The following is a 72,089-nucleotide window of genomic DNA, read 5'->3' as shown; positions in this document are numbered from 1 at the left end:
GGGTCACAGAAAGCAGGGTCGCTACTTCAGGAGGCTAGTGGTGGCAGGAGTGGGGCGATGCTGCGGGCCCTGGGCTCTCATAAGATGTCGGCACCAGTGAGAAGAGTCCCCTTTCACAATGATTTCCCTGTGGTGGCCTTCTGGAAAATGTTGACGGAGGAGATGCATGCGCAGGTTGAGATCTCGGGAGACGAGATCTCGGGAGACAAAATCTCGTCTTCCGAGATCTCAATCTGAGCATTCCATTCTCCCGTAGCCCACCGCAGTGAAATTATTGGGAAAGTAGACTCTGCTCACCAGTGCCAACATCTTATGAGAGCATAGGGCCAGCAGCATCGCACCACTCCAGCCGTTGCCAGCCTCCTTAAGCAGCAACCTTGCCGCCTGTGAACCTGCTCCACCGCAGCTGCCCCCGGTAAGCTACTGTTAAAACGGACTATAAGGCGCACCACCATTTTAGTTTTCCAATTTTTTTTTGCTATTTTCCACTCCAAAATTTCGGGTGCATCTTAAGGTCCGGGACCTCTTATAGTCTGCAAAATACAGGTAAGTCATGAATTTCCGCAAAATATCTTATAATTGGTGCCTCACATAATTCCCACCCTTCGTTTTTTTTTATTTTTTTCATGTTGTAGTACAAAAGGTCTGAAGTTAAACCGATAACACCACGTATCTGTAAGTTTCATATGGGAACTGGACGTTTCTCTGAAACAACACTGAAAAATGCCGCAATGTTTGTTTTCCGACTTTGGTCACTGGACAAAGTGCACATCTTTACTCATCTATTTGCATCCTGCTCTGTCATAAAACAAGTGACCAGACACAACTGATATGTATGAACACAGACTTCCTGCATAGTGATTCTCTTGCTGTAGGGTTAGGTTCACATGACCAATTTCTCCACATCCGAGAAAAACAATCCAGTTATTCAGATCAGACTTTGATTAGAGTGGCATCAGTTTTTCTTCGACATGGAGAGGAAAAAAAAAAATTCTCCATCTTCTCCATTCTATCAATGCGTGAAAATGTTTTCCACTGATTCTTAGACATGAATAGCCATTTTCGATCAGACAGATCAGAATCGGACTAGTCTCCGATTTTTTTCCGAGCGCCACTCGGTCTGAGGAAAAAAATTGACATGTGAAAACCATGTACGAGAAAATCGATTTTGTTCACGAGCCCTAATACACAGATACACACAACTTTTCCAGGCTTTGTGCTACACCTTTTATGTGAGGAGAGCAGTATTGTTACACGCACACCGCTAGGTTCAGATAGGGTGAGACAGGTTTCATGAATTCTTTGGAATCCTGGGGGAACCGTTATTCCGGGCGACCATAGGCTGCAGCTTCTCTCAGGCACACGATAGATTCAATTGCTGACCAGACACATCTGACAAGAGTCTTTTTCAACAGTTTAACAGTGGAATTTAATCTGAAGCACGGCCAGTGCAATTCAGGGATATTACAGCAACAATCTTCATTACAGTACAGTCTGAGTTTCTTGAGCAACCGGCTCCAGTAACAATACAGTAGTTTCTACACAAGGCACAGTATTACAGTCTCTTCAGTAGCATAATTCAGCATAGATTAGATCTCTTAGCAGCACACTTCTATGCATACACAACCACAGACTTTTCCTTCACAAGGACACAATAGTACACAGCATTCTTTATCTTGCATGGAGATGGAGGTGGGGAGGGTTTGATGAGGGATGTGATCCCTGTGACACAACTCCTTCCAGTCTTTATCTTCCTGTCCGATAATAATCTGCACTGTTAGTTCAGGGAGTTTAATAGACCTGTGTTTAGTTTCTCTCCTGATCTGAATCCTGTTCAGTTACGTTCTGTCAGATCCAGATAACACACCACCTTTCTCTTTGGCTTCAGCCAGACTACAATAACAAGCTCCCCACAATACCCCTGGGGCTCTGCTAAAACACTCCCTGTCTCCTGTGACTGTATTAACCCCTCTAGTTTCTGGATGCTTCTGAAGCACAACACTTCCTATCTCCTGTGCTTGTGTTATTTGTAACAGTTGCTGGATGCTTTTGAAGCAACAGCACTACTTCTACATGTCACAGTATTCTTACCATAAATGTGCTACATATACCAACTTACACAATGTTTACAGCTCTTACCTTAGTTGACCTTGACACTGCAAATTTGTAGTTGGTGGAATCAAGTCCTTACTACTATTATTCATTAATGGCTCCTGATGAAAAAGAAAGAACATAACTTTGCACTCCAAATATTTTATGCAGACTTTTAAAGCCATTATGGCATAGGTCATGGAATAGGTCAGACATAGCGAACTACATTCGTATTTTGCTACAGATTTGAGTGTGAAAATCGATGTGAAAATAAGCGAAATTTCTGCAATGAGCATGTTGCACATTTAATAATAAACACAGTGTGCCCTGCGTTCTGAGAAGGTTTTCTGCTTTGTGTGGATGGGTTTTGCATAAATTTATCCAAATGTATAATACTGTAAACTGTCAATGATATTCAGAGCGGAATAAATATCTGGACAATTCTGACATGTCAAAACTCATATGATATGGACACAATAGCAAATAAACAATTTTTAAATATGTTACCTTTAATTAGTAAAATTGCATTCAATTTCAGTCTGTAAATTGTATTCCTTCATTCATTTTTAGACCTCCTGATGTGAAACTTGTGGAAGTGTCCCCCCTCAGTAATATAGGCTGTGTATGAGGTCTATGTGTATCCAAAGTCCTGCTGTCTTCATGAGCTCATATCAGCACAGCTTCTATCCTGCATTTATTTCTTCTTTGTTTTCTTTCCTTCTATTCTATAGCCTGTTTTCTCTTCCCATCCTGAGACTGTAGATACTTTCCCCTCTCTTCATTCTTAAAATCTGTACAACCCCTTGCACCTCCTTGATATTATCTCTAAGACTATAAGGGCAATAAAATTTCTATGGAAAGATGCACATAGCTTTTAAATGTTGTTGGTAAGCTTTGTGTATATTAGATAGCATACATGAACTTGCTTAAGGTAGGCTGACATGCTGCCTTGAAGGAATCAGGAATTTGGTTTCCTCATGGCATTTGTGCTCGATGATTGCATTATTCCCAGAAGCAGAGAGATTCCTACACTGGAACGGTACTAAGATATTTTTGCATAACCGATTTTCTAAGATACAAACATAGGTTCCCCTTTGTCTTATATCGCCACCATTGTTATTTAAATAAAATGTTATATGGACTGCACAATAAAGAGAAGGTCAACTCCTCTATATTAGCCAGAGCAGAGAGCCACTTTAAAGAGTGATGGACACATTCAACAGCCAGACTTCCTTATAGAACAATGGGAAAACAGTGCCATAGTTTGGCCACACAAAAAAAATAGATTTTTGTCTTGTAAAAACAATAAGAAGATGACCTCAATGTCCATTTCCACACTCGGCTCTTGGTTTGAAACAATGCTGTTGCTATTTTGGGGATCACCAACATGTCCTCCTTTGTCTGTTCCTGCATGAAAAGATTGCAATAGTCAAAAAATAATAATTAGCAGAACATATGTGCAGCATGTACATTACAGTAATACCACCTATAAAATGTTCAGTAAAAATATAAGATGTAAGAAGAAAGTGAACAATACCTGTCTCACTGAAGTACACAGATAATTTAGTCTCTCTAAGGGGTCGCATTAACTTTTGTGGCAAGCCTGGGAGATGTAACAAGTGTGATTTCTTTTCTTTTAATTGGATTAGTCTTGCTTCTTCTTTATCGACATCACTATTTTAAGAAATAAGATTTTTTTTTCAGGAACAAATAATAAATGGTTATTCCTGAAATTGAAAGTTATCACCTCGTTCTATGGCTCTGTGAGGCTCCCAGAGTTCAGACCCCTATAAATCAGGAGAACTAATCACAGATCTTCTGGAGATGTAGGCTTGCTCAAAAACAGGCAGATACTTATCCATCATGTAATAACTATTAGGGAGGCATCTTATTGGCTCCAATTTATTCTTCAGCAGGAGAACGACCCCAAACATCCAGTCAATGTAATTAACTCCTTTACGACCTATGATGTATAGGTACATCATATTTCGCCTCCCCCTCTTTGATGTGTGCTCCAGGGCTGAGCACGCATCGTTTCAGGAACATGACAGCTGATCTGATCAGCTGTCATGTGCCCCTAACAGCCGCGGGTGGAATCGCAATCCACCCGCGGCTGTTAACATGTTAAATTCTGCTGTCACTCTCCGACAGCGGCATTTAACATGGCTGCACCGGAAGCGCGTCATCAGAGCAGCCCATCGGCGTGTCCGTCACATGATCTCATTGCGCCGATGTGTTGACATGGCAACCCGGGGTCTGCAGGAGACCCCTGTGGTTGTCATAGCCAATCTGCTAGGTGCGCCACCCAGTGGGCTCACAGTGGTGTCACAGCTCACCTCCTCCTCCTCCTGTACAATGACCAATAACACCTCTATATACAGTAGTTAACACAGGATCCACCATTCACAATAGGTGATGTCACAGCTCACCTCCTCCTTCTGTACAATGACTGATAAGACCTCTATATACAGTAGATAACACAAGATCCACCATTCAAAATATGTCACAGCTCACCTCCTGCCTCTTCCTTCACAAGGATCTTTGTACACACTCATTGCTTCAATAGAAAAGAAAGGCTCACAGTCAGTCTATTGCTAATGTAGTCTAACAATGCATAGAGTGTATAACAAGTTTTCCACTTTAAAAACTAAGCGAACTCAAGGTGGAAAAAGCAAAAAAAAAAAGCAATGAATGCGCAACTACGTAAGACACACAACCAACTGGATTATAGATGCATAGAAAGGCTGTAGCAATACAGCGAGATGTTAACTGTTCCATCTATCACAAATGACAACCAGTATCTAAAAGATACACGATGTTCTACTTTTCTGCTACACCTGACCTTTTCACGTTGGATGTGCAGGCACAGAACATTCTGCCCGGTATAATGTGGGGTTTCAGTTCTTAATATAAAGTGAATTTATACATTGCTTGGACAAGATGAACTTGTAGGAATTCTTTCTAGTACAAAATATCTGAAGTCATATCCCTAAGTATTCTCCAGATATAGAAAGCACAAAAAAGCACTCAACAGGATCTAATAAGGCTAGGACTGCTGAAGTGATCTAATACAAAGCAAACCATTATTTTCTTGTGTGTCAGATGAATGACATTTCGGCAATCCACCCTCCTGCATACTGCAGTGTGATTAACTAGAAGTTAGTGGTATGCGGAGAGCAAAGTCAATTTATACCATATTTATTATTAGGAAATTAGAACTTTGGAGCAAAATCACATTAACACTTTTAGATTTTTGCGCTGTACTTTATTTTGTATATTTTTTTCAGCTTTTTACATGCCGGCCATTATATATATTCAGTGTGCACCGTTTGTAGTTGTGTCTGTCAATGCAACATTGATTTTCCTAGATATGTATTCATGTGCATATGTTTTCTGGTTTATCAAGATCCTTGAGCGTTATTTTTAAATGGGTTTAGACCATTACAGATGTTTATGCCGTATTCATTGGATTTCTTTATTGATCAGGAGAATGTTTCCATGGTCCCTTTTTTTGGTGGAGAGGAAAATAGGTGACACCTTATGTGTGGCCATTCCCCATTTATAATGAATGGGACACATGGAAATGACTGAGTCAAGGCTTTGGGGAAGGTCCATTCATTGCAATAAGGAGTGACCAGGAACGCTCACCCATGTCTGTGCCATGAAAAATGGACTCACCGTCATATCTCCAATAGAGGCAGATCATGTAGCTGCACTGGGGACTGTGAGTTTGGGGGAGGGACTCAACCCCTGCTTGGCGTCCACTCACTTCTATATGTCTGGTCCCAGTTCCCGGGGACTCGGCATACCTTGTGGACAGACTCGTCAGCAGATTCCGCAGAGAGAAGCTTTGTTTCTTGGCAGCCAAGTCTTCTGACATTTCTGGCCAAGCTTCTTTGACTGTGCCCATATGCCATAATCAGTGGCGGACACAGAGAGAAGGGGGTCCCTTGGCAAGAACAGTATATGGGCCCCTCAATGTGTCTGTGACAAAAGATGCTTACTGCTTTGAAGGTGGTAGTGGCCCCTTTACCTCTTGGGCCCCTGGGATGCACAGGTTGTACCAATAGATTTTTTGCCCCTGGCCATCACCCTGCTATAACTCCTCCAATGGTCTCGCTGTTTGTACTTTGAGGTGCTCAATTTGGACTTTTGCTATGGGGACCCATGATCTCCATATACACCTTTGAGAGAACTTAGCAGAAAGGATGATGAGCAAATCCCCCGCCTATCAAACATTTAGGATATGCCATACCAGATCCAATTTTAGTTGTTTTCTTTAAAAAAAGGTTTTACATCCCTAGCTACCTTCAATTGATCGAGATTAAAGGGGTTGTCCACCTTTGGGACAATTTTCTTCTTATGTAAATGGATGGATTTTTTGCCTAAAAACATTTTTGTAACTGGGCCTCATTTAAAATTTTGCATCGTTTTTGCCATCTGTGGCCTCTGTGTTTCCCTGTGTATTGGTGGCTGCAGAATGAGTTAATTGAGAACCATCAGTGAGCATCTGCTGATGGTCCAATGGGAAAGTTTATAACTCTTGTATCTGTTTGGGTCTTTTTTTTTAGCTCCTGTCAGCTGATTTATGACCACAGATCACATCCAAGTTGAATGTGCAGGCAAAAAAGAGACTGAAAAAAGCCACATTTTTAATGGAACCAAATTGCAAAAATTATTTTTAGCCACAAATACATGCATTTAAATAGAAAAAAAACATTGTCCGCAGAGGTGGAAAACTTCTTCAAGAGATGATAACTTATTTATTTGTTTCACTGTTTCTTCCTCGAATGCAGCAAAAATAGATGGTGGAAACACAACCACCAAAATGCTATAAAACTTTAGAAATAATCTACAAATTCATATTATTAGTTAATTGAAAACCTCACACTTCAGTCGTGTTATTTTTGTTACTTTCTTTTCTTCTAGTTTCATTTTCCTTGTCAGATATATCTTTGGTATGCTGGAGAAAGAAAAAAAAGTTTAACTTTAATATGATTTTGATACCAACTAAATCGTGTACACCTGCTTTCTACAGGACTTAAGGTTCCCATACACATTAGACAAATGTTGGCTGAACCTGTCGATATCACCAGTTTTGACAGGCAGTCTAATGTGTATGGGCGCACCGGCCAACTGACCGTTGAGGAAGATGTTGATCAGTCATGTACGAGTCTGAACTGCCGATCACATTGATCTCCCTCAGTTAGCCACCGATCACATTGTTCTCCCGGAGTTAGCCGCCGGCCGACATCAGTTGGCGGCCAAATGAGCGCTCCTGTGTATGGGAGAGTTGGCTGAGATGGCTGTAAGCTGAATGATTGGCCAAAGCATTATTTGGCTGACAGCCATCAAATGTGTATGGCCAGCTGAAGGAACTATGTGGCTCAAATCCACTATCTTATAAGTTCCCTTCATTGGACAGAGTGACACAGCACAAAGTTTCAAGTAAAATATGTATTTTTCTTTTTTTATTTAAATTTACCTCATTAATATATTTTATCTTCTGTTCAAGTTGATCGATTTCCTGCATCATTTCGGATGTTGTATGTGAAGTTTGGGAAATACGATGGATGGTTTCATTGGTGTTTTTTCTTAGGGTTGCACTTACAAGGTAAGTAAAGGTATAACTCGCATTTTGTCATTACATAAATCAAACTGTGATGATTTCTACGAAACTAAATTTTCTCATTTCCTTCTATGCAAAACCAAACACAGTCAAAAAAACACTGATTTTATGAACTTAACCCATTAATGACCTATGACGTACATCTTTGTCACTGGTCGATAAGGAATATAAGAAGCTCATGATCTCAGTCTGCTTTATACACGGCAGATGCTGACTGTGTTACACAGCCGGCATCTGCCTGTAACTTCTGCGACCAAAGCTAGCTCCAATTGCCGCAGTTTAATCAATAAAATATTGCTGTCAATCTCTGACAGCAACATCTAAATAACGTCACCGGCTCCCATAGCAGGGAACTACTGGGTTAACATGGCATCTGGGAACCTTCTGAAGGCCTCTATAACTGCCATCTTGGCCCTACTGTGAAGCCCAGCCACAGGCTGAGCTCCATGGAAGAATGACAATTGTTCTATATACTGCAATACCTTTCTATTGCAGTATATAGTGTAAATGATTACAGGTTGAAAAGGACTAAAAAAAAAAGTTAGATCATGTGCAGTGCGTGATCTAGCTAACTTGTGCCAGCGCAGAGCTGACAGCCCGCATAGCACAGAGATGCTGCTGCATCCCTATGCTATGCAAGTGATCAGCCTGCAAAAAAATGAAAGTCCCAAGTGTAAAAGTGTCAGAAAGTGAAATAAGTGAGAAAAAAATTGCAAAACTACTTAAAGAAAAAATAATCCAAAAAAAATAAAAATATACTGTACTCATAAATAAATATTAATATGAAAAAAAAAACAATAAAATAACACATATTTTGTATCACCACGTTTGTAACAACTTGACCTATAAAACTGTCCAACTAGTTAACCCCTTTAGTGAACATGGTAAAAAAAAAAATGAAGCAAAAAACGGTACTTTATCATCATACCGCCAAACAAAAAATGTAATAAAACGCGATCAAAATGACTAATGTAAATAAAAATGGTACTGCTGAAAACGTCATCTTGTCCCGCAAAAAAGAAGCTGCCATACAGCTCCAGCTCCATCAGCCTAAAAATAAGAAAGCTATAGCTCTCAGAATAAAGCAATGCAAAAAATAATATTTTTTCTAGAAAATAGTTTTTACTGTGTAAAAGCATCAAAAAATATATAAATGTAGTATTGCTGTAAACAGAGGAGGAGGGAGGGAGCAGCTGGGTCAGGAGTTGGAGAGGAATGATTTCTGTGAGACAAGACACTTCCTGTTTCTACATAGAACAGAGAAAAGAGAAGAATTAGCTGGGTAGAAAGGCAAAATGAGCAATTTTAAGCACACAGTGCTCTATAATTTGATGATTGCAATATATTAAGAAGATACAAACTTTGATGGGAGTGCATCTTTAACCTCATTCTGACGTATAGCGTAATAATACGTACCTGCGCCATGGGCCTTAATGACCAGGTATGTATTATTGCGCTTCATCAATCGCTGATTCTAACAGCTGACATCCGGTACTATATGCCAGGAGGGGTCCCACATCGCTCCCGGAATATTAGCCCCCGAAATGCTGCGATCAAAGTCGATCACAGCATTGCGGGAGCAGCTAGAGGTAAGAGAGCCCCTCTTACCTTGGATCAGAGAAGTTAGATCGTGTGCTGTGCATGATCTAACTTGTGCCAATGCAAAGCTAACAGCCTGCATAGCATAGAGATGCTGCCGCATCCCTATGCTATACAAGCGATCAGCCTGCAAGAAATGAAAGTCCCATAGTGGGGAAAAGTATAAAAGTGTCAGAAAGTGAAAAAAAATGTTTAACATTATTTAAAAAAAAGGAAAAAATAATCCAAAAAATATATATATATATATACTGTACCAATAAATAAATATTATGAAAAAAAAACACAAAAAAATAAATAAAAGTATGCATATTTGGTATCCCTGCATCCGAAACAAACTGACTTATCAAACTGTCCAACTAGTTAACCCCTTTAGTGAACACGGTAAAAAAAAAAAAAATAACGAAGCAAAAAACGATGCTTTATCATCATACCGCCAAACAAAAAATGGAATAAAATGTGATCAAAAATATGAATGTAAATAAGAATGGTACTGCTGAAAACATCATCTTGTCCCGCAAAAAACAAGCCGCCATACAGCTCCATCAGCCTATAAATAAAAAAGTTATAGCTCTCAGAATGAAGTGATGCAAAAAAAAATATTTTATCAATAAGAGGCAAAGCATAAAAAACAATATAAATGTGGTATCGCTGTAAACATACTGACCCGAAAAATAAAGCTGCCTTATCAATTTTACCACATGCAGAACAGCATAATAAAAAGCAAAAAAGCAATTCCTGAATTGTTGGTTTTTGTTTATTCTGCCTCCCAAAAATCAGAATAGAATGCGATCAAAAATGTAATTTGCCAGAAAATGGTACCAATAAAAACATCAAATTGTCCCGCAAAAAACAAGCCCTTACATCACTCTGTTAGGTGAAATATGGAAAAAGTATTGCAAAAACTAGTCTTTGCAAAAAAAAGCGTCTTTTAGTGTGTGACAGCTGCCAAACATAAAAACCCAATATGAATCTGGTATCGCTGTAATTGCACTGACCCAAAGAATAAAGTCGTCTAATCACTTATACTGCACGAGGAACGGCGTAAAAAATTTAATCTAGGGTTAGGGTTGCGCTAGGGTTAGGGTTGTGCTAGGTTAGGGTTGTGTTAGGGTTGTGCTAGGGTTAGGGTTGTATTAGGGTTGGGGTTGGGGTTTGGGTTGAGTTGGGGGTGGGATTTGTTCAAAAGTAAAGAAAAAAAAATGATGATGATATGGCGACTAGCGTTGAGTGCAAATGCTCGCTACTTGAGTTTGCATCGGGTGCTCGGGTATGCACCGAGTATCGCAAGTGCTCGAGTGACATGCTTGAGTCTTCGCCCCATATGTTTCCCGGCTGTTATACAGCACGAGCGATCCCTGCATGTTTTTTTTTGGGTGTCTAACAACCGTGAAACATGCAGGGTGGGGACTCGAGCATGTCACTCGAGCACTTGCGACACATGGTGCATACCCAAGTACCCGATGCAAACTCAAGTAGCGAGCACTTGCGCTCAAGACTAATGACAACTTATTCAATTTGATGACCTAATGTTATCAAATTCTGTGTCGTACCTCAGGGTTCAAAATGTTCACTATAACCCTTAATAAAATGCTTGAGGGCTCTAGTTTCCAAAATGGTGTCACTTGTGGGGGATTTCCACTGTTTAGGTGCATCAGCGGCTCTCCAAACGCAACATTGCGTCCACTTTCTATTCCAGGCAATTTTGCGTTCAAAAAGTCACACAGTGCTACTTCCCTTCCGAACTCTGCCGTGCGCCCAAACAGTGTTTTTTCCTCACATATGGGGTATTGGCGTACTCAGGAGAAATTGCACAACCATTTTTGGGGTCCATTTTCTCCTATTACCCTTGTGAAAATAAAAAATTTGGGGCTAAAAGATCATTTGTGTAGAAAAAGTTAGATTTTTTATTTTCATGGCTCTACGTTATAAACTTCTGTGAAGCACCTGGGGGTTCAAGGTGCTCACCACACATCTAGATAAGTTCCTTGAGGGGTCTAGTTTCCAAAATGAGGTCCCTTGTGGGCGGTTTCCACTGATTAGGCCCATCAGGGGTGCCCAAATGCGACATGGCGTCTGCTAAATATTCAAGCAAATTTTACATTCAAAAGGTCAAATCGCGCTCCTTCCCTTCCGAGCCCTGCCATGTGCGCAAACAGTGTTTTTTCTCCACATATGGAGTATTGGTGTGCTCAGGAGAAATTGCAAAACAAATTTTGGGGTCCATTTTTTCCTCTTACCCTTGCAAAAATAAAAAAATTTGGGTCTAAAGTAAAATTTTTGTGAAAAAATGTTAAATGTTCATTGTTTTCTTCCACATTCCAAAAATTCCTGTGAAGCACCTGAAGGGTTAATAAACTTCTTGAATGTGGTTTTGAGCACCTTGTGGGGTGCAGTTTTTACAATTGTGTCACTTTTGGGTATTTTCTATCATAAAAGCCCCTCAAAGTCACTTCAAATGTGATGTGGTCCCTAAAAAAATGGTTTTGTAAATTTTGTTGGTAAAAAAAAAAATTGGGGTTCCAAAATTGTGCTGATGTAAAGTAAACATGTGGGAAATGTTATTTATTAATTATTTTGTGTGACATATATCTCTTATTTAAGGGTATAAAAATTCAAAGTTTGAAATTTGCTACATTTTCGCCAAATTTTCTATTTCTTCACAAAGTAACGCAAGTCATATTGTAGAAATTTTATCACTATCATAAAGTACAATATGTCACAAAAAAACAATCTCAGAATCAGTGGGATCCGTTGAAGAGTTCCATAGCTATTATTTCATAAAGTGACAGTGGTCAGAATTGTAAAAATTGGCCTGGTCATTAAAGTGCAAACCACCTTCAGGGGTAAAGGGGTTAAATAAGATCTGATCTGTAGTTCTCAACAGAGGACGCTATACATTGAGCAGAGCTGTAGTCTTCAATGTTTCAGCTAAAAATAACAACTCATTAGTGTGGGTGCCATTTGTCGAGCCCCCCACAGATCTGATATTGGTGACCTATCCAAATTATAGGCCATCAATATAATATGCCCGGACAATCCATTTAAACTTCTTTCCCTCTGTCAGTTCAGTCGCTAAGTATTTGAAGCAGCAAAATGGATACAGCCTCAAACTCCAGTCAATATAGGATCCGAATGAAGCAGGCTCTAACAAAAGAAAAAATATGAAATCTCATTAGAATTCATAACAATCAAAAATATTATTTTGTAAAATACCATATTTTTCGGACTATAAGGCGCAACTTTTTTCCTCCAAAATTTTGGAAGAAAGTGGGGGGTGCATATTATAGTCCGGATGTACCTTATAGTTTAGCTGTGGCTGTAGGGCAAAGGGGGGCGGCAGCGTTGGAGGATCAGGTCACAGTAGGCAGGAGCCGGCTGCTGCAGCTAACACATGTGCCTGCTGTTAAAGAAAATGAGAATATTCACTGCACTCCACGTCTATAGTCCCGTAAACCTCTATGCACTGAAGCCGGTGCTCAGAGGTGGGCGGGACTATGGGAGGGTGGAGCAGTGAACATTCATTCTCTTTAACAGCGGGCACACGTGATCGCCCAGCAGCTGCGGGAGCCGGCAGCTGTGGCTAACAGTGTGCCCGATAATAAAGGAAATTAATATTCACTGCTCCACACTTCCATAGTCCCGGGCAAGGGGAGCAGTGACTATTCCGACAGCTGACCTCGGCGTGTGGGGGCACATGGCAGTGACATCACGTGCTGCTTACATGCTGAAATCGGCTACTGGCATCAGAACAGGACGCAGAGCTGCGAGGGAGAAGAGGAAAGGTGAGTATTATTTTTTATTTTTTTATGTGTGTGGCGTGATAGGGGCCATCTATACCAGGATGGGGGGCCATCTATACCAGGATGGGGATGGGATGGAGGTTATGTATACCAGGATGGGGATGGGATGGAAGCCATGTATACCAGGATGGGGTGCAATATATACCAGGATGGGGTGCCATATATACCTGGATAGGGGGTGGGGGGCCATGTATACACTGACGAGCAAAAGAGTATCAATGTTCTGAACTTTTTACTTTCAGGCTCCATATCTCATCATCCACTAATGCTTTGAACGTGAGACTACCATCATTTTATAGACACTCATCTTGGCTATCTCATACATAAATTTGACTTTCAACTATGTAGCATATGATTAGTTATGCTGATTCTTTTCATGTCACTGCAGTGTTACGGTTTTGCTCCTGGTGGTGGAAAAAGAAGATTTCCCAAGAAAAGACAAACAGCATCATCCAGCTCATCGATAGCGATCTCTCGTCCAAGAAAATTGCCAAACTGCATCATGTGAGTGCTATAATAGTTGGAAGAATACGAAATGAAGTCCGTCCATTCATTCAAAAGCCAAGAGGTGGACGTCCAGGCAAAATATCGGAGTAAACAAGTTGGCTCATCACAAGGTCTATCAGTTCTGACATAACAAACACGGCAGTAGAGGTGGCTCATATGTTTCGGAAGAGATCACAGATGTCCATGCAAGCACAATGCAACGGAAGTTACACAAGTCTGAAATAGTGGCCTGAAAAAAATGTGAAGAAGCCTCAACTTCAATATCTTCATAAGAAGCGTCGGCTCGAGTTTGCAAAAAAGTACAAAAAGTGGACAGTAGAATATTGGAAACGGGTGATTTGGAGCGATGAGACGAAAGTCAATAGACTAGGCTCTGATGGGTGCAAATTGGTCTGGAAGAAACAATGGAGAAAAGAGGATAATGGATCGAGAAATTTAAATTCGGTGGAGGAAGCCTGATGATATGAGGTTGTTTGACAGCCAAAGTTGTTGGATACTTGACTAAGATTGATGGTGGTCTCAATGCTGATCTATGTGTGAGTATTCTACAAGACGAGTTATTTTGTATACTCGAGTATTTTGGGTATGAAAATGAGGACATAGTGTTCCAGCAGAACAACAACCCGAAGCAAACTGTTGAGATTGGTGAAGAAATGGTTCAATGAAAATGAACTAGAGGTGCTGGATTGACCCCCACAGTCTCCAGACCTCAATCCAATCAAACACTTGTGGGTAGAGTTGATTAAAAAGCTGTATACATACCGAAGTGAGTCGATCAGTATGCACCAATTTTGGAAATGTGTGGAAGAGATCTGGGATCAGATTGATCAAGAAATGCTTGAATCTGATCGAGAGCATGCCCAGAAGGATTCAGTCAGTGTTGAAAGCCAAAGGTGGGTTTGCAAAATACTAACAAAATAATACAAATTAAAATTTAGATTTTTAGGAGTAACAAGTCGCCAGTATGCACCAACTTTGGGAACACATAGAAGAGACCTGGAATCGGATTTTGGTCTACACATGCATGAATCTAATTGAGATTCAGGCAGTGCTGGAAGTTAAAGATGGATTTACAAAATAATAAAAATTAAAATTTAGATTTTTAGGAGCAAAGCAGTAACAATGTAGCAGCATAAGAATCTGCATAAGTAATCATATGCTAAATAGTTGCGAGTCTAATTTATGTATAAGGTAGCCAAGATGATTGTCTATAAAATGACGGTAGTCTCACGTTTGGAGCAGTAGTGGATGATGAGATATGGAGCCTGGAAGTCAAAAGTTCAAAAAATTATTACCTTTTTGCTCGTCAGTGTACCTGGTTGGGGGGCCATGTATACCTGTGTAACACCTGCACAGGGAATTGTCAGGGCGGCTATTGGTATACTGGAACTTACAGACACTAAGAAGAGCTTTGCAGCTGCTGTTAAACAGGGACCTACAGACATTAACCATTTTTCCCCTGAGCTGCAGTGGATTACAATTCCCAGGGACCCTTGTTTCAGTCAGATGACACAGCCTGGAAGGATAGAAGGAGAGAGAGTGGATTGGATGAGGAGGGACTTGGGGGAGGGAGCTGGGCAGGAGGTGAAAGTGAAAGTTCAGAGAAAAAAAGAGCGTGGCAGCTTGCTGTGAGGGACGGAGCAGTGTGGATCTGCATTCCTCTACGCTGCTGAGTGTGGCGGCCCCCTCTGAGATACCCGCGCTGCTGGAGAGAGCGCGGTCTTGTCACCCTCTGAAGCAAGTTACATCAAGGACTCGGAGAGTTCTACCGGCACTCCCACCGTATAAAGGCCTGAATCCTGCCGCCCCAGCTGGTGTCCAGAGAACCATCCGACCGTTTGAGACACACAGTGAGTGCCCTTCTGAGACTTGTGGTTCTACCAGCGCTATTTACAGTGAGTACACTACAACCCAGACTATTGACATTAATATTCATCTAAATGCACCAACGGTTCTCATTTGCGTGCCAACATCCGCGGCAACTGGGCCCCAACGTTTGGACTGAGTTAATACAAAAAGGGAAAACCTGCAACGTTATATTTGCAGGGTCGGAGTAAAGTGGATTGTGATGTGTATATGACTTTTATTGAGCACTGTTACTTGTATTGTATGTTATTCCTTTAAACCCACCTCAATTCTGCTGCATAGCATTAAACCTGTTAAATGGTTTTACTCCTGTTCCCTGTGAGTGTGTACTGAGCTATGGCAGGGGCTTCCCGAAGCAGTCCCTTGCAGAAGATAACAGTCCTTCTGCAATCCCAGAGAGAAAGCTCCAATCAAGATTCAGGTGGAGGCACTGCGCCCTAGAGAGGTGAGATCCTCCATAACACCCAGCGTACCGTGGTAGCCCTAAAGGGGTGTTACACCTGGATTGGTGGCCATATATACCAGGAAGGGGACATATATACCAGGATGGGGACATATATATACCAGGATGGTAAATATTATTACAGAATTGGGGGATATTACCCCCCTATAACAGTGTCATCAGCCAAAACACCCTCGCCCCCATAACAGTGCGTCATGTCCACATTTTTTGCTTCAATTTTTTTTCTATTTTCCTGCTCTAAAACCTAGGTGCGTCTTATGGTCCAGTGCATCTTATAGTCCGAAAAATACTTTATATAAGGTAAAAAAAAAAAAAATTAAATCATGTACCCAAAATATCTTGAAGGATCCTGGCCTTCTTCTCTCGCTGCTCATCGTATTTTTCGATGACGTTCAGTACATTGTCAAGCTCTTCTTTCATTGCATGGTATTCCTTTGCACATGTGAATTCCTTATATTTATCTTCATGTTGCTTTAATATCACTTTACATTTGTTCACGGATTCTTGGTAGTTTTTACTTGAACAAAAAAACAATGGTGAAATTTTATCACACATGGATTTTTATTCCAATACATTGTCTAGTAAAATTCAACTCATCTCACAAAAATACAAGCCCATATACAGCTATGTCAGAGAAAAAAAAGTTAGGGCTCTTGGAAGAAGGGGAGGGTGAAGAAAAAACAAGTGTAAATTAAACCGGCTGCGCAGAATTTTTTACCTAAAAATAAAATGCCGGTAGAAATGCCGACAAAATATAACCTTGGGATATGTGCACGTGATGTTGTTTTTAGGTAGATTCTGCCCAGAATGCACCTGAAAAAGTGGAGAAAAAACGCCAGAAAAAATTGACGTAACACACAGTAAAGTCATTTATTTTAACCACTCTGTACCAGTATCACTGGCCGTTCTATCTGCTATCCAGAGCTGCACAGTCTGTACCAGTACCAGTGGCTGTCCTGTCTGCTGTTCAGAGCCGCACAGTCTGTACAAGTAGCAGTTGCCGTCCTGTCGGCTACCAAGAGCCGCACAGTCTGAACCTGCACCAATGGCCGTCCTGTCTGCTATCCAGAGCCGCACAGTCTGTACCAGTACCAGTGGCCATCCTGTCTGCTATCCAGAGCCGCACAGTCTTTACCAGTACGAGTGGTCATCCTGTCTGCTATCCAGAGCCGCACAGTATTTACCAGTACTAGTGGTCATCCTGTCTGCTATCCAGAGCAGCACAGTCTGTACCAGTAACAGTTACCTTCCTGTCTGCTATTCAGAGCCGCACAGTCTGCACCAGTAACATTGGCCGTCCTGTTCTATCCAGAGCCACACAGTCTGTACCAGTACCAGTGGCCATCCTGTCTGCTACCCAGAGCGGCACAGTCTGAACCCACACCAGTGGCCGTCCTGTCTGCTATCCAGAGCTGCACAGTCTGTCCAGTACAAGTGGCCGTCCTGTCTGCTATCCAGAGCCGCAAGTCGGTACCAGTACTAGTGACCGTCTTGTCTGGCACCCAAAGCAGCACAGTCTGTACCAGTACCAATTGGCCATCCTGTCTGCTACCCAGAGCTGCACAGTCTGAACCCACACCAGTGGCTGTCCTGTCTGTTGTCCAGAGCCTCACAGTCTGTATGTGACATGCAGAAGTAGTGCTGTTGCTTCAAAAGCATCCAGCAACTGTTACAAATAACACAAGCACAGGAGACAGGAAGTGTTGTGCTTCAGAAGCATCCAGCAACTAGAGGAGTGTCACAGGAGACAGGGAGTGTTTTAGCAGAGCCCCAGGGGGATTGTGGGGAACTTGTTATTGTAGTCTGGCTGAAGCCGAAGAGAAAGTTGGTGTGTTATCTGGATCTGACAGAAGGCAACTGAACAGAATTCAGATCAGGAGAGAAACTAAACACAGGTCAGATAAACTTCCTGAACTAACAGTGCAGAGTATTATCAGGCAGGAAGATAAGAACTGGAAGGAATTGTGTCACGGAGATCATCTCTCTCATCAAACCCTCCCCCCTCCATCTCCATGCTGGATAAAGAATGCTGTGTACTATTGAAGGATAAGCCTATGGTTGTGTATGCATAGAAGTGTGCTGCTAAGAGATCTAATCTATGCTGAATTATGCTACTGAAGAGACTGTAATACTGTGCCTTGCGAAGAAACTACTATATTGTTACTGGAGCCAGTTGCTCAAGAAACTCAGACTGTACTGTAATGAAGATTGTTGTTGTAATATCCTTGAATTGCATTGGCCGTGCTTCAGACTAAATTCCACTGCTAAACTGTTAAAAAGTCTCTTGTCAGATGTGTCTAGTCAGCAATTGAATCTATCGTGTGCCTGAGAGAAGCTGCAGCCTATGGTCGCCCTGAGTAACGCAGGCAACTGTTAGCTGCCATTAATGCAAAAATGGATGAGCTGGGGGAGAAAGAAGCTGAAGACGTCATGGGAACGTTCCTCCAAGAGCTAACACAGTCTCTAACCAGGTTGAAGTTGTAGTATGGAGGGGCGGCACCAATTACCAAAACTGAGAGTCTCCATCCGCAGACTTAACTACCGCAATTGAAAGAACAATTCAAAGCCCTAACAACAACCCTGCAGGAATCGACCAAAACCTCTGAATGGGTGACAGACTCAGACAGAACCTTTAACTTGCTCGGATTAGATAAATTAGGAAGACAGTCCTCTCTAACACCACAAATCATCATAAGGGAAGAATTCAAGATCCTGGGACAGATTGGAGAGTGTGAACAGAAAGAGAAACTGTCTTACATGAACTTGTTGCACCAGATCGATGCAGGCTTACAGAAAGGCTACCAGCCAGATGAGATCGTTGAGGGGGTGGTGAAAGCGATCAGCCCAGGACTGAACCTCTGTAGTATGCTAGAAATGAAGAGTCAATTGACCTTGCAACAGATGAAAATGATTTTAAAAGGGCACTATAAAGAAGAGAGTACTTCAGAATTGTTCCACCGACTCATTAACCTTTCACAGAAAAATAATGAATTACTCCAAAGTTTCTTATTCAGAGCAATTGAACTGAAGGATAGACTGTTGTTTGCATCCAGAGATGTAGAAGCGGAGGAGAAGTATGATGCTGGACTAGTGCAGAAGACGTTCTTGAGATCATTGGGAATGAAGTTAATCATCAAAGACATCAAGTTGCAGCTGAAACAGTACCTAGAAGATCTTGGCATTCTGGACGAAGTCCTAATTGAAAAAATTAATGAGGCAGCTAGTTTGGAGTCAGAGAGTGAACAAAAGTTAAAGAAAGGCTCTGCTCCTAAAATCACCAAAATGAGTCAGCTGAAGTTGGAAACCCCCAGTGGCCAGTCCGAAGATCATCATGGAGATCCTCCAGTGCCACCTCCGAGAGGGAACCTTAAAGCACCAGCAAAAGAGAGGACCGCCAGCGCTGACTGGGAGGAAGTAATAGGAGAACTGCGAGCCAAGTTGATTGAGGTGGAAAAAGTTGATTCGTTCCAGGCTAGAACCTGTATCCCTTAGACCCAGGAGTGGGTTTCAAATCAGAAGATACTCGGCATGTGAAGCTTGCCGTTCATCAAATCAGAGTACGGTGTGTGTCCACTGTCTAAGATGTGGTGAGGAAGGACACTATGCCAAGGAATGCCAATGGTCACGGTCGTTTGGGTTAAAAGACAGGAGGTTGCCAGTGCGGGGCGACTGGTAACCCGACACAGAGGAGGCCCCAGAAGCAAATCCAAATCTCACCAAACCTCAGAACAGCGCATGAGGTAAAATGGCTGCATCAGTACTATCCCCAAGTGTGTTCCTGTCTACAAAAGCTGCAAGAGAGACAGGGGCATCAGTTACTTAATGCCCAGTGCGGAGGTCAAATGATGTACTCCTGGGAGGAGGATTCCTCGGTCAGTAAAGATAGCCTCATCAGGTGAAAAGTGCTTTATACAGTGCCAGCTAGATGGACTCCTGGTAAATGCACCGTGGGACACAGGAGCCCAAGCGAGCCTTTTAAATGAAGACTGGAGAAGGCACTACCTGCCACATACCTGCCTTCGGTCGCTAAAAGAACTCTTAGGACCAGTGGAATTCCACGGCAAAGCTGTCAACCAAACCGAAATTCCTTTCATAGGCTGGGTTGAAGTGGCTTTCCAACTGAGGGCCACAAAGAGCAGCAACGCCATTGAGCTTTTGGTACCTTTTCTCGTGACCAGTGATCAGAATGTGACAGAGGATCCTATCCTGGGTTATAATGTAATCAGTGAGGGGTTCACGAAACACAAGTCAGGGATGCAGGTAGTGGATGCAATTGCCACATCGCTTGACTTACCCAACGCTGTGGCGGAAAATGTGATTCATAGAGTAAAGAAAGCCCAGAATACAATGGACCTAAAAGAAGTCAAGGTAGGCTGGCGCCCAACCATCATCCCTGCACACCAAATAGTGGGGGTGAGGTGTGGAGTCCAGGTAGAACCGGGAAGAAAAGTCCAGTAAAGACTGTTTGTGCCAAAAGACTCCTCAGAACTTCTGGAAGGTCTAGTTCAAGGTGAGACTGCTTACGATTCCTACTGGTGGGTTTGGTCGAGTGACAGTACCGGTGATGAATACTACGAAACACGAAATTAGACTGGATCCAGAGAATGTGTTAGGTCACATTGAAGCCGTTAAACAGTATATCCAGCCAGTGTGAGACCAGCCCAGGGGTCTACTGTGAATTCCGTCTCCCCACCAAGCAACAGGAGTTGCCCAGGGGAGGAAATTGCATGACCCACCTCAGGGTCCTGGGATCCCCCAGTACCCCTGGAACACTTGTGTGCTGAAGATCTAGCAGTAGCAAAACAGATGCTGAGAGAAGAGTGTCATGCATTTGTAGCGCCCCGAGGGTTCGGTTGCTACAGGGGTATTGCACCTCAACCAGAGGTGTGATATTCCACTCCCAGGTAAGGATGGAGTGTGGACCAGGGCTCAGTTAGCTGCACACACACATACACACTCCCCATTTCCGGGGGACAGCTCGACGGTGCTCCCATATAATTGCAGGCACAACTGACCATGTCCCTGACTGGAGTGGGGAGGGGGGAGAGAACCCAGTGATGTAGGAGCAGTAGGGGACGGTTTCTGGAGCATAGGAAGGAGCTCATTGGGTGCAGGTCACCTGAGCTCAGCACAGAGAAGCAGATAAAAGGTGGGAGCCATCTTTAGTCAGGGTTCAGAGTGAGAGAGAGAAGTAGTTCAGCCAGAGAGAGCTGGCAGGGAGCTGTGGCTCAGCTTGAGCTCAGCTCCACGAGGCAGGCCTAGAGAGAAGGCCGGGGCGAGAGAGAAGAAGGGAGAAGGAGAAAGAAGGAAGGAGAAGAGACTGAGGAGTAGAAAGGCTCCAGAAACAAGAAGGCAGGAGGGACCCTAAGAGAGCAGAACGGACAGCAACCGTTGCAAACCCGCGTTATATCGTGTGAAGGGTCAGGCCGTGGAAGGGTACCGGATTCCCAAGTTGGTGGAGGTAAATCATCCTTCAGCCAAGAACCGGAGGTCGTGATCATTTATTGGTGCGACCCCTTGCTACACCCGCTAGGAAGGCACCACATAGGGTCAGGGAAACTGGCGCCAAGTTTTACCAGAGAAGGCCCGAGGTAGCCGGACAGAAGCATGGTCACTGGTGGGGCACGAGAAGCCAGAGAAAGGATAGAAGGGGGTCCTGTGCCATACTCCTGAACTGCCTGGGGGTTGACTGAGCCCCTCACCTGGTGAACGCAGCACGGCTTGGGCAGTCATTGCTGACAGAGGTGACTTGGATATCAACTGAGTAAAAGGCCTGAATTGCACCATTGGACTCTGTGTGATTTATGCTGCGCCTGCACCATCACCCCCAGCATCCACCTACATTGCCCTGAGGCTACACTCTTCCCGTGGGGAGTTATCCTATCCCTGTGCTGCACACCAACACCAGCCTCAGCGGTCTGCCTTGCAGCGGCGGTCATCCCTGACCGCAATCCACGGGTGGCGTAGTCGGACATTCACTAATCTATAAATAGACTGCACAGCATTTGGTCTGACCACTCTGAGCCACGGGATCGGGTTGCCACTACTACCCCCAGCATCACACAGAAGCCCGGTTCCGGGTGCCCCACGGCCCAGGGGGCGAGTCAGCATTGGCGTAGTTGGCAGGATGGTGACCAACCCGCCACAAACGGGTATTGCGTGCCTGAAAAAGACTTTATACATACCTGAGTGAAGTTTCCCGCCATTCGGGGCCATTTCTCCCCAATCGGAGCTGTTTCCCGCCATCGTGCGCCATCTTCGGGACGCCGCGCGGGAAGAAGAGGGGCGTGGACACCAAAAAACACGCGAGACCTGAAGCCCCGCCCTACGTACAGACGCTGCGCAAGGTCCTGGAAGGAGATCCAGCGGACGCCGACGTCATCACCCCGCGACGCAAGGTCCTCACCCAGAGCATCGCGAGCGGAGCCGTGGCCTACAGAAGAGGATCGCCGGAACGTAGGCCACGGTTAACCGGGGGGGAGGAAGACATCAGGAATGGAGAGCAAGATGGCGGACCGGCAGCAGACTAAGCTGCCCAGCATCGGCAGTGCCCCAGCCGTCGCAGGTCCCGACCAGCGCCAGGAGAAGACGCGTGACGCAGGAGCGGTCGCGGGAGCAGGTAAGAGGAGTCTCCCTGTCCCGGACGCTGCCAGCGTCAGCCTGCTCCTGGGCCCCCTGGTGGAGCCGCCGATCCCGGGCGTCATCAACAGCGGCCCTCTCCAGGCCCCGCCGCAAGGCCTACTGCAACGTAGCACAAGGGGCGGGTATGCCCTCAACATCCACCGGGTGGGCGCAGAGAGTCACACTGCTGAGGACCCGGACGGGTCTGAAGATGATTACCAGCAGGAACCACCAGGAGGACACCGCTACTGATGAGCGGCAGCGTACAAATGTATATAGTTACCCGTCAGGGTAAAGAGACTGTTACATAGAGTTACCCAGTAACGGGTCAGTTAAAACTGGCTGAGGACTGGGAGCAGCCAAAGTAATTAACTATCCGGCCGAGGACTGGGAGCGGTCAATTTTGTACATAATTGCACTTCTTAAAGTGCCCCCTACTGGTTTTATAAGAGACCACAACAACAACTGACCTCAGAACAAAAACCCGTTAGAGGTGGCAGAAGACGAGGTCCAGCAGCTGGATCGGCTGCGCCCTGCAGCCACCGCAGGGCCTACGTTGGGGGTTTACAAACGGGTCCCTCATGTTTGTGTTTATAAGTTTGCATTTTGTAGAAAGATGGACACCTGGTCGCAAGGTGCACTGTGACCAGTTAACAAGAGTTTTACATGAAGGGTGTTTACAAGAAAAATGTTTTATATGTGATAGATGTGATTGTAAAAGTGAAAAGAGTTTTATAATGTTTTATACATGTGAAGAAAGTCTTAAAATAACTGCTGAAAGAGAAAATGTGCCAGTAACGTTAAAAGAGAAGAATTGCCTCCCATAAAGGGATGAGTTATAATGGTTTATAATCTTATTTGTGAATGCATTCTAAAAACTTGCATGTTTTTGAATTGCCCGAGGACGTGCTGTGGTTTACCAGGGGGGAATGTAGCGCCCCGAGGGTTCGGTTGCTACAGGGGTATTGCACCTCAACCAGAGGTGTGATATTCCACTCCCAGGTAAGGATGGAGTGTGGACCAGGGCTCAGTTAGCTGCACACACACATACACACTCCCCATTTCCGGGGGACAGCTCGACGGTGCTCCCATATAATTGCAGGCACAACTGACCATGTCCCTGGCTGGAGTGGGGAGGGGGAAGAGAACCCAGTGATGTAGGAGCAGTAGGGGATGGTTTCTGGAGCATAGGAAGGAGCTCATTGGGTGCAGGTCACCTGAGCTCAGCACAGAGAAGCAGATAAAAGGTGGGAGCCATCTTTAGTCAGGGTTCAGAGTGAGAGAGAGAAGTAGTTCGGCCAGAGAGAGCTGGCAGGGAGCTGTGGCTCAGCTTGAGCTCAGCTCCACGAGGCAGGCCTAGAGAGAAGGCCGGGGCCAGAGAGAAGAAGGGAGAGGGAGAAAGAAGGAAGGAGAAGAGACTGAGGAGTAGAAAGGCTCCAGAAACAAGAAGGCAGGAGGGACCTTACGAGAGCAGAACGGACAGCTACCGTTGCAAATCCGCGTTACATCGGGTGAAGGGTCAGGCCGTGGAAGGGTACCGGATTCCCAAGTTGGTGGAGGTAAATCATCCCTCAGCCAAGAACCGGAGGTCGTGATCATTTATTGGTGCGACCCCTTGCTACACCCGCTAGGAAGGCACCACATAGGGTCAGGGAAACTGGCGCCAAGTTTGACCAGAGAAGGCCCAAGGCAGCCGGACAGAAGCGTGGTCACTGGTGGGGCACGAGAGGCCAGAGAAAGGATAAAAGGGGGTCCTGTGCCATACTCCTTAACTGCCTGGGGGTTGACTGAGCCCCTCACCTGGTGGATGCAGCACAGCTTGGGCAGTCATTGCTGACAGAGGTGACTTGGATATCAATTGTGAGTAAAAGGCCTGAACTGCACCATTGGACTCTGTGTGATTTATGCTGCGCCTGCACCATCACCCCCAGCATCCACCTACATTGCCCTGAGGCTACACTCTTCCCGTGGGGAGTTATCCTATCCCTGTGCTGCACACCAACACCAGCCTCAGCGGTCTGCCTTGCAGCGGCGGTCATCCCTGACCGCAATCCACGGGTGGCGTAGTCGGACATTCACTAATCTATAAATAGACTGCACAGCATTTGGTCTGACCACCCTGAGCCACGGGATCGGGTTGCCACTACTACCCCCAGCATCGCACAGAAGCCCGGTTCCGGGTGCCCCACGGCCCAAGGGGCGAGTCACATTCTCCAAAGATGACTCTGATATGGGCTGTATCCCATCGTTGCAGTTGAAAATCAATTTGAAATACACGACCCCAGTAACCAGAAGTTACATGTCTGTGCCGAAACCATTACACCATGTAGTGAAAGAGTATTTACAAGATCTAATCAACAGAGGTTGGGTCCAAAAGTCAAAGTTGTCTTATTCCTCTCCTATTGTTTGTGTTAGGAAGAAGGACAGTACTTTTACCGTGAACTAAACCGAAAGTCAGTAACCGATCGGCACCCGATACCAAAGATTCAAGATATGCTGGATAGCCTATCAGGAAGTACCTGGTTCTCTGTCCTCGATCAGGATAAAGCATACCATCAAGGGCTTGTTGAAGAGTCCAGTAGACCTTTGACAGCATTCATCACACCGTGGGGGTTATATGAGTGGATCCGCATACCGTTTGGGCTCAGTTTAGCTCCAGCAGAATTCCAGAGGAGCATGGAAACATGTTTAGGCAATGTGCCCACAATGCAGAAATGCTCTGGATTTTTTCCTGAGCATTTATGCATCTCCCTGGCAGAAAAAACGCATGCGGATTGTACATGCGTTTTTCCTGCCAGGGACAAGCGGATGTGAAGCGTTCTTCACATGCATTTCCGCATGCGGGTTGTCAAGCGCTTTCCAAGCGATTTTAGCATCACTTGGAAAGTGCTTTTTGTGACCTTAAAGAATGGTAAAAAATAATAAAAAAAGTCTATACTTACCTTCTGATGGCCCCCGCAGTCTTTATTCGCTCCGTCCTGGCTTGCCAGCAGCTCGCGGTACACTGAAGGACTTGCCGTCACATGACTAAATGACGTCAGCGCAGATCCTTCAGTCCACCGCGATCTGCCGGCAAGCGAAGACAAGCGCACCGCGGGCCATCAGAAGGCAAATATAATATTTATTTTTTATTTTATTCTTTTTTTTCCAGGTTCTATGGTACCCGGGTCCAGAGGAGAGTCTCCTTTCCTCCAGACCCGGGTACCATCCGCACATTGAAACGCTTGGATTCCACATGTACAGACCCAGTGATGCGAAATCCAAGCGTTCCAATGCAAGTCAATGGCGGCGAAAACGCAGCGCTTCCGCAAAATAATTGGTAGTGCTGCGTTTTTTTCCGCAATGATAACCCGCAGCGGAAATTTCCGCAGCATGTGCACGGCACATGCAGATTATCATTGGGGAACATGGCAAGCCTTTTACCATGCATTTTTAAGCGTTTCTGCAGCGATTTTGCCGCTGCAGAAACGCTTAAAAAACTCATCGTGGGCACACAGCCTTAGAAGGATTGAGGGACGATATCTGCCAGTCGTACTTGGATGACAATGTGGTACACTGCAAAACCTTCCAGGAGCATGTTGAACATGTGAGGACCGTATTACAACGGTATCAACATAAGAATTGTGAACTGTTCAAAAGGCAAGTCTGATTTCTAGGGAAAATTGTGTCCGGAGAAGGATATACCATGGACCCAGCAGAAATCGCTCTGGTACTGGCCTTAAATGACAAGAGACCCTCTACTGTCGGGGAGTTGAGGCAGATATTATAATTCCTCTCCTACTATCGTACTTATGTTCGGAATTTCTCCAGGATTGCCGCCCCACTATACCTCCTCTTGAGGGTGACGACAGAGACAACAACACCCACGGAGAAAAAGAAGAACGCGGGTAGGACCAGGCTTAAAAGAAACAACGCCATTTTGTCCCAACAGCCCATTCTCTGGACAGCAGACCACCAGGAGGTATTGGAAGAACTTGTAAGACTACCTGGTAAAACCATATATCTTGGAATATCCTGATTTCAATTTACCATTTGTTCTTCACTGTGACGCTTCTCAAGTTGGACCGGGAGCTGCCTTGTATCAGCATCAATATGGAGAATTGAGAGTAGTGTTGAGCCACCCCCGTAGTGTTCGAGTTCGGTTCGGTTCGTCGAACACCCGTGTGTTCGCTGAACTGTTCGTCGAACTGTTCGTCGAACACCTTCGAACACCGTTAAAACCAATGGCAGGCAAACAAAAACACATAGAAACACATAGAAAACACCTTCAAAGGTGTCCAAAAGCTGACAAACTGCTCAGAAGACACAACTAACACATGGAAAAGTGACAAGTACATATAGTCATGCGAAAAGAAAAGAGGTGGAGGAGTAAAAGGAGGGGGAGACACAAATATAGGCTAGTCATGCCCTTCTAAAATCCAAAAAGTGAGAAGCCGACACGTTCAGTCCGCTCCTGCCCGTGCCACCTCCGTGTCGCCGGGTTTGTGCCAGAGCCGCGGTGAACCCTGACGGCCAGCCCCCCTCTCCCAATACTGGTGCCTGTCCGCTGGTGGGTCGAGCGAGCCCCCCTGTGGTGGAGGCAGCTCTAAGCTTTTTAATTTAAATTGTCTCTCTAATTTGAATGAATACACTTTAAATCCATTTACAAGGATCTATTGGAGGGCAAGTCTCATGCCAGCAGCCGCGTAATTCCAGCTCCAGTAGCGTCCACTAAAGCTGCTGCAGTTAAAAAGCTTTTATAAGGATCGAGCTCGGCTGTCCACCGCAAGGCATCCTACTGCCAGTCCCAGCCCCTATGCCTTGGGGTGCCTACTGATGCTCTTCACTGAGTATCCCGTGGTCCCGAAGCATTTCCTTTGAAAAAATTAAGTGTCCAAACTACAGGTGGTGTAGCTTGCTTAACAGCCGTGATAATCCGCTGACTAGCAGACACTGCTTTTAGGCAGAAAGTATTTCCTGGGCTAGATGCAGTTAAAAATTTGTAATTAGATACTCTCGTTGGATGCTGAGAAAGCATTCCATAGAGTCTCCTGGCACGCCATATATGATTCTCTTAAAAAGCTTGGGGTAGGGGTCTAGGGGACCCTTTTATAGCCAAAATCACGGCCCTGTATCACAATACGTCACCTAGGCTGAAGATAAATGGAACTGTAGCACCCTGAGGGCTCGGTTGCTACAGAGGTATTGCACCTCACTCAGAGGTGTGATATCTCACTCTCAGGTAAGGATGGAGTGTGGATCAGGACCCGACACCTGCATGCATTACACCACATTGCCGTGGGGCAGGGCGACCAATATGCCTCTGAGATGGGCACGACAGTCCCTGTCCCTGGCTGGAGTGGGGGGAGGGAACACTGAGGAAGGGGAACCCTGTAGTGCAGGAGCAGGGAGGAAGCAGTTCCTGGGTGCATTGAGAAGGGAGTATAAAAGGTGGGCACCATCTTAGTTCAGTGCAGAGAAGTCTGAGCAGAAGTGGCAGGGAGCAGGGGCTCTGCATGAGCTCTGCTCCGGAGGTGGGCCTAGTAACAGAGGCCCAGGCCTGGAAGAGGGAGAAGGAAGGAAGAGGAGCGGAGAAGGCTCCAGGAACGAGGAATGAAGGGATCCCAGGGGTGCGGACGGGCGAGTCGCCACCGCACGCCCGAATCCACCTGCGTGGAGGGGTCAGGCCAAAGGGGGAGACCGGTCCCCGAAACTAGTGGAGGCAGGAAACGACCCTCAGCTAGAAACCGGAGGCTCTGACATTTTATGTGGCGCAGCCCCTCGCTACACCCGCTAGGAAGGCACCACATAGGGTCAGGGAAACTGGCGCCAAGTTTACCAAGAGGAGGCCCGAGGCAGCCGGACAGAAGGGTTGGTAAGAAAGGCCAGACAAAGGACACACAAAGGGGGTCCTGTGAAGCGCTCCAAAGTTATCTGGGAGTTGTCTGAGCCCCTCACCTGGTGAGCACAGTACGACGTGGGCAGCCGTTACCTGCAGACGTGGTCTGGATAATAAGAACTGTGAGTAAAGGCCCTGGACTGCATCACTGACTCCGTGTCGTTACTGCTGCTGCCCTGCACCATCACCCCCATCCTCCGCATACACTGCCCTGAGGCTATACTCCTCCCGTGGGGAGTTATGCTACGCTCTGCTGCACCCACAACACCAGCCTCAGCGGTCTGCCCTGCAGCGGCGGTTCACTCTGACCGCAATCCACGGGTGGCGTAGTCGGACATTTAAACATCAAAACCACATAAATAGTTCCGCCACTGGTTTGACCACCCTGAGCCACGGAACCGGGTCGCCGCCACGAAGACTACAACCACCAGCATCCACCAAAAAGGGTCCGGCTCCGGGTGTCCCAAGGCCCAGGGGGTGCATCAGAACATTTTCATCAGCTTTCACAATCACCAATGGGACAAGGCAGGGATGTCCTCTGTCCCCTCTCTTATACATCCTAGTGACGGAGCACCTGCTCTCATCAATTCGCCATAACCCCAATATTAGGTGGATTGAGGTGGGAGGCACCGAGTACAAGTGCTCTCTATTTGCAGATGATGTCCTAGTATATATCACTCAATCACATATATCCATCCATGCTGTTATGGCTGAAATAGATCACTTTGTTACATGGTCAAATTTTAAAATCAATGCAGCGAAGTCTGAGGCCCTCGATGTCTCCCTCCCCAAATCCATATAGGATTCCATCCAGTCCAACTTTCCCTTTGCCTGGCCCTCACAGGGTATCAAATACTTAGGAATTCCTATTCATAGAGACCTCTCCCATCTATGTTATCTTAATTTTGGGCCCTTTATTGAACAACTCCATACAGACCACGGTTGGCAAGTTAGAACTGTAAGATTCACTACGTGAACCACTGGTGTTTTGTGGAAAAGCACATGTACACTGTGTTCCAAATTATTATGCAAAAAGTGTTTAGGAGTGATAAGGGAAGAATTTGTTTGTTTGTCAGTTAAACTCATTGTTGGTGATGTGTGTCAGGGCTCTTTATATCACTGTAAGCAATTGCAGACACCTGTGCTAATTAGTTTGGCAGGTGTGTCCAATGAAAGGCAAGACTACTTAAGAAGGCTGTCTCACATTATTAAGCAGCCTACATTTTCTGCCAAAATGGGAAAGAAAAAGGATGTGTCGGCTGCTGAGAAGCAACAAATTGTGGAGTGTTTAGGTCAAGGCATGACTACAATCAACATTGTGCAATGATCAGGATGAAGTGTCTTGGCAATCAAGAAGTATGTAGCTGATTCACAGTACACACGTGTGCGTGCTGATAAGGGCAAATTGAGGACTCTTTCCTACAGGCAATTACGTCAGGTTAAAAGAGCAGCGGCAAAAAAGCCTTGTCATAGCAGCAGACAAGTTTTTGAAGCTGCTGGTGCCTCCAACGTCCCCCGAACAACAAGATGCAGGGTCCTTCAGAGGTTTGCAGCTGTGCATACGCCATCCTGTCGACCTCCTCTATCCACTTCACACAAGCAGAAACGGCTCCAGTGGGCTAAACATTACATGAAGACTGATTTCAAAACTGTTTTTTTCACGGATGAGTGCCGTGCAGCGCTCGATGGTCCAGATGGATGGAGTGGAGGATGGCTGGTTGATGGACACCCCATGCAAACACGGCTACAGCGCCAACAAGGAGGAGGTGGAGTAATGTTTTGGGTTGGAATCATGGGGAGAGAGATTGTCGGCCCCTTTAGGATCCCTGAAGGCGCTAAAGATGAACTCCATAATGTATGTGGATTTTCTCAAACAGCACTTCCTGCCATGGTTCAAGAAGAACCGTGTATTTCACAGCAAGATCATTTTTTTGCATGATAATGCACCATCTCATGCTGCACATAAAACATCTGCATCTCTGGCTGATATGGGCATAAAAGGGGACAAACTTATGGTGTGACCCCCATGCTCCCCTGACCTCTACCCCATTCAGAACCTCTGGAGCATCATCAAAAGGAGTGTCTATGATGGCGGGAGGCAGTTCACATCTAAGCAACACCTCTGGGAGGGTATTCTGTCCTCATGCAAAACAATTGAAGCAGAAACCATCCAAAACCTGACAAATTCAATGGACGAGAGAGTTCAGAAGCTCCTTTCGAACAAGGGGTCCTATGTGAAAATGTAACATCACCTAGAATAAAGTTTTGAGTTGAAAACTGTTTGATTTCAGTTTCTAATAACCTGCTAATGCTTATAATTTCAAAAATGACCATTTTTTTGGTCTTTATTAAAATGAAAAGGTTGATCGAAAAGTTTGGGGGATCTAAGAGTGTTGCAACCCAGTAGTCATGATTACTTCGAATTCTGACAATATGAGAGTCATGTTGCAGGTAGTGCAGCAAGAAGGCACTTATGTGTCTTGCGCATCTCGGAGCCCCAAAATTATTTTCCGGGCTAGATGCAGCTAAAAATTATTATTAATTTTAAATCTGGTGGAGCTTAGTATAGATGGCCTAATAGGATCAGTGCTGCACACTGCTACAAAGCCCAAATTATTTTCCAGCCAAGATACAGATAAACATGATTAGTAATTTTAAATCTGGTGGAGCTTATTATAGATGGCCTAATAGAATCAGTGCTGCACACTGCTACAAAGCCCAAATTATTTTCCAGCCAAGATACAGATAAACATGATTAGTAATTTGAAAGCTTAAAACGGTTGGTAGGGTGATTTTAACCAATCATCAAGCTTTTACTCTCCCCAGGATGACACAGGGGTAGAAAAGTCGTTTCGGATCCATGATTTGTTCATCTTTATGAACGTGAGTCTGTCTACATTATCAGTGGAGAGCCGCGTGCGCTTATCTGTCAGCACACCACCAGCAGCGCTGAACACACGTTCAGACAGAACGCTGGCTGCGGGGCATGACAAGATCTCCAAGGCGTAAGTGGCTAGCTCCGGCCATTTATCCAGATTGGAAGCCCAAAAAGAGCAAGGGTCCAGTGACACAGTCATGGCTTCAATGTTTACTTGGAGATACTCCTGTACCATCGTCTCTAGGCGTTGACTATGTGTCAGACTTCTTGTCTCCTGTGGCCTTGCAAAGGATGGGCTAAAAAAGTGGTGAAATGATTCCGCAAAATTGATGTTACCAGCAGATACTGTGGTTCTGTTACGGTTTGAGTGCTGAACACTTGACGGTCCCACGGTTGGCAAGTTGGAACTGTGAGATTCACTACGTGCACCACTGGTGTTTTGTGGAAAAGCACATGTAAGATTCTGCAACAGTCTCTGCTGATACTCCTGCATGCGTGCATCCCTTTCTATGGCAGGAATAATTTCGGCAAATTTACTTTTGTACCGGGGATCTAAGAGTGTGGCAACCCAGTAGTCAGGATTATTTCTAATTCTCACAATTCGAGGGTCATGTTGCAGGTAGTGCAGCAAGAAGGCACTCATGTGTGTTGCGCATCCAGGAGCACCAAGTCCCTGTTGTGTTGGTGGCGAGGTAACAATCATGCTTCCTTCCTCTGTCCTCTCCCCCCAACCTCGCACAACAGAAATGTGATCAAGGTCTCCCTCATCTGATGAGTCTTCCATCTGTTCGTCCTCCACTTCTTCCTGGGCTCCTGCACCTTCCTCACTAGTTTGGCTGCTACCATGCGCCCTGGTAAAACCATCTCCCCCACCCTCACATGCCTGCCGCCTTGGTGCTGCCGACCGTCTGGACCTTGCAGATGTTAGCCCTTCCGCATACAACTCTTCCTCCTCTACTTCCTCCACCACCTCTTGTGCCACCACCTGACTCCGAATTCTGTTTAACATGTGCTCCAGCATGTAAATCACCGGAATAGTCATGCTGATAATGGCATCGTCAGCACTAAACATCTTCGTCGCCATTTCAAAACTGTGCAGAAGGGTGCATAGGTCCCTGATCTGAGACCACTCCTCCAGGGTGATTTGCCCCACCTCTGGATCTCGTTGGCCCAGGCTATACGTCAGAACGTATTGCACCAGGGCTTGTCGGTGCTGCCACAGTCGCTGCAACATGTGCAGAGTTGAATTCCACCGGGTAGGCACATCGCATTTTAGCCGGTGAAGTGGCAGGCCCAACGACTTCTGTAGAGATGTAAGTCGCTGAGCTGCGGGATGCGAACGGCGGAAGTGAGCACACAGCGACCGTGCCCTCTGCAGAAGGCCATCTAGTCTGGGATAGTGGGCTAAAAATTGCTGGACAACCAGGTTCAACACGTGAGCCATACAAGGCACGTGTGTGACATTGCCCCGGCGAAGGGCCGCACCCAGGTTTGCAGCATTGTCGCACACGGCCTTCCCTGGTTTCAGGTCCAGTGGAGACAACCATTCATGAAATTGGTTCTCCAGAGCTGACCACAACTCCTCAGCTGTGTGACTCACATTTCCCAGACATTTCAAAGTAAAAACCGCCTGATGACGTTGAGCCCTACTGCCAGCATAGTAAGGAGGTGTGCAGGATCCCTTCTGCGCAGTTAGAAAGCTTGTGGCATGACCAGACAGGCTTTGGGTGCAGGTGGAAGACCGAGAGGAGGTTGAGGAGGCAGAAGCAGTGGAGGAACTTTGACATAAAGAGGATTGACGCACAACTCGTGGGGACAGCAAGACTTGGACAGCAGCCCCTTGTCCTGCTGTCACCATAGTTACCCAGTGCCCAGTCAGCGACATGTAACGCCCCTGTCCATGCCTACTCGTCCAAGTGTCTGTGGTGAAATGCACCCTGTCACACACAGAGTTTCTCAAAGAAGCGGTGATGTTGTGTGCGACATGCTGGTGGAGCGCAGGCACACCTTTCTTTGAGAAGTAGTGCCGACTGGGCATCTGGTACTGGGGCACTGCGACGGACATAAGGTCTCGAAAATCCTCTGTGTCCACCAGGCGGAAAGGCAGCATTTCTGTAGCCAAGAGCTTGCAGATGGTGAAATTCAACCTCTTAGCTTTCTCATGGCTAGGAGGAAATGGTCTTTTACTTGTCCACATCTGAGGGACCGAGGGCTGGCTATTGTGCTTAGACGGGGTTGATAAGGGTGTCCCCGGCAAACTGCCGGTCTGTGAGGAAGATGCAGGCGGACATGTTAGGTTGCCTTGATCCAAAGGTGGTGCTATCGATGTCGGACAGCGCTCAACACCAGCTGGTGTTACCACCTCCAAAGAAAATGATGACCTGCCAATCACGCTGGCTGTTGCGGGTAAAGAGGTGGCAGGTCTGCGCCCCAAAACAGGTGTGACTGCTGTCCCCCCAGTCACAGAGGATGAAGAGGCCGCGGATGCACAAGATATGGCAGACAGTGGTTGGCCCGGCCGGCTAGGCCGCATTGTAGCACACTGAGCTTCCCACTGCAACTTATGCTTCATGTCCATGTGCCGGTTCATGCATGAAGTACTCAAACTATGTATTTTTTGGCCTCTACTTAGCTTTTGCTGACAAATGTTACAGATAACACGAGTTGGGTCATCTTTATCGATCTGAAAAAATGCCCAGGCTATGCAAGGCTTAGCACCCATGCGACCTGAAGAGCCACCACGACTTGTGGTGAGAGGCAGAGTTGTGTTTGAGGTTGCAGTTGTTGACGTGCTTCCAGTACTACGTCTCTGTCCAGGAAGGCGCAACCTGACCTCGTCGTCACTAGCATCTTCCTCCACCTCCTCTGCTGACCTCATCTCTTGGCTGACTGTGGGTTGACAGTAAGTGGGATCTCCAACCTCATCATCATCACCCTGTGCGTTATCACACCCGTCGTCCTCAGAGCCAACCTGTTCCTGCCCTGACAAAAAACTAAAGTTGTCGCTCCAATCAGGTATTTGAGTCTCATCATCGTCTTCCTCATTGTCTCCACCAACAGGAGTTACAGTTTGGGAATGAGGGTCTACATTATGGTCAGAACCTTCTGCGTCTGGTCCTGGATCCGACTCATAAAGATTCTGGGCATCAGTGCAGATCATTTCCTCGTCTGGATTAACAGAAGCGCTGGAGTCGACCTCTGATTCCCAGGCTATAGTATGAGTAAACAGCTCTGCAGACTCAACCATCTGTTCTACCTCATACTCAGACAGGCAGCTGGAGATTTGGGAGCTGTGAGGAAGCAAGTGCGATTGGGGTGACACCTTTGAGGACTGGAGTATTTGTGATGTTGAAGTTGATGTGGAGGAGAGCCCACTTAAAGGAGCACTTGATATCCGTTGAAGCACCTGCTGTTTTTGTGCCTCATCTGGAATTTGTAGCGATTGGCGTGGCCGTAAGAAAGGGATCTTATCACATTGTCCGCTAAAAGAAGTAGACATTTTAGTTTGGCTGGAAGATGGTCTTTCTTCTGCAGATGTTACTGTTGCTTTAACACCTACCCCACGGACACAACCTTTTTTCCCCTTCCCAACACGCCTATTCCCCTTTCCACCAGCAGCAGGCCTTTTTCCACTCATTTTGGTGGTTAACTAATTCACAACTCTGGAGTTGTTTGCACAAAAAAACAATGGATGGGAACCGAGCAGAGCTGAGTGGCCAAACTGTGGTATTAGGCCAAAACTATTGGCTGGGTTAGATGGAGAAAAAAATTATATTCGATTTGCAACCTGATGGAGGTCAGTATAGATGGACTAATAGAACAAGTCCCACACACAGCTAGAAGCCCAAATATTTTTTCAGAGGTAGATGCAGAAAAAAATTATATTCAGTTTGCAACCTGATGGAGGTCAGTATAGATGGACTAATAGAGAAAGTCCCACACACTGCTAGAAGGCCAAATATTTTTTCAGAGCTAGATGCAGAAAAAAATTATATTCAGTTTGCAACCTGATGGAGGTCAGTATAGATGGACTAATAGAACAAGTCCCACACACAGTTAGAAGCCCAAATATTTTTTCAGAGGTAGATGCAGATAAAAGTTATTTTTAATTTGCAACCTGATGGAGGTCAGTATAGATGGACTAATAGAGAAAGTCCCACACACTGCTAGAAGGCCAAATATTTTTTCAGAGCTAGATGCAGATAAAAATTATTTTTAATTTGCAACCTGATGGAGGTCAGTATAGATGGACTAATAGAGAAAGTCCCACACACTGCTAGAAGGCCAAATATTTTTTCAGAGCTAGATGCAGAAAAAAATTATATTCAGTTTGCAACCTGATGGAGGTCAGTATAGATGGACTAATAGAACAAGTCCCACACACAGCTAGAAGCCCAAATATTTTTTCAGAGGTAGATGCAGATAAAAATTATTTTTAATTTGCAACCTGATGGAGGTCAGTATAGATGGACTAATAGAGAAAGTCCCACACACTGCTAGAAGGCCAAATATTTTTTCAGAGCTAGATGCAGATAAAAAATATTTTTAATTTGCAACCTGATGGAGGTCAGTATAGATGGACTAATAGAGAAAGTCCCACACACTGCTAGAAGGCCAAATATTTTTTCAGAGCTAGATGCAGAAAAAAATTATATTCAGTTTGCAACCTGATGGAGGTCAGTATAGATGGACTAATAGAACAAGTCCCACACACAGCTAGAAGCCCAAATATTTTTTCAGAGGTAGATGCAGATAAAAATTATTTTTAATTTGCAACCTGATGGAGGTCAGTATAGATGGACTAATAGAGAAAGTCCCACACACTGCTAGAAGGCCAAATATTTTTTCAGAGCTAGGTGCAGATAAAAATTATTTTTAATTTGCAACCTGATGGAGGTCAGTATAGATGGAATAATAGAGAAAGTCCCACACACTGCTAGAAGGCCAACTATTTTTTCAGAGCTAGATGCAGAAAAAAATTATATTCAGTTTGCAACCTGATGGAGGTCTGTATAGATGGATTAATAGAACAAGTCCCACACACAGCTAGAAGCCCAATATTTTTTCAGAGGTAGATGCAGAAAAAAAATATATTCAGTTTGCAACCTGATGGAGGTCTGTATAGATGGATTAATAGAACAAGTCCCACACACAGCTAGAAGCCCAATATTTTTTCAGAGGTAGACGCAGAAAAAAAATATATTCAGTTTGCAACCTGATGGAGGTCAGTATAGATGGACTAATAGAGAAAGTCCCACACACTGCTAGAAGGCCAAATATTTTTTCAGAGCTAGATGCAGAAAAAAATTATATTCAGTTTGCAACCTGATGGAGGTCAGTATAGATGGACTAATAGAACAAGTCCCACACACAGCTAGAAGCCCAAATATTTTTTCAGAGGTAGATGCAGATAAAAATTATTTTTAATTTGCAACCTGATGGAGGTCAGTATAGATGGACTAATAGAGAAAGTCCCACACACTGCTAGAAGGCCAAATATTTTTTCAGATCTAGATGCAGATAAAAATTATTTTTAATTTGCAACCTGATGGAGGTCAGTATAGATGGACTAATAGAGAAAGTCCCACACACTGCTAGAAGGCCAAATATTTTTTCAGAGCTAGATGCAGAAAAAAATTATATTCAGTTTGCAACCTGATGGAGGTCAGTATAGATGGACTAATAGAACAAGTCCCACACACTGCTAGAAGCCCAAATATTTTTTCAGAGCTAGATGCAGAAAAAAATTATATTCAATTTGCAACCTGATGGAGGTCAGTATAGATGGACTAATAGAATGATGCTATGCCCAAAAGATTTTACTTCACTAGGTGCAGTAAAAAAATTGGTATTCTATACACAGGTGGTATATCTTGCAACACAGATAGGCTACTCCACTGACTAACGCACTCTGCAATAGGCCAAAAAGGATTAGCTTTGCTAGATTCAGCCAAATGCTGTGAAAAAAACTTGCACATCACTGGCACAGACCTGCCTGGCAAAAATTGAAAGGAACTGATGTAACCTAGTCCTGAAAAGGACTGCAATTACAATTAGTCTTTACTCCCACAATCTATCTATTTAAGAGCACAGACCTGCCTGATAAAAGTCGTAGGAAATGCTGTAACCTAGTCCTTAAAAGGACTGCAATCACAACTATTCCCTACTCCCAAGCTATCTGTAGATTTGTGCGAAAATTGGCTTGAAATTAACAAGGTATAGCGCACACAGCAACAGCGGTGCCGTCTAACACGCAGCTGCAGCAGTGAGAAAATGGTGGCGACGGGGAAAATGGCTTGGTCTTATAGGGCAAGGACATGTGACATACACTGCCAATGACACATGCCCTTGCTTGTGTGAAAAACAGCAGTTCGCTCCGTGTGTGCGCTGCTGATAGGCTGACAGACTGCACCTCCCCACTGCAAATGCGGGAAAGAGAAAAAAAAATGGAGATCTTCATTATTCCTGCAGAGATCCATCCCCTGCCCCTCCCCCCACCCCGCTGTACACTCAAACTGCGTATTAACATTAATTTTCATCATTACTGAGAAAAAATCCAGTTATGATTTTGGTGCACGAACAGTTATCGAACATAACCTCGAACAGCCGAATTTTTCTCAAATCGTTTGTGTTCGCCGAACGGCTCGAACACCGCCCAAAACAGCTCGAATTTGAGATTGGCGAACAGTTCGAGTAGAACAACGCTCATCTCTAATTGAGAGTCATCAGTTATGGTTCTAGAACATTGACAGACGCCAAGAAGAATTTCCATCTACATTCCGGAAAATTGGAGTTCCTGGCATTGAAATGGGCTATCTGTGAACGATTTAGAGATTATCTCTACTATAGCAAAGAGTTTGAGGTATACACTGACAACAACCCTTTGACATATGTCCTCACCACAGCCAAACTGAATGCAACAGATGGGTCGCTGAACTAGCTGACTTCAATTTCAGCATCAAGTACAGGCCAGAAAAATGCTATGCGGATGCTGACGGATTGTCAAGAATGCCTCTAGAGCCTGAGGAGTTCATGCAAGAATGCTCGGAGGAAGTCAGTCTGGAAGCAATTGAGAGCACTTCCCAAGCAGTACAAGCTTATCAAGAGGAAGACACACCATTGTGGTGTCCGTTGACAGTGGAAACCACCATAAAAGCAAGAGAAGATCACCCCCGGTCTATTCAACAATTACCAAAAGGGAAAATCCGTAGAGCACAACGGGAAGATCAGATAATTGGTAGAATACTACTTTATGTGGACCAAAATCAGTTTCCAAGTAAACGGGAGAGAGATGAGTCACTAGCAGTATCTGTTTTAGTTAAAGAATGGACAAAGCTCTATCTCAGTGAAGACGGTATCCTGTATCCTAAAGGAGGACAAAACTGGCAGTTGGTACTACCCAGAGTATTCCGTAGGTTGGTCTTCAAAGAACTCCATGAAAACATGGAACACCTGGGAGTGGAAAGGACAACAAACTTGATCCATGAACTTTTCTTTTGGCCGTACATGCAGAGAGATATTGAGAGGTACGTGACCAGGGAGTGTGGGTATCTGAAAGATAAACGTCCCAACACATCAACCTGGGCACCCATGGGCAACATCCAAACTACGTATCCATTTGAGATGGTCTCAATAGACTTTTTACATCTCGAGACGTGCAATGGTGGTTACGAATACATCTTCGTGGTGATGGACCATTTTACTCGATTTGCTCAAGCATATGCCACCACCAATAAAGCGGGTCGAACAGCGGCAGAGAAGATCTTCAATGATTTTGCTTTGAGGTTTGGGTTCCCTACGAGGTTACACCACGACCAAAGAAGAGAATTTGAGAACCAGCTCTTTGCCAAGCTAGGAAAGTACTGTAGAATTCAGAGATCCCACACAACACCCAGAGGGTAATGGACAAGTGGAACGTTTTAACCGGACATTATTTTCGATGTTGCGCACTTTAACAGCTGACGAGAAGAAAGACTGGAAGAGTTCTCTGCCAAAAGTGGTACATGCCTATAACTGTACAAAGAGTGATTCAACGGGTTTACTCACCCTTCTTCCTATTGTATGAATGATCACCAAGACTGTGAATCGACATCATGTTTGATACTCCTGTGTCAGAGACTTACAGAACGTATCCAGAGTACATTCGGAAATGGAAGGAATGGATGGCAGAGACATACAACATAGCGTCCAAAGTGGTTATGCAAGGACAGAGCAAGAGTAAGGAGTACTATGATTGAAAATGTTTTGGAGCAGAATTGGCACCGGGAAGCCGGGTGCTAGTCAAGAACGTACATGAGAAAGGTGGTCCAGGAAAACTTTGATCGTACTGGGAAGACAAGGTGTATGTGGTCGTAAAGAGGAAAGCCGATGACAGTCCAGTGTATGAAATCCGATTGGAAAGAGGGGACAAGAAAACCAGAATAGTTTTTTGGAATTTATTACTACCCTGTGATTATCTCCCACCACAACAAGACGTCCCAGAAGCAGACCAACATCGACCGAGATTGGCTAAGAGACCACCACAGGTTGAAGCTCCGGTGGTGGATAGTGACCTTGAAAGTTCCGATGAAGAAGAGCTCACCATTGTATTTCTCGGACCGGCAAGGAGAGGGATGTACCATCCTCAGGAGAGTGAACTAAGTCCCGAGGCTCCAAAGTTTGCACCAAGGAGTACAGATGAAGTCCAATTCAGATCTGATAATCAAACACCGGTCACTGGATAGACTGATCGATGCTCAGGAAAAGCGGAATTACCAGACCGTATGGAACCAGGCAATTCCAGAGAAGTACAGGAACTTACAAAGGCAGTTCCGGGAGCATCTGAGGAAGCACGGCAAATGAGTGCAGCGGAAGAAACTCCTGTGGCCGAAGAACCTGTGGTATCTGAGGAACAACCCACCAGGAGGATGTCGACTCGAGAAATGAGGAAGCCCGTGATGCTGACGTATGAGATATTTGGTGAACCGAGTCAAGTGCCAAGGACTGTTGACTGGAAACAGGTATCTATGCCTACGGACCAGGTAAGCCCACTGGAGTGGTATTCACCACCGAGAGGCAGTATGGAAGATGTTGTCTGGTGAAAAGATTTGTTTTCATGCTTTGATTTTCCTTAAAAGACTTTGTAGAAACAAAGAACTGTTAAAGCCTAGTGAGTGTAGCGTCGGCGTCCCTGCCTCCTGCTAGGCAGAGACGCCGTTCCCCTCACCTCCCTGCTCCATCCTCGGCGTCCTCTTCCCGCGCTGCTGGCAGCGCTCGCTGCTTCCCGGGCACTGTGCTTAGGGCGCGCTCCCTCTCTCTTAAAGGGGCCGCGCGCGCCGTCCTAAGGAGTCCCCGGCCAATTGTCGGTGGAGCTCCCGAGCAAAGTTGTTGCAAAGCCTTTCACCTCTGCTTCAGCCCTCAGGTCCCGTTGCCAGTCTGTTTTCCAGCTCTGTCTACCTGCTTGCATTCCCTGTGGTCCGACAGTTTGTCTACCAGCATCCGCCACTCTGTCTATGGACCAGTCCGCCTGCGGATCAGGAGGCACCTGCCTGATACCTGCCTGATACCTGCCTGATACCTGCCTGAGACCACCTGCCAGCCAGCCGAGAGACTCTTACCCGCTCACCTGGGAGCGCTCACCTGCTACCCGCCAGCTAGCCTACCTGGAGGCTCTGCCGTCACTTGCTGTGACCACCTGCCAGCCAGCCGAGAGACTCTTACCCGCTCACCTGGGAGCGCTCACCTGCTACCCGCCTGCTAGCCTACCTGGAGGCTCTGCCGTCACTTGCCGTGACCACCTGCCAGCCAGCCGAGAGACCCTTACCCGCTCACCTGGGAGCGCTCACCTGCTACCCGCCTGCTAGCCTACCTGTAGGCTTTGCCGTCACTTGCCGTGACCACCTGCCTGTCTAGAGACTCTTACCCTGCTGTCACTTGCCGTGACCACCCGCCTGTCAAGAGACTTTCCCGTCACTTGCCGTGACCACCTGCCCTTCTACCCAGAGACTGTTCCTGTCACTTGCCGTGTCTACCTGCCCGCCTTCCCTGGGAGCCACCCGCTTCCTTACAAGGACTGCCCCTTTGTATAGTAGCTCAGAGGTTCCACCTCCCAAACCCGTTACAGTGAGAGAGAGCTGGTTGAAGACATACGAAAAGCTCCAGCTGAAGAGACGCTGATTGTGTTAATTGCTTATTTCTTTTAGGAGTACTACAAGAAAAAGGTCGTAGAATAGGTTGTTATAAATGTTTATAAATGTTATGCCAATTTATATATAAAGTTACTCAACTTTCACCACTGTTTCAGAATTGGTCAGATTGACCAATTAAGACGAATGTCGAGGATGACATTCAAAAGGAGGGTAGAGTGTGACATGCAGAAATAATGCTGTTGCTTCAAAAGCATCAAGCAACTGTTAAAAATAACACAAGCACAGGAGACAGGAAGTGCTGTGCTTCAGAAGCATCCAGCAACTAGAGGGGTTAACACAGTCACAGGTGACAGGGAGTGTTTTAGCAGAGCCCCAGGGGGATTGTGGGGAACTTGTTAATGTAGTCTGGCTGAAGCCGAAGAGAAAGGTGGTGTGTTATCTGGATCTGACAGAAGGCAACTGAACAGGATTCAGATCAGGAGAGAAACTAAACACAGGTCAGATAAACTCCCTGAACTAACAGTGCAGAGTATTATTGGGCAGGAAGATAAGGACTGGAAGGAATTGTGTCAAAGGGATCATCTCCCTCATCAAACCCTCCCCCTCCATCTCCATGCAGGATAAAAGAATGCTGTGTACTATTGTGTCCTTGTGAAGGAAAATCCTATGGTTGTGTATGCATAGAAGTGTGCTGCTATGAGATCTAATCTATGCTGAATTATGCTACTGAAGAGACTGTAATACTGTGCCTTGTGAAGAAACTACTGTATTGTTACTGGAGCCAGTTGCTCAAGAAACTCAGACTGTACTGTAATGAAGATTGTTGATGTAATATCCCTGAATTACACTGGCCGTGCTTCAGATTAAATTTCACTGTTAAACTGTTGAAAAAGACTCTTGTCAGATGTGTCTGGTCAGCAACTGAATCTATCCTGTGCCTGAGAGAAGCTGCAGCCTATGGTTGCCCTGAGTAACTGTTCCCCCAGGATTCGAACAAATTCATGAAACCCGTCTCACCCTATCTGAACCTAGCGGCGTGTGTGTAACATGTACCAGTACCAGTGGCCATCCTGTCTGTTGTCCAGAGCCTCACAGTCTGCACCAGTACCAGTAGCCGTCCTGTCTGCTACCCCTAGCCACACAGTCCGTACAAGTACCAAGTGGCCATCCTGTCTGCTACCCAGAGCCGCACAGTCTAAACCCACACCAGTGGCCGTCCTGTCTGCTATAGCTGCACAGTCTGTACCAGTACCAGTGACTATCCTGTCTGCTATCCAGAGCTGCACAGTCTGTACCAGTAGCAATGGCCATCCTGTCTGCTACCCAGAGCCGCACAGTCTAAACCCGCACCAGTGGCCGTCCTGACCTGTCTGGGCTACTCTATCCGAACTATCTCTGACTCTTGGGGTCAGCTGCTACTGGTCCAGACTCTGCCCTGGAGTGGTACTTGACGGCTACCTGCCACACAAGCCTGACCTCAGCATCAGAGACTCCAGTGAAAACCAGGTAGCTGTTTAGTTACGCCCCTCCAGAGTAAGCCCGGCACGTGGCGCAGTGGGTCTACGATCCACAAGTGTTACAGCAGTGATAATCTCCTGCTGATAAAACACTGATTTTATTGAAACAGCAACACACATCCCAATAAGTGATACATCGCTGAAATCATGCGCTTTGCCCTTCCATCATGCTACTCTTAGATTACATAGCAAAAACCTGCTGACTGATTCCCTTTAAGGAGTCTGATAGAGCATACCATTATTTGGGGTTTATATGGAATTCAACATACAGGGTCTGTGGCTGCCATAATAAAACTTACATGAATCCATAATGCACCAAAAACATGAGCACTATAAACAGTAAAAATAAATATTCATACTTCTTAATAAACTATAGCACTCCAAAACAATAGTTTATTAATTGAATGACCTTATATTAACATTTCAATCCAAACTTTAGAAAAGTTTTGAAAAATTGTAACCAAGTCAGTTTTTACTTATTTGAACAAATGTGAGCGAGCCTAGTACACAATTGTTGCGCACTGTGTGGTTATTATTTTTAGGATCAATCGCTGTTTTGCAAAAGTTGATTGCCAATGTTGAGTTCAATAATGTTGTAGCCCACTCAAAAGAAAAAAAATACATTTTCAATAATAAATCCAGCCTCTCTTGGGATTCAATTTCCCTTTCACTTGAAAAGGTATGTACCATACTGAAGAGGCTCCTAAGTGGTTTGCATCAATTCCTCTAACACAATCAACCTCCTGAGACTCATCCGGCCCAAACCAAAAAAGCTAGTTTTAAATTGGTTGGTATTATACATAATATAGAGTGCAACGGTGTACATCTGAAATTGATGAAAAACATTTGTTTAATAGTTTGAAATATGTACTGTATTTTACAACAATAATTTCAGAAGTTATCTGGCAAGATATATATATATACACTGACGAGCAAAAGGGTAACAATGTTCTGAACTTTTGACTTTCAGGCTCCATAGCTCATCACCCTCTACTGCTTTGAACTCTAGACTACCTTCATTTTATAGACACTCATCTTGGCTATCTCATATATAAATTTGACTTGCAACTAATGATGGTAGTCTCACTTTCAAAGCAATAATGTATGGTGACATATGAAGCCTGAAAGTCAAAAGTTCACAACATTGTTACCCTTTTATTCGTCAGTGTATGTATGTGTCAAATTGTGTGAGTTCATTTCACAAACATTTCCAAATTACAATCATAATTATCTATTAGTCTGTGTTCACATCACAATTTCCTTTCTGATTTTAATTAATTACAAGCACAGTAGTTAACATGGATCCATTAAAATATATGGACACCTTCAGGGGCACTTTTTTTTACTTAAATCCATGTATTTTGGGATGAAAATGATTTTTGCAAATGGATTTCATTAAAAATATTTCACCGTTTGGCTTTTACAGGTCTCCCTGCATGTTGCTGACTGCACAATGAATTAACTCAGAATCTGTCAGTCAGTTTGTTCTGACGGTGAGTTCTAAGGGAAGGTTTCACACATCTTACTTTTATGATCCGTGTACAGACTGGCTGTCGGGTGTCCTGACCCGAGCAAAGCTGCAAAAGAAATACATGCTGTCATGTTCGGGTCAGTAGAGCCGACGGCCAGTCTAAGCATTGCTTTGCAATCCTCATCCGAGTTATACTGCCTTGAGTCTCTTCCCTTAGGCCGTGGAGTTTGGGTCAGGAGTCTTGCGGCCCGGTCATTATTTTGTGGTCCGTACACTGAACTAGAAAGTCGAAAGTGTGAAACCAGCCTAACTTTTTTCCTTACCTCCTCTTGTGCTGATTTATTTCCATGGATCTAATGATAGATTTTCTGAACTTTAATGTGGTCCTAAATCAACAAAGAGGAACTAAAAACAAAAGACAAACTCTCCTGACAGAAGGAGCTGAATGAGAGATTCTAAGTTAACTCTTTCTGCAGACAGCCACATGTAAGGAAATTAAGAGCTTCTAAAAGCCAACACTACAAAATTTTTAACGAAACCCAATTTCAAAAATGTCACTTGTGTGTATTTGAAAAAAAGGTAAATGTGTGGGGCATACAGCAGATGGACCTTGACCGTTCATAATCCACAAATGTGGTGTGAATGTACAGTATGATAATACAATGAATATCCATACTTATCATTTTCAGATGTATTTCTTGCATTTTCCAACTGGATTTGAAGACCTTCTTCCTCTCGTTTAAGCATTGCAGACGTTGATGTGCATCTGAAACAATAAGACACAAAAAGCAGAATTTCAATTTTTAAGGATTTTATCAGTGGTTACTAAGTGCTTAGCACTGTAGCTTTGCAGAATTTGTTATCCAATCTAAGACATCATCAACAGATGCAGTTTGTATGCTCTTCTGTTGTTTGCATGGGTTTTCTCTTGTTTCCTGCAACATTCAAAAAAAATATTGATAGTTTAAAGTTAGAGATGAGCAAAAAGATTCTCTCTACACCGATCCAGTGTTCAATTCGGTCTTCCATGGCATTTGGACCAGGGCAGAGCAAACTTCCTCGGCTGGCACTTGAATGACGGTATCCTATGTGCCTCTTGCATTTACAAGACCCCCATGACGTCATGAGGGTCTAGTGATCACCAGACGTGGGAGTTCACAGTGCCGAGTCGACCGTTATGGAGTTCTGGACACTGTACCGGGGTAGTGTAAAACATTTTGCTCATCACTAATTAAAGGGGTTATGGGAAATCCTCTATTTAAGATCCTGGAGAGGGGTAACCAAAAGCGGTTCTCGTTTTGGAGGACCTTTTCTGTCTTAGTGAAGCATTTTGTAAACGGCTTATTATCAAGAAACCCTTCTAATAAGTAGGTAGTGCATGCAATACAACTGTTATGATCTGCTACAAGAACTAAGGAAAGAAAGGAAAACTGTCCCTACAATAGGACTAAGCTGATTGCCTACGATGCAGCGGGCAACCTGTTCCTTGTGAACAGACCCGCCTTCGTCCTCAGCTAGTCTGAACGCAGACCTATAGATATAAGGGAGGGGTCCCTAAAAGTACTAAGGACTGGGACAAAATTGGACACCTCCTAGCAGAAGTTGTAGCGGAGCAAAAAGACAAACAGACAAAAAGTACTTAGAGGTCCAAGGACCAAGCAAACTATAGAGATAGGTACAAAGCACCTGGCTAGATTAAGAGTCAAAGTAACACTGAAGTCCAGCAAAGCCAGAAAGGCAGAGCTGGAATAAATAGGCAGCAGGTCACGTGACCACAAAATAGAAAAAAAATAACAGGAGGGTTCTAACAACAACCTCAGTGCAAGATGCAAGCATGACGGAGGATAACCTGGACACAACCTGGGACACAAAGATGTGACCAATGAAGACGTAATGATGGATCCCTAGTGGTATGGGTAAACATTAGTGATGAGCGAGCATGCTCGCTACTGCTCGGTGCTCGCCCGAGCATCTCACTGCTCGAAATGTTCGGCGCTCGCCGAGTATTTCCGGGTTGCTCGGACGGGAACTCGGGTCCCCTCCCTGCATGTTTGGCGTTCTTTAGAGAGCCAATGAACATGCAGGGATTGCCTGCCATGCACTGTAATGCCGTAGCCATGTGATTGGCTGGCCGCACAGCGTCATCAGGTGTATATCAGACCTGGCACCGCCATGCTTGTCACAGTCACCCCGGATCAGACAGTGTAGGGAGAGCTGCTGCTGTGTCAGGGAGAGATTTGCTCGTGTATTAGGTAGTGTAGGGAGAAAAACCGTACATTACACATATCCATCTTAACAAACAGTCCTTCTGAGGACTAATCCATCTGCAGAGATATCAGGCAGGCAGGGTGTATAGGTAGGCAGTGTATATAGCAGACTGCAGTGCATATAGCACAAGAGGCTCCATTCCAATTCTGCCTTCTGCTGCTGTTAGATATTTCTATATAAAGGCCCAGGTCTCAGGGGCCAGGAATACTTTTCTTTGGATCTTAATCCTTATTATTTGCTTAAAAAGCAATCCAGAGAACACTGTTTTTCTGTGCCATTTGCTTGTTTTGGGAGAGGTGCTGCTGCGTCAGGGACAGATTTGCTTGTGTTGTGTATTAGGTAGTGTAGGGAGGAAAACCATACATTACACATATCCATCTTAACAAACAGTCCTTCTGAGGACTAATCCATCTGCAGAGATATCAGGCAGGCAGAGTGTATAGGCAGGTAGTGTATATAAAAGACTGCAGTGCAAATAGCACAAGAGGCTCCATTCCAATTCTGCCTTCTGCTGCTGTTAGATATTTCTATACAAAGGTCCAGGTCTCAGGGGCCAGGAATACTTTTCTTTGGATCTTAATCCTCATTATTTGCTTAAAAAGCAATCCAGAGAACACCATTTTTTCGGCACCATTTTGCTTGTTGGCACTGCAGAATACAGCCAGGTCCTTTCCATATTAGAGCGCTAGAAATCCAGCTATTTAAAACTCTGTTTTCTCCGTCAAACGGATCACATATACGTTGTGAGAAAATACTGCCATTTCTGGCCTCCATTAAAAAGTTCTTTTAGTGTGTCATTGAAGCAATTCACCGTAGTTTGCTGTTCAAACTACTTACCTACAGGCCAGGTATTTAAAACTGTGTTATCTCCGTCAAACGGATCACATATAAGTTCGCTCCAAACTCAGTTATTTGTAGTGAGCATGGAAGATACTGTCCTCTATTTAAAATTGGCAAGGCACGTGGCAAGGGACGGGGAACTGGACGTGATGGTAATGGTGCATGCAGAGGCCGAGTTCAAGGCCGTGGGCAAGCCAAAATTGTGCCAGAACAAACACCCACATCTTCTCGCTTGACCTTCCTGTCCCAATTTCTAGGGGACCGCAGCACACCACTATTGAACCCAGAGCAGTGTCAAAAGGTTGTTGGTTGGATAGCGGATAATGCTTCCAGTCACTTAGCCGCCACCACCATCCTGTCTTCCACATGGTAAAGTCTCAGTAGCCGTGAGTCTGGACCGCATATTACTCACCCTGATCCTCCTTCCTCCCACCATGCCGAGTACCCAGAGACAACTGATCCCACACTTGGACACTCTGAAGAGCTGTTCACTTTTCCATTTATAGATTCGGGCCTCTCACACGGTCCACTTGAAGCAGGGCAAGAGGAGATCGCGTGTAGTGATGCCCAAATATTTGAGCAGCCACGGTCACACGAAGGCGACGGTGGGAATGTGTCACAAGAGGTGGACGATGATGAGACACAATTGCCAGAAAGTCAGGAGGAGGACCAGGGTGCAGAAGTGGAAGACGAGGTGGTAGGTGATATAGTAACTGACCCAACCTCACAGGAGGACATACAGAGCGAGGACAGCAGCACACAGGGGGAGGGAGGCAGAGCACCCCAACAGGCAGGAAGAAGCAGTGTGGTGGCCACAGACAGAAGGCAGGCAACCGTTTCCCGTAACACCAACACGAAGGAAGTTGCCAGCACAACTGTTATTGTCTTCCCGAGTCTGGTTGTTTTTTAAAGACTCTGCCGATAGCCCCAAAAAGGCCATTTGCACCACCTGCTAGGCCAGCATCCGCAGGGGTGGCAAAACTAGCAGCCTGACCACCACCAGCATGATCAGGCACATGGCAGCAAAGCACCCAACTTTGTGGGCCGAACCCCAGTGTCCAGATACAGTGTCTGCGAGTGGCATCATTGCTTCTTCCGGAGTTGTGCATGCAAGCCAATCCCCTGTCCATGGTGCATGCAAAGATGCCTCCTGCCCTGCACCTGTCATTGCACACTCTCAAGTAGCAGCATCAGGAAGCACGTCCATGTCCTTGTCCCAGGGCAGCATTCAGTTGTCCATACCCCAGTCCTTGGAACGCAAGCGCAAATATGCAGCCAATGCCCCACAGGCCACACTACTAAATTCTCACATTTCATGACTGCTTGCGCTCGAAATGTTGCCTTTTAGGCTCGTGGAGACGGAAGCATTCCGCAACCTGATGGCGGCGGCCATCCCTCAGTATTCGGTCCCCAGCCGCCACTATTTCTCCCGGTGTGCCGTCCCCGCATTGCACAAGCACATGTCCCAAAACATTAGCCGTGCTCTCAACAACGCAGTTACCGGTAAAGTCCACCTAATCACGGACACGAGGACAAGTGCTTGTGGGCAGGAACGGTACATCTCGCTGATGGCACACTGGGTTAACATAGTGGAAGCCGGGACCAAGTCGGACCTTGAGACGGAATACATCCTCCCGACGCCAAGGATTGCGGGCCCTAGGTCAATCAGGGTTGCCCCCACGGTCTACAGCTTCTGCACTTCATCCTCCTCAGCCTCCTCCTCCTCTTCAGCCTCCATCTCCGAAATGACCACATCAGTCACAAGCTGGAAGCACTGCAGCACTGCCTCGGCCAAGCGGCAACAGGCTGTGCTGAAGCTAATATGCTTAGCTGAAAAAACGCACAATGCTGAAGAGCAGGCAGATCTGTGGCTCACACGGCTGAACCTACAGCCAGGCATGGTCGTGTGTGACAATGGCTGGAACCTGGTGGCGGCTCTGAGGCGAGGCGAGCTCACACACGTACCATGCCTGGCCCATGTGCTTAACCTTGTGGTTCAGCGGTTTCTCAAATCCTACCCGGAGCTGCTTGTTAAAGTACGCCGCCTGTGTGCCCATTTTAGAAAGTCAGCTACAGCTTCCGCCGCCCTTGCAGTGTTTCAGCAGCATTTGCAGCTTCCAGCTCACAGACTGGTGTGTGATGTCCCCACGCGTTGGAACTCTACACTGCAGATGTTGGGAAGGATTTCTGAGCACAAGAGGGCAGTTGTTGAGTACCAGCATCAACAAGGGCGTCGGTATTCAGTTCAAACTCCACACATAAGACCTCAGGAGTGGACATGGATGTCAGACATATGTACCATCCTCCAAAACTTTGAGGACTCCACCTAGATGGTGAGCGGCGATGACGCCATAATTAGCATCACCATCCCGCTTCTCTGTCTTCTGAAACGCTCTCTGCTCACAATCAAAGAAGATGCATTGCAGGCGGAGCACGATGAGATGGAGCAAGGAACCATACAGGGTGATTACACACAGCCAAGCCTCATCTCATCCCAACGTGGATTGGGTGACATTGAGGAAGAGGAGGAGGAGGAGGAAGGACAGGAGCTAGTTTTATGCACTATAGACGGTACTACCTGCACAGCTGTCATACCGTCTGTTCAGCATGGATGGCCAGAGGACAGAGAGGAGGAGGAGGAGAGCATGGTCAGTCATCCTCTTGGTGAGGACACGGAAGTCTTGCCTGTTAGTAGTCTGGCACGCATGGCTGAGTGTATGTTACGCTGCCTTTCCCATGACCCTCGCGTTCTCAAAATTTTGGGTGACAGTCATTGCTGGTTGGTGACACTTCTAGACCCACGCTACAAGGAGAACTTTATATCTCTTATTCCTGAGGCGGACAGGTCTACAAAAATGGGGCAGTACCAGAAGGCCCTTGTTGCGGAACTATTAAAAAAATCCCATCTGAAAACGCTGGCAGCAGAGGGCACACTTCGTTGGACAACCAAGGAGTACAGGCGAGAGAGACACAACTTCAATCCAGCAGAGGCAGGGGAACACTGTCAAAGTTCTGGGAGAGTTTTCTCAGACCCTCCCATCGCACAGGCCCTGAGGCGCGGGGTACTCTCACAAGGAGTGCAAAGTTTGGGAAGAAGCTGAGGGAGTACCTTGACGACTGTACCAACATCCTCTGTGATTCCTCTGTGCCTTATAATTATTGGGTATTCAAGCTGGATACGTGGAATGAACTGGCTCTCTATGCCTTGGAGGTCCTGGCCTGCCCTGCCGCCAGCGTTTTATCAGAGCAGGTTTTTAGTGCCGCTGGTGGAATTATAACTGATAAGCGCATCCGCCTGTCAACTGAAAATGCTGACAGGCTGACTCTTATAAAAATGAACAAGGGCTGGATTGGGCCAGACTTCTCAACACCACCGAATGATAGCAGCATAACATAAACTCAAATCCAGTGTCTTTTTTGGGAGGTGTATTCCCATGCACCTTTTCACACCCACAAATGGGTATACGCTTCCTGATTTTGTCTATTTGCTCTTGTCCTCCTCCATCTCCTCATCCTCCACCACCATATCACCAGCGTGACCGTGGTCCGTGATGCAACACCCACATAATTTTTTTAAAGGGTGTTTATGATGCCCGTGAAAAAAAATTTTTATACAGTATGTTCATGTATACCCCCCATGGGTAAATGTTTGTCAGCCCATACACTTAGTGCATGGGCATTACAAGTATAGGAGGCCCACTCCTTTCTAATGGGAATATTTTTTTATGAGGCCCTCCTCCACGTCTCTTCCAAGGGGCATTGAAGAGCCTCCAAATTTTTGGCAGCCCTTGCATTCACTGCATAGGCCAACACTATGGGAGAGTCTCTCCTTTCTAATGGGAATTTGTCTTTACTGTGGCCCTGCTCTGTGTGTCTTTAAATTCTTAGTGGGGTTTTTCCTAAAATTGGTCAGCCGTTGGACTCACTGCATACCCTATAACTGTATAGCAGACCCTCTCCTTTCTAATGGGAACATGTCGTACCTTGTTACTGTGGCCCTGCTCCGTGTGTCTTTAAATTCTTAGTGGGTTTTTCCTAAAATTGGTCAGCCGTTGGACTCACTGCATACCCTATAACTGTATAGCAGACCCTCTCCTTTCTAATGGGAACATGTTGTACCTTGTTACTGTGGCCCTGCTCTATGTGTCTTTAAATTCTTAGTGGGGTTTTTCCCAAATTTTGGCAGCCCTTGCGGTCACAGCATGGGCATTACCACTATAGGAGACCCGCTCCTTTTTTTTTACTGAGACCCTCCTCTATGTCTCTTCAAAGGGGTATTGGGTTGTGTCCAAATTTTTGGCAGCCCTTGCAGTCACTGGATACACAATAACAGTATAGGAGACCCACTTGTTAATAATGGGAACAACAAAGCATAGCCGGCTGATGGCTACCTAACAATAGCTACTGCCGACTGCTGGCCTTTTAAGAATAGTAAGGGCCGTCTGATGTCCCTGTAAAAATAGGCTTTATGACTTTCAGAGTCCCTCCATCTTAAATAAAAAAGGATGTGTCTGATGATGTGTCACACACCTCATTGCCAGATAAGGTTGTAAAATGTTAAAATGACATTTTCCGGTGAATGCATTTGTCTTAAAAAATAACGTAAAAAAACAAAACAATAGGATCTTTCTTTAGTATAAAAAACAGCATCACCAATTTAACCTCAATGTAATCACATTGTTCAGCTCATGCACCTCCTCCTCCATCTCCGAAATGATCACATCAGTCACAAGCTGACAGCACTGCAGCACTGCCTTGGCCAAGCGGCAACAGGCTGTGCTGAAAATAACATGCTTAATGCTTAATTGACAAACCGCCCAGCGCTGCAGAGTTGTTGAAAGCTGTAACACAGCAGCCTGATCTGTGACTCTCACCGCTGAACATACAGCCAGGCATGGTCGTGTGTGACAATGGGCGGAACCTGGTGACGGAGAAATTACAGCCGGGGTAGATACGGTTTCCCTCTATGCCAGTCCTTTCACCGAGCTAAAGAATATGGCTGTGGTGAAATACAACTCTCACTGAGAAGCTGTTTCAGATTGAAAAACATTGTGCCCACCAGAGGATTTGATTCTGAGGGCTAACCTTTCTCACCCGCTCAAGAGCCCCATAGCAGCTGCAAAGTTAGCGCTATCATGAACTCTCCTGAGGTAGAAGCCAAGGCACACCAGAGGATTCTCTGGTGGGACCGTCCAACCCTGCTGAGAAGCAGTCCTGGCTAAGAAAAGTGTGTGGGAAGGTTCCCGGACACTCTATGGCTGCTTTTTTACTGAGGAGGAAACACACGCAAACATGGGGAGAACATACAAAGTCCTTGCAGATCTTGTCCTTACTGGAATTTGAACCCAGGATCCCAGCGCTGCAAGGCTTCAGTGCTAACCACTGATCCAACGTTCACCCTTTAATATCTAACAGGCTGGAGAAACTTGCACCTACTGCTACTCTATCTTCAGCTCCTTTGTGAGAAAATGTATTTGGGCAGCCACTCAGTCTACCAAATAAAATTCCTAAGAAGGAAATTGGGGATGGCTTCGCTACTGGTACTGGGGGCAGTGCTAATACCATGATGTCGTACCATAGTTTGCTGAAAATATTCCAGGCTGGTAGGAGGCAAGCCAATTCCCACAGAAAAGTACCAGCAGTAATGTTCAGGCCACATTTCAAGTGCAAGCAGCTTTAGAGGACTTCCTGGGAGAAATGACATGCAGGGTAGGTACGGTTTCCCTCTATGCCAGTCCTTTCATCGAGCTAAATACAACTCTTAGCCAAAAAAGTTGTGGACTGGCTCCGTACCGTCCCTGGCCACATTCACCTGTCCATGTGTTTGTGGTTAGGCGGTAAGTGCACTGGGGAGGGCACGGGTAATGTTGTGGGACCCGTGCTTGTGGAAGGCGGAAGCGATACCGGGAAATATAGTGGCGGCTGGGGACCGAGTATGGATACCCGGCCGCCGCCGGCATGAAGTTGTGAAAAGCTTCCGCCTCCATGAGCTTAAAAGGCCATATTTCAACTGCAAAGAGCTGCCCAGAAATCTGGCAGTTTAGTGTTGCGGCCTGTGGGTGGGTGGCTGGCTGGCTGCATACTTGCACTTGCATTCCAAGTAACAGAAAACTAAGCAGATGATGGCCTCTATCATCATCATGGTCTCACCTCGGCACTATGAACTCTCCTGAAGGAGAAGCCAGGGCCTGGTTCTCTGGTGAGCCCGTCCAACCCTGCCGGAAAGCAGCCCTGGCCAAGAAAAGTGTGGGGGGAGGTTCCCGGACACTCTATGGCTGCTTTTTTAATGTGGATCGGCCATGCTTATGCATTTTATTTCTCAAAGCGCATTACAGATCAAGCCATTGTCCAACTCTGTATTCAAGAAATTAAATGCGCAAAGAAAGATGTGTGTGTGTATCAAACCACCACCGACAAGTGTGAGTTGATTTTGGACGGGCTGCCATTGCTTCTGCAACAAGCTCAATTACAGGACTTCCATGACGTCGTACCATAGTTTGCTGAAAATATTCCAGGCTGGTAGGAGGCAAGAAAATTCCCACAGAAAAGTACCAGCAGTAATGTTCAGGCCACATTTCAAGTGCAAGCAGCTTTAGAGGACTTCCTGGGAGAAATGACACGCAGGATACATACGATTTCCCTCTATGCCAGTCCTTTCACCAAGCTAAATACAACTTTTAGCAAAAAAAGTTGTGGACTGGCTCCGTACCGTCCCTGGCCACATTCACCTGTCCACGTGTTTGTGATTAGGCAGTCCTTCCCAGTAAGTGCACTGGGGAGGGCACGGGTAATGTTGTGGGACCCATGCTTGTGGAAGGCGGAGGCGATACCGGAAAATATAGTGGTGGCTGAGGACCGAGTATGGACGCCGGCATGAGGTTGTGAAAAGCTTCCACCTTCATGAGCCTAAAAGGCCATATTTCAAGTGCAAGCAGCTGTCAAAATTTGCCAGTATAGTATTGCAGCCTGTGGGTGGGTGGGTGGCTGCCTGCATACTAGCGCTTGCATTAAAAGGAATGGGGTAGGGACAACTGAACGCTGCAGTGGGACAAGGACGTGGACGGTGATTGTTGCATGTCTGCAACGACAGGTGCATGGCGGGAGGCATCTTCGCATGTGCCAAGGATCACTTATGATGGGCACTCTTTTAGGTTGTGACCTGGGAGTCAGAGATGCTTCCAGAGGTCCTCCCCATGCTGTTCCCATGTCTTTTCAGCACTGTATGCATGTGTCTGATGATGTGTCACACACCACATGGCCAGATAAGGTTGTAAAATGTTAAAATGACATTTCCTGGTGAATGCATTTGTCTTGGTTGAAAGCAATTCAAAAGTGCAAAAACGTATCAAAAACTCTATGTGTGAACATAGCCCAAGTTATGGGGGACTATTTTTGTTTTTGGTTATTTGTTTTGCCTTATATACAAGTCATTACCCTGGAAAGGATGTTCCTTAACATATTTCCCAGGAAAATCCATTTTGGTTTCGTGTTTGTATGTTTTATTGTGAGTCCGTAAAAGTGGTGTAATACTCTGACCACGTTGTGGTCAGCAGTGATCTGGTAGTCAGAGATGCTTCCAGGGGTCTTCCCCATGCTGTCCCCATGTCATTTGAGAACTGTTCCCATCGATTTGGGCAATTTTTAGGCCCTCTGCAGACCGCCGGGGGGAGCCTCCTGAAAAATGCTCAAGTTTCCCATAGACTTACATTAGGCTCGTTGCTCGGGTCGAGCACCCGAGTATTCCAATTTGCTCAACCCGAGCAACGAGTACCCGAGCATTTTAGTGCTCGCTCATCACTAGTAAACATATATCGAGCTGAGGGTATATTAGAGTTCTTTATATGCAGTGAAATATCTTTTGCTGTACTTACATCATAAGGCTGTCACTGTTTTTTTCATATCTTTGTAAATCCAAAATAACTTCATCGCTTAAACTTATTTCTTTTTTCAAGACCAGAATTTGTTCTTTTTCGTGTAAGATTTTAACTCTATAACCTGTAAGGAAAAAATACAGTGATAAGGGTGAATTATTGAAAAGTAGCATTCAGGGCTGTGGAGTCGGTAAGCCAAACCTCTGACTCCTCAATTTCCCTAACTCCCGACTCCGACTCCACAGCGCTGGTAGCATCTATACCAAGAAGCGTTTAACTGACAATTAAAGGATTTTAACTTTATACCTAATTGGTTAGTTATTGCTTAGTCACAGGATAGGATGTAACTTACTGATCACAGGCCTCTGACCACTGAGACAAAGTTATCCCCTCTCGATAGAATAAGGGCTAAATTATTAATCTCTGGGGTTTTCACTATTAGGATCCCCACCAATCTTGAGAACAGACGCTGGTCGAGCATGTGCACCATGACTTAATTTATTATCTGTGGGACTGCTGGAAATTGCTAAGCACAGCGCTTGATTATCTTGGGAAGTCCTATAGAGAATAAAAAGAGTGGAGGTGTGCCTGCTGAAACGCCGCTCTGTTGAAATGAGCCCTACTCTCAGGGTTGGTGTTGGCCCCTGCAGTCAGACCCCAGCGATAAATACATTATCCCCTATTATCAATAGACCCTGATTCCAGAGATGTGTCACTTACTGGGCTGCTTGCAGTAAATTTGATAACATCACTGTTTTATCAGCAGATTACCGCTAGAGGACTAGTAAACCTGCTGCTCCATATTCATGAGCTCTGTATAACCCCGCCATCACTACTGATTAGCAGCTTTTTGCCTATACAAAGTGTACACAGAAAGTGGCCAATCAGTGGTGTGGGCGGGGTTATACAGAGCTCAGCATTCAGAGAACTGCTCTATCTACAGCAGATAAAGAAGAGATTTTATCAAAACTGCAGCAAGCAGCCTAGTAAATGACACATCCGTGGAATCAGGGGCTCTGCCCTGAAATCATACTGCTCTCAGAAGGGGTAGCAAAAACCTGGTGACAGATTATCTTTAAGGGTGTATTTACACAAGCTGTAATTTTTCCACCACTAACAAATCCATTGCAAAATCTGTTTGTTTTGCATATAGATTTGACATGGAAATACTGCAGAATTGCTATGAATTTCATCCTCGGTAATTCTGTAGCATTTTGTGGCAAATCTGTATGCAAGACTTTGCTGTGGGTCTTTCAAGGGTGAAAAAAGTCAATATGAATCCACCCTAACAATACTAATTATTTTCAGGAAGATCGGGCAAACATGTCCTAAAGATAAATAGTGTCAAGGAATAAACCTTCCAACCTATCGCGAGACATTTATTTATGTTTCTTATTAATGGGGTCATTTTCTGATGTGTTTTTGCAGTAGTACGGTAGTAAAGGAGCAAACATAGCTCATGAATGTAGAAGATGAATGTTGCTGTACTAGTTATTTTCAATTATTGAAACTTACGTTGAATGAGTTCCTTGGCTGTTCTCTTATTCTCAGATTCTTGCTCGTTCTGAAAGACTAAGGACGGTGTTAGAACAGAAGAAAATAAAGATGTGCCCAGGCGTCAGATCTTGTACTTACCTAGTTCTAACAAAAACTTGTCAAAATCGCTAAAGTCCACTTCATTCATTTTGGACAAAATGAACCATTAAATGACTTCAAGGAACCTGAAGAAATGATGAAAAGGGTCAGTGGGTAATAGAAGAAAATGGTTTCAATTGCCAAATAAAACACAATCATATAAATATTGATATAAAATGTGTCGGAGCTTTTGCAGTGTTGTTTGCAGCGCTTAAGGGTAAATGCAACAAAGAAGTATCATCGGAAACCTCCGGTGATTAATGCCTACTATAAGGGTTAGGATCAACATTTACCTTGTTCAGAGGAACTCGGGCATTAAATAACATCATCTGCTGATTCATAAAAGAATTGTCCATGCTGTGGACAAGTCCCTTAGCAATGTGCTTAAAGGAAAAAACCTTGCAGCTTATCCAATGAACCAAAATAATTGGTCTACAATCTCAAATTTAGAGGAGAATTTCCAAACCGGTACGTCAGACAACACAGGGATTGTGCAAAAGACTATGTGGGAAGCCATTATCAACTTTACCCCACAGAGTGCTGGCATAAAAAAGTTGGAAATTTTGGTGCAATATTGAGCGACTTTTTACGCACCCAACAGGTAAAAATGCAAAAAAATTTGTCATATTTTACCCCATTTGTATTATGGACTATGACCAGCGTACTGCCGACCACTGCTGGTAAACGACCACCGAACGGCTATATACTATACGTTACTACGATCGTTCTGTGCACATCAATTATTGTTTTCTGCAGCACATCCTGTTTACACAGGAGACAGCGCTGCCGAGCTTGGTGAAGGCCCTTGTGCCAAAACGTTGTCGTAAAATGCATTGTGCTCCATAATAACAGTTGTGCCATCTTACCCGGCGTTACAGGGAGTCACCCTAATGTCAGCCTCTCTTTCATCCGGTCACCCTAAGAGACACAACTATCACCCTATTTTTTGGGATCTCACAAGGTAAGATGCTGCAGACAGACAGCGAGCAGAGAGGAGGAAATGTCCGGGGAGCGGTCACCAACTTTTTTGTTATAGGTGTTATCTTGACTTATTAAATGGGTAAAACAGCCAAGTACCTGTAAGAAAAAAGCAACTCATTCAAAATCCTCTCCGTTCACAAAAACCGAGGGATTTTTAGTTTGTAGCTTACTGCTCGTTGCCTAGGTTACTGGCCACCTTTGCAGTTTAATCAGCGTTGGACGTTTTTCTAGGCTTATAAGCTCATTGCTTTAGAGCTTGCAAATGCACCTGCGCTTCTCCGATACTGCAGAGGAGAGGCAAAGGGGTCTGTGCTCAGAGCCCCCCGAGAGCGCCCAGTTCGGACTGACAGTGCAGCCATGCTGCTCGGCCCACCTGTCGAACTTCAGGAAGCCGGGGGGCTGAAGAATGGTGGACTCTGAACATAGAAAATGAGGCAAGCCCTGTAAACCTTGGTGCCCCCTATTTTCCATAATATTGCGTATAATTAGTATTATAATTGTGCTTCGATATATATATGACTGCGTGCATCCGGTTTGTCTTTAATTGTATTACAGACAGCAGAACTACAATTCTCAGCAGGCTTTACCTGAGGTAAACAGAACATGCTGTCACTTGTAGTTTCACAACACAAGTAGTAGAGGGTTAGCTGTGCTGTCTTGACCATAGGACACCCCAAATAATGGAAACTCGATCCCCATTTTAAAGGACCTATGGTGACAGGACCCTCACTGCACCCCTGTACTGCATATACTCCCCTGGCTAGCAAATATGAGCGCCATGTTGGACAACACAACTACACGCTGGCTGGTACAGTTGTCAAGGCATCCATCCAACGCCCAGTGAGTATTGTGCACTGGTGCCATTAGTTAGGATGGGCCTGTGCTTGATACTAGCGTGGCATCTATATATCCCAGCCAGTAGTCACATCTCTTTGCACCTAAAGTCAGATAGGGTGTGAGAATATACCTGGACAACCCCTCTAAGACTGGTGCGATACAATGCAGTATGCCAGTCAGAAAAAGGAAAGGAGAATGTGACACACGCCAAAAAACAATAGGTGGTGCCATATGTTATTAAATTATGTCGCCACCCCAAAAATAAAAATGGCGGGCAAGGCCGCCATAATATTATCATATCTCCTTCATCATAACCGATAATGTCCTCTGCCTGGAGTTCCTCAGACCAAGGCAAGTTTCACACCTCAAATGATTGTTTTATAAGACGTTTATATGTATTTATTGCACATTATTATGACCTTCTAGTCATGATATGTCTGTAAGATGTGTACCACGTCATATCCTGACATTACAAATGTCTACACTGTGTGTTGCCCTCATAGCCGGGCTTGGATTTTACAAGCTGCCACTTTTTTTTACTTCATAATTACACAGATGTGGAGGATAAACCAGATGCTGACTCCTCTGAGGTAACGAAAAAGGCGGGAAACGTGGCAGGCAGGAAAACCAGGACCAGGGATGGTTGAGTAAGATGGAATGAAAGTGCTCCCTCTAGTGTTCACCATGAGAATCGCAGTGAGAGGCAGACCACAACTAATCAATTACTACCTCACAGTCCCAAAATCCATAGGGACTTGGTGACAGGACAGGTCATACATCCCATGGCTTTTTTTTTTTTTCTTGTAGCTTATCTCCAAGTCAGATGTCTGACACTCCAAAATAATTGGTGCCCTCTGCAGATGCCCAGTTTCCAAGCCAGAACAGGCAGAAAATAATTTAAAAAAAATGTCTGTTTTCAGGGCAGAAACTGACCATAAATTCTCTGTCGACTGTTTTATACCAAGTCTTGAAAGGGTGTTCTGAAACATGGCTGTGTAGCACGTCATGGTTTCTGTCATTTATATTCATTGTGTAAACAACAGGAGGCCACGGCAGCCATCTTGTATCTGTGAGGGGAGATGTATAAAGCTTTCATACATGACTGCTGTTTGACATAAACTTGAAGCCCTAATCATATTTGGTGCAGAGATTTTATAAATATGGCGTTCTGACCAAATGCCGTATTTTCTGACAGAAAAATAAGACAAGAATACATTGATATATCTGCCCCATTGAGGCTTGGGGCTCATGAAGGAAAATTGTGTTGTTGGTGATGTCAGCCAATCAACAATGTGCTTTATTTTAAGCCTGAGGTAATCTGCTCTCTGATTGGTTGTCATTGGCAATTCTACAATTGCTATGTCCACTGGTTTTTAATCATAAGCTCTGAAGTATCTACAGAGCTGCCACAAAATGGCTGCCAGCTCCCTGTCTCAAAATGTCTACCTGTTCCTTGTGTCAAAATGGCTGCCAGCGCCCTGTCTCAAAATGGCTGCCTGTTCCTTGTCTCAAAATGGCTGCCAGCTCTCTTTCTCAAAATGGCTGCCTGTTCGTTGAGTTAAAATGGCTGGTTGTTCATTGTGTGAAAATGGCTGCCTGTTCGTTGTGTCAAAATGGCTGCCAGCTCCCTGTCTCAAAATGGCTGCCTGTTTCTTGTCTCAAAATGGCTGCCAGCTCTCTTTCTCAAAATGGCTGCCAGCTCTCTATCTCAAAATGGCTGCCTGTTCGTTGGGTCAAAATGGCTGCCTGTTCCTTGTCTCAATATGGCTGCCAGCTATCTTTCTCAAAGTGGCTGCCAGCTCCCTGTATTCAGAAGGGCTCTGCTAGGACTTGTAGTTGTCTTGCACATTTTACAGCACAGACTAGTACGCTGTGTCCATATTCATGACTAAGAGACATTATCAGCTGAATACCAGCAGGTTTTTGCCTCCATCTTGTCTTTCTCAAAGCAACTTTCTACAGGGGCAAGCCAAAAATGACTTTCCATTGGTTTCTAGTTCTTCAGTGAAGGACAAGCACAGTAGTAGAGTTAAGGCATCCCTACCTCAGCCTATTTACCCTCAAAGAATTTAAAGCCCTTCTGGAAAGTCAGCCATTTCCGGTCTGCTTGCACTGCTCCCAGTGGCCGTCATTTTGTGCATTTGGCAGGTGCCGACTTGTGAGGTAAAGAAATTAAACTCTTCTTATTTATATATATATATATATATATATATATATATATATATATATGTATATATATATATATATATATACAGTACAGACCAAATGTTTGGACACACCTTCTAATTTAAAGATTTTTCTGTATTTTCATGACTATGAAAATTGTACATTCACACTGAAGGCATCAAAACTATGAATTAACACATGTGGAATTATATACTTAACAAAAACGTGTGAAACAACTGAAAATATGTCTTATATTCTAGGTTCTTCAAAGTAGCCACCTTTTGCTTTGATGACTGCTTTGCACACTCTTGGCATTCTCTTGATGAGCTTCAAGAGGTAGTCACCGGAAATGGTCTTCCAACAAACTTGAAGGAGTTCCCAGAGATGCTTAGCACTTGTTGGCCCTTTTGCCTTCACTCTGCGGTCCAGCTCACCCCAAACCATCTCGATTGGGTTCAGGTCTGGTGACTGTGGAGGCCAGGTCATCTGGCGTAGCACCCCATCACTCTCCCTCTTGGTCAAATAGCCCTTACACAGCCTGGAGGTGTGTTTGGGGTCATTGTCCTGTTGAAAAATAAATGATGGTCCAACTAAACGCAAACCGGATGGAATAGCATGCCGCTGCAAGATGCTGTGGTAGCCATGCTGGTTCATTGTGCCTTCAATTTTGAATAAATGCCCAACGGTGTCACCAGCAAAGCACCCCCACACCATCACACCTCCTCCTCCATGCTTCACGGTGGGAACCAGGTATGTAGAGTCCATCCGTTCACCTTTTCGTCGCACAAAGACACGGTGGTTAGAACCAAAGATCTCAAATTTGGACTCATCAGACCAAAGCACAGATTTCCACTGGTCTAATGTCCATTCCTTGTGTTCTTTAGCCCAAGCAAGTCTCTTCTGCTTGTTGCCTGTCTTTAGCAGTGGTTTCTTAGCAGCTATTTTACCATGAAGGCCTGCTGCACAAAGTCTCCTCTTAACAGTTGTTGTAGAGATGTGTCTGCTGCTAGAACTCTGTGTGGCATTGACCTGGTCTCTAATCTGAGCTGCTGTTAACCTGCGATTTCTGAGGCTGGTGACTTGGATAAACTTATCCTCAGAAGCAGAGGTGACTCTTGGTCTTCCTTTCCTGGGGCGGTCCTCATGTGAGCCAGTTTCTTTGTAGCGCTTGATGGTTTTTGCAACTGCACTCGGGGACACTTTCAAAGTTTTCCCAATTTTTCGCTCTGACTGACCTTCATTTCTTAAAGTAATGATGACCACTCGTTTTTCTTTACTTAGCTGCTTTTTTCTTGCCATAATACAAATTCTAACAGTCTATTCAGTAGGACTATCAGCTGTGTATCCACCAGACTTCTGCACAACACAACTGATGGTCCCAACCCCATTTATAAGGCAAGAAATCCCACTTATTAAACCTGACAGGGCACACCTGTGAAGTGAAAACCATTTCCTGTGACTACCTCTTGAAGCTCATCAAGAGAATGCAAAGAGTGTGCAAAGCAGTCATCAAAGCAAAAGGTGGCTACTTTGAAGAACCTAGAATATAAGACATATTTTCAGTTGTTTCACACTTTTTTGTTAAGTATATAATTCCACATGTGTTAATTCATAGTTTTGATGCCTTCAGTGTGAATGTACAATTTTCATAGTCAAGAAAATACAGAAAAATCTCTAAATGAGAAGGTGTGTCCAAACTTTTGGTCTGTACTGTATATATATATATATATATTATATATATATATCTATATCTATATATATATATATATATATATATATATATATATATATATATATATAAATGATTAAATCTGGAAAATAACATAATACTCGTGGATACATCTAGTCTGCGTACAATGCATATAGTGCCCCCATAATAATCGCAGTGTGCCCCAATACATAGACTATGCTGTAATGCCTACTTATATACCTCGTAATACAATAATTCAGTGACAGGAAAATAATATGGAGGTCTGATAAGCTTGTGGTCAGTGAATGTCATTCATGAGCTATTTTACCTTACTGCTGTCGTGTGAGGGACAAAGTTAGGGGCAGCTACAGGGGCACATGAACTGGTTGCCAGAGGGAATGCATAGCAACGAGCGACTCTGCCATTGCTGGGATATATACAGTGAAGAAGATAAGTATTTGATACACTGCCAATTTTGCAAGTTTTCCAACCTATAAAGAATGGAGAGGTCTTTAATTTTTCTCGTAGACACACTTCACCTGTGAGAGACAGAATCTAAAAATAAAAAACAGAAAAGCACATTGTATGATTTTTAAATATTTAAATTGTATTTTATTGCATGAAATAAGTATTTGATCATCTACCAACCAGCAAGAATTCTGGCTCTCACAGACCTGTTAGTTTTTCTTTAAGAAGCCCTCCTACTCTGCACTCATTACCTGTATTAATTGCATCTGTTTGAACTCCTTACCTGCATAAAAGACACCTGTTCACACACTCAATCAATCACACTCCAACCTCTCCACCATGGCCAAGACCAAAGAGCTGTCTAAGGACACCAGGGACAAAATTGTAGACCTCCACAAGGCTGGGATGGGTTACAGGACAATAGGCAAGCAGCTTGGTGAGAAGGCAACAACTATTGGCACACTTATTAGAAAATGGAAGAAAACACAAGATGAGTGTCAATCTTCCTCAGTCTGGAGCTCTGTGCAGGATCTCGCCTCGTGGGGTAAAATGATTCTGAGAAAGGCCAGGAATCAGCCCAGAACTACAGGGGAGGACTTGGTCAATGACATTACCATTAGTAACACACTACATTGTCTTGGATTAAAATCCTGCAGGGCTCGCAAGGTCCCACTGCTCATGCCAGCACATGTCCAGGCCCGTTTGGAGTTCTCCAATAACCATCTGGATGATTCAGAGGAGGCATGGGAGAAGGTAATGTGGTCAGGTGAGACCAAATTAGAACATTTTGGCATGAACTCCACTCGCCGTGTTTGGAGGAAGAAGAACACCGTCCCAAACATGAAGCATAGTGGGGGAATCATCATACTTTGAGGGTGCTTTTCTGCAAAGGTGACAGGACGACTGCACTGTATTGAAGGGAGGATGGATGAGGTCATGTATCGCAAGGTTATGGCCAACAACCTCCTTCCCTCAGTAAGAGCATTGAAGATGGGTCATGGCATAAAAATGACCCGAAACACACAGCCAGGGCAACTAAGGAGTGGCTCCGTAAGAGGCATTTCAAGGTCCCGGAGTGGCCTAGCCAGTCTCCAGCCCTGAACCCAATAGAAAATCTTTGGAGGGAGCTGAAACTCAATGTTGCCCAGTGACAGCCCCGAAACCTGAAAGATCTGGAGAAGATCTGTATGGAGGAGTGGGCCAAAATCCCTGCTGCAATGTGTGCAAACCTGGTCAAGAACTACAGGAAACAAAGGTTTCTGTACCAAATATTAAGTTCTGTTTTTCTATTGCATCAAATACTTATTTCATGCAATAAAATGCTATTTATTTATTTAAAAATCATACAATCTGATTTTCTGTTTTTTATTTTTAGATTCTGTCTCACAGGTGAAGTGTATCTACAATAAAAATTACAGACCTCTCCATTCTTTGTAGGTGGGAAAATTTGCAAAATTGGCAGTGTATCAAATACTTATTTTCCCCACTGTATATATATATATATAGAAGGCACCTCCCTAATCTTGTAACTCAGGTACAGGAAAGCCCGGCCATTCTTCAGGTTTTGTTCCTATGAATGTATTGTTACTGGGGGACATTTATAGTGAAATTTTTGTAACATTTTTGCTGAAATTCAACATATCACGTGAAAGTCTGATGAAAATAACCATTTAGTAAGGTGGTGAAAAGGAGCAAAACAGTACGAGAAATTCAGTTTATTGTTGTTTTGTTGCTGGTTTTTTTTTGCACAAGGAACTTTCCAAAACTCATAATAAGAAGAAAGATATAAGGCTACGTTCACACTCGCCTTGTGGCTTCTGTTTATAATGTCATGACTGCCATTACCAAAAACACCCAGCGGACTCTATTGACTTACAGTGGGGACCGCCATGTTCTACTGTGATGTTCGCTGTTTTGACAAGAATAGTTGTGTGAACAGAATATAATATTTAATCAAGGGCTCATGCACATGGCAATTTTCGGGATCTGGATGCCAACCGTCCATAAAAGTATTGTTTTTTTAGAAGAAATAGAGCTTAAAGAGGAGAATACAGCGTTTCGTGAAAGTAGCACTCACCGTAGAGTGCCACCAGTCTGTGATACACATCCGTAGGCATTATACAACATTATTGTGGTAATAATGGTATTTTTGCGGTAATATTTTTGCTGACAGAATTGAAAAGTCCTTAAATGGTCACTTTTGTTTCATCAAACTTAGCACAAATCAACAGTACAGGTGACTGTAAGAAACTTTGTGATATATCTTATCACAGAAATCTGCTTTTTTTTCCGCTTCTTAACACTATAATCTGCAGAGAAAACAGCTGCACCCAGTAAATTAAGTGACTCATTGCCAGAATCAGGGTCCGTGTCCCAACCTCGTCCTGCTGTCAGATTACAAAGCAAAAAAAACCTGTTGACGGGTTTCCTTTAAATTATATAGAGCGCAGAGGATGAAGAACAAGCAACAAGCCCTCAGAATTGGGAGGGATCGGGGAGACCCAGCCAGATTATGCTGCAGCTTCTGACAAATGTATTTCACTTCGGTGCTGGATTCATAGCTACACTGCTCAGTACTGCTGTATAATGTCCTTCATACTGCAACTACTTCTATCTGTGGGATCCCTCATGTCCATGTGTGCTGTGTACGAAGCTAGTCTCCATCCACCAGCTCAGAGACAACAGACAATTAGAGATACAACCTGCATAGGAGAAAACTCGTAAAAAATGCAGGATACAAGTCATATAATGACCGGAAATAGCTTTATTCCTCATGTACACACACAGGACAGCTTATAGCAGCCTGGTATACCCTGTTACGACTCTCATGTCATCGGAGCAGCTCTTCTTCTTCTGCTCTGCTCTGTCAACGAGGCAACACTGCTGACGTCATGCTGATTGACAGCTGCCTCACTGCAGTTAGGTAGAAGGGAGCCATCGGCAGTGAGCACAGCTGTATTCACTCCCTGAAACTTTGATTGACAGACAGCTCTGCACAAACATGTTGCAGAGTGGGCTGTCAATCAAAGTGCCGGGGAGTGAATACAGCCGTGCTCACTGTGTAGTGAGTGCTGACTGTGACCGTTCCCTGCACCGTCCTGATGACTGGAGGCAAGTGGTGGTAGGCGGTAGCCGGTCAGCTGGCTACACAGGGTTCAAACGCTTCTTACCTGCAGACTAGCCCTATATCTGGAGGTAAATAGCATTTCTAAAGGAAACAGGCTTACTTTAACCTTGATGAGATGGACCTCAATACGAAGGCTCCTCGTGAGTGCACTAGAGTAAATCTACAAGCGTTTTTCTGATTAGTGAGCTTTGATTTGATCAAAAGCGTGGCATGGCTATAATCCACATGACGGCCGTTCTGCTTCTTCAGTTTTATAACTTTTGGTTTCATCTTACTTATCTTTTTTCTTTTTTCTTCGGCGGCATTGTTAAATGGGAAGAGCCACCTGGAGCTATCGTATCTCATGGACAGCTCCCGATGCTGTTTTTGTTGCCTTATTTCCAGCATAATATGTTTCTCACTGTTTGCTTTTCCTCCATCTATGATGAAATCTGAACCGATGCATCTAGAGCTGGAGCACTTACTGTATTACTCAGGGTGAAGCATCGGCTTCTGGACCCATAGTGGAAAAACACATTTGCTTTTAATACATTTATATGTGGAGCAGGTTTTCTAATTTGATGTTGGGGACTCTCCAGTTTGTGAGATGAGGTTCACACTTTAGCTTGTTCCTTTAATAACTGAAAAATAATGATAATATGTTTAATAAATTAAAAAACTCTCATGTAAACAAACTTAAAGGGAACCTGTCATGTCCCCAAACGCTGTTATCCTACAGATGGGGGGTTAATCTGCAGGTTAATAACTGTACGGCTGCCATACTCAAAGTGCAGCCACCAGGAGAAGTAAAGTTAATTTTATCCTGATAGCCGCGCCTCTTGTAAGGCTATGTGCACATGAAGTGTTTTTACTGCGTTTCCGGGGTACTTTTTCCGCCACGGAAAGACTGCGAAAACACTTGTTAATAGGTCTGCCAGCTATAGCAATGGTAAACTTGAATTGAACCTCAGCAAATCCGCAGGTATAATATTTATACCTGCAGATTTGCTGCGTTTCAATTAAAGCCAATAGGCGTGAATTCGCGGTGGAAACACAGTGCGGGTGGCACCTGGGTCAGGAGAGCAGGACTACTACTCCTCTCATCCGACCACCGCTCCCGCTGATAACAGCGAGAGCAGCGCGGGTGGGGGGGGAGCAGTAGTCTGCTCTGCCGAGTCGGCGTGCCCGTGGCAAAAAAAAGAAAAAAAAAGTAAAAATTAAAAAGAAAAACATTATACTGACCAGTCTGGCGCCCCCCGGTGTGCTCCTGGTCCTCGGTCCCCGGCGATGCTCTCCTCCCGGGGGCTGGCGGTACACTGCAGGGAGTGCGCTCACTCCCAGCAGTGTACTGCGCTGCCAGGACCTGCGGTCACATGAGCGATCAGCTGATTGCTCACATGACCTCACCGTGGGAACATTCTGAAGAATGTTCCCATGGTGGTGAGCTCACCTGGGCTGATCAGCTGATCTTCAGCTGATGAACCCCAGTGACCTCCTGCAGCAGCATGTATACTGACAGGGGTGACTTTACACCCGTCAGTGTACATTGCTGATGTCACTGCTGTAGCTGTGACCCGAATCGCCGAGGGACAATCGTTGGCATAATCATGGACTGCGTCGTTGATGGCTAACAGGTGAGGGATATGGTTGTTTGCTTTTTACTTTTTTTTCAGAAGATCGATGGCTTCGCGGACAGAGTGCAATGAAAAAATTTTTTAAAACCATGTGTTTTTTATTTCATTAAAATACTTTATTCTGGCCGTGTCTTTTATTGGAAAGGCGGCAATAACTTTACTACACAAGCGCCCTCCAATACTAACCTGGGCTTCACGTTGGCCGCCAATACAAGGCTGACGTGAACCCCAACCCCATTACCCCACTTGCCACCGCTACAGGGCAGTGGGAAGAGCAGAGGCTAAGCGCCTGATTTGGCGCATCTTATGGATGCGCCATTTCTGGGACTGCTAAGGGGTGATATTTATAGCCGCGGAGGGGGCTAGTATTCATGGCCCCTTCCCTGGCTATTATTATCAGCCCGCAGCTGACTGTTTAGCCTTTTCTGGTTAGATTTTATAGGGGGACCCCACGTGAATTTTTTTCTGGGGTTTCCTTGTAATCTAGCCTGTAAAGGCTAAACAAACAGCTGTGGGCTGATATTAATAGCCAGGGACCATTGTTGTAATGGCTGGACCCTTCCCCGGCTACTAATATCAGCCTCCAATGGTCGGCTTTCCCTCTGCTGGTTATAAAAATGACGTGGGAGCCCACACCATTTTTTTTTTTAAATTTTAGGCTGTGTGCCCATGATCCGGACGTAGCAGCGCTTTGGACGCATATTTTTTGCTGCATCCAAAACGTTGCATTCTATTGAACGCAGGTAAATCCACATGTGTTCACTGAACCATGCGTATTTACCGCATTCAATACATTCTAGTCGTCAAATTTATGTTGCGGAGACTAGCGACTCCGTAAGAGAAGCCTCAGATGCACGCATAGTGGACATGGGATTTCTAGAGATCCCATCCACGATGTTGTAACATCTGGATGCTGCGGTTTTGACGCTGTATAAACACGCAGCGTCAAACCTGCAGCATCTCCTGATCGTGGCGCCATACCCAAGCTGACCCGCAGCATGTCAATTTCTGTAGCGGACACGCTAGTCTCCGCTGCAGATTTTGACCGATTGAAGTGTCATTATATGTGGTGGATTCACATGTACTGACAACAAAAGTGCGGCATTAGAACACCGCTTTTTGGACGCTGCAAAAATATGCTGCGTCCAAACAGCTGTGAGCTGTTAATAATGGCCAGGAACCATGTTTGCAAATGGCACCTTCCTAGGCTAAAAATAGCAGCTCACAGCTGCCGCATAAATGACATGAATCAAAATGCTAATGAGATTGGGCGAATGGGATTAGCTGACACCTAGCTCTTTTGTTTGGTGATGACAAGGTGTCAATCAGACCCTTTCATCACCAAACCTAATTAAAGTAAAGTAAAGAGTTAAATAAACACACAGACACAGAGCAAACACTTTATTTGAAATACAACAGACATATCATTTAATTTAACCAATATACTCACCCCAGTTATGAAGGTAATCCAATGGTTTTAGCAATGTCCCACCAAATAACTTAATTTAGCTCCAAAAAGAATTCATTGATGTACAAAAACGCTTCAAAAACCGCGTCAAAAGCGCACGTTTTTTCCGCAGCGTTTTTTCTATCAAGGAGATGCAGAAACGCTCAGGAACTTTCTGCTTCAAATCCTGAACATGCGCACATAGCCTTAAAGCGGTCAACCAGCAAATTAACTCCCCATCTATAGGGTAACAGCACTTGGGCACGTGACAGATTCCCTTTAAGCATTATGCACAGGGCAATGGCACCAAGTCCCTAAAATTTTGTTCTATGACTATGGATCACATAGTCTTCTATGGGGATGCACTATATCTCCCTGAGACTCCAATTTCTTATGGAAACACATCATGTTGTGCTCTTGGATGATGTATTAGGTTGCAAACACACGCAGTTATTCCTGCAGTCTGAGCAAGATCCTATTAAGGCCTTGTTCACATTAGAACGGATCCAGCAGTAATCTGTTAGCAAAAAAGTGGTGCTGACACTACTTTTTTGTCCAGGTGAAAAAAAACTGATTTTATCTGCATCTGTTTTTTTAACATTGAAGTCTATGGAAAACTGATCTGTTAATTAGCCATCCATTTTTCGCTCATTTGAAAAAGATAAATTTTTTGCTTACTGGATCAGTTTAAAAGGAAACAAAACTTATGGCTATTTAACTGATCAGTTTTTCATAGACTTTAATGTTAAAAAAATAGATCCCGTTGAATCAGTTTTTTTTAGCTGGACAAAAAGGTTGTATCTGCACAACTTTTTTGCTAATGGATTACTGCTGGATCCGTTCTAACTGAAGATTACTGGACTTGTGAACATAGCCTAACTCATGGCAAAATACAAGGTTTTCAGGTATTTTTTTCCGACTAGACGTACGCGGCTCACTCAACTTATAATGAGCAAGAGATATAGTGCCGCCCTGCATAGTAACAGGACCCCCCCTCACTGAAAACAGTATCCTCAAAAATAAAATACATCACAGCACTAATAATATCCATAATTAGCCCCTACAGTAATAATGTCCCACATCCTGCCCCATGTCTCCATCCTGCCCCAATGTCTCCATCCTGCCCCCATTGTCTCCATCCTGCCCCCAATGTCTCCATCCTGCCCCCAATGTCTCCATCCTGCCACCAATGTCTCCATCCTGCCCCATTCTGCCTCCAATGTCTCCATTCTTCCTCCAGTGTTGCCATCCTGCACCATGTCTCCATTCTGCCCCCAATATCTCCATTCTCCCCCAATGTATCCATCCTGCCCCCAATGTCTCTATCCTGCCCCCAATGTCTCCATTCTGCCCCCAATGTATACATCCTGCCCCCAATGTATACATCCTGCCCCCAATGTCTCCATCCTGCCTCATGTTTCCATTCTGCCTCCAATGTATCCATCCTGCCCCCATGTCTTCAATTCTGCCTCTATGTCTCCATTCTGCCTCCATGTCTCCATTCTGCCTCCATGTCTCCATTCTCCCACCATGTTTCCCATTCTGCCCCCCATGTCTTCATTCTGCCCCAATGTCTCCATTCTGCCCCCATGTTTCCATTCTGCCCCCAATGTCTCCCATTCTGCCCCATGTTTCCATCCTGCCCCCATGTTTCCATTCTGCCCCCAATGTCCCCCATTCTGCCCCCATAGTACGGCTTTAAAAAAAAAGTTTCTTCTTATCTTGTGGCGCTCCAGTGGCTCCCGGCTCTGCCATCACTGGAAGCTTAATCGCTGACACATGACAGTGACGTCATATGCCAGCGATGTGCGTGCTAATGCCAGCTGCCGGCCTGTGATTGGCTGGCTGCTCTTAACTATTGCCCTGCGAGAAGGTTCCCGCACGGCATTAGATTTAAAGTGAACGTGTGTCCAAGGACGCACGTTCACTAAGGCGCCAGAATCCTGCCGCTGGGGCCCGATGAGCAGAAGAACGGGGGCCCAATCGGGCCCCCTCTGCTCACCGGGCCCCATACGCCAGTAAGGGCAATAATGCCCTGATGGCGGCCCTCCTGTAAGGTGCCAGAGGGCGGTAGTCGTGGGTGAGCTGCTGCTCCATAACACCCTAGGACTTTACAGAAAAATCATATCCCTGTTCAAATGTGTCGTCGCATGTTGAGTGCGTTATACTCACTTGTAGGCTGCAGGCCTCAGCTGTCTCCAGGTCTTCAACTTCATAGGTTAGGGGACATCCAGTTCATTTCAACACCCAGAAATTATACTCGACAGTTCAAGTGCATCCAATTGTAACACACAGTATTGTGCACAACAGTCTCCATTTCTTGTTTGCATAGTACAGTACATTTACAGCATTTATTTCTGCTCTAAGTGGACTATCCCTATATTCACATTCATTGATCCTGTCAGCCCCATGGATTTCCAGTCCAGTTCCGCAGTAAACCCGAGATCTGTTACCTTTGCCACACTTGGTTTAACGTCCATTTTCCCCTGTGCGGAAAGGGTTGAGGTGCTTGCCATAGCACCTGTATTCTTGTAAGGCCTTGTACCACCCTGAACAATATGTACTCGCTTCCACTATCAGTACACTGCACCTTGTACTTGACCTTATCACTCTAGCTAATGAATTCTCTTCAAACAGGAAGCAGTGTTCTTTTTACTGGCACTATTCCCTCCCACTATGGGCTAGTCCCAAATATTAAC

The 72,089-nt window shown here is 45.0% G+C and overlaps 1 protein-coding gene across 1 annotated transcript; it reads right to left on the bottom strand.

Annotated features, from left to right (window-relative positions):
• Positions 1–12,323: 12,323 nt before the first annotated feature.
• Positions 12,324–57,149, bottom strand: CUNH14orf39 (chromosome unknown C14orf39 homolog). Its single transcript, XM_073642233.1, has 6 exons — positions 57,062–57,149; positions 56,942–56,998; positions 55,427–55,550; positions 45,124–45,213; positions 16,285–16,472; positions 12,324–12,463 (listed from the first exon to the last, which is right to left on the bottom strand). The coding sequence occupies exons 1-6, from the start codon at positions 57,108–57,110 to the stop codon at positions 12,324–12,326; spliced, it is 648 nt and encodes a 215-aa protein (XP_073498334.1). The 5' UTR covers positions 57,111–57,149.
• Between the last annotated feature and the right edge of the window lie 14,940 nt (positions 57,150–72,089).

The sequence above is a fragment of the Phyllobates terribilis genome, unplaced genomic scaffold (genome assembly GCF_046119375.1).
Source record: "Phyllobates terribilis strain yellow unplaced genomic scaffold, ASM4611937v1 Scaffold_7__3_contigs__length_470593459, whole genome shotgun sequence".
NCBI classification, from domain to species: domain Eukaryota; kingdom Metazoa; phylum Chordata; class Amphibia; order Anura; family Dendrobatidae; genus Phyllobates; species Phyllobates terribilis.
This window is presented reverse-complemented; position numbering and strand designations above follow the sequence as displayed.

Bases quoted from the DNA above. Each gene is read 5' to 3' on its own strand.
- CUNH14orf39 (XM_073642233.1), bottom strand. From the start codon at position 57,110: ATGAATGAAGTGGACTTTAGCGATTTTGACAAGTTTTTGTTAGAACTA. The intron at 56,999-57,061 runs GTAAGTACAAGA...CACCGTCCTTAG, and splicing joins CAAGTTTTTGTTAGAACTAG to TCTTTCAGAACGAGCAAGAA. The intron at 12,464-16,284 runs GTACATGATTTA...TTCTTTTGTTAG, and splicing joins GATCCTTCAAGATATTTTGG to AGCCTGCTTCATTCGGATCC.